The sequence below is a fragment of the Alosa sapidissima genome, chromosome 9 (genome assembly GCF_018492685.1).
Source record: "Alosa sapidissima isolate fAloSap1 chromosome 9, fAloSap1.pri, whole genome shotgun sequence".
NCBI classification, from domain to species: Eukaryota; Metazoa; Chordata; class Actinopteri; order Clupeiformes; family Clupeidae; genus Alosa; species Alosa sapidissima.
The window spans coordinates 10900482-10972570 of NC_055965.1; the positions used below are offsets into that span (position 1 = coordinate 10900482).

General features: G+C 40.9%; 2 protein-coding genes across 6 annotated transcripts in view; both read left to right on the plus strand.

The window, feature by feature from the left end:
• Positions 1 to 17455: 17455 nt before the first annotated feature.
• Positions 17456 to 50554, plus strand: LOC121719149 (B-cell receptor CD22-like). Its single transcript, XM_042104571.1, has 10 exons — positions 17456 to 17661; positions 21788 to 22126; positions 22220 to 22474; positions 47101 to 47367; positions 47480 to 47746; positions 48144 to 48398; positions 48995 to 49091; positions 49179 to 49236; positions 49337 to 49665; positions 49969 to 50554. Exons 2-10 carry the CDS (start codon positions 21943 to 21945, stop codon positions 50018 to 50020), a joined length of 1764 nt encoding a protein of 587 aa, XP_041960505.1. The 5' UTR covers positions 17456 to 17661; positions 21788 to 21942; the 3' UTR covers positions 50021 to 50554.
• An 18178-nt stretch (positions 50555 to 68732) lies between these two features.
• Positions 68733 to 72089, plus strand: part of LOC121719139 (sialoadhesin-like) — an 8400-nt gene continuing 5043 nt past the window's right edge. For 3 of the 5 annotated variants that reach the window (XR_006034189.1, XM_042104552.1, XM_042104555.1), the window contains exons 1-7: positions 68737 to 68821; positions 69114 to 69182; positions 69462 to 69821; positions 69904 to 70131; positions 70410 to 70754; positions 70865 to 71095; positions 71488 to 71829. Coding sequence is in view for 4 of the 5 variants with exons in the window: in XM_042104552.1 (XP_041960486.1) it covers positions 69125 to 69182; positions 69462 to 69821; positions 69904 to 70131; positions 70410 to 70754; positions 70865 to 71095; positions 71488 to 71829 (1564 nt within the window). In the remaining variant the exon portion in view is untranslated. Of the gene's footprint in view, positions 68822 to 69101; positions 69183 to 69461; positions 69822 to 69903; positions 70132 to 70409; positions 70755 to 70864; positions 71096 to 71487; positions 71830 to 72089 lie in introns of all 5 variants that reach the window. The other 2 variants (XM_042104554.1, XM_042104556.1) reach the window with 2 other exon arrangements.

Here is a 72089-nt window from a genome sequence, read left to right on the forward strand (position 1 = left end):
CTAAATGTGTATAGCTTACTGAATAACTTCCTAATGCTATTCGAAGCATCAGTTTATTGCACATACTTTTATTTTGAGTGGTCACTACATACCCGTGTTTGATGGCGTGATAAGTGACGTCGCTCAGTCTGCAACTTTGTCTAACATTGGCTATGTGGCATTAGCCTATCGCTCGTTTCAATTTGGGACCTTGCAGCCGGAATTGACGTTTGTTTAGTCAAAGTCTCAAGTCCAAAGTAGCCTGGGCTTATCGAAGCGTCAGTCCATTTTTCTATTTTTTCCTTAATCTCATACTCTTTCTTCTTCCAATTATTTTCTGCACTTTTTTGATTTCTAAAAAAAAAAAATTCCTAAAATCTTTATTTCTTACTTTTCAATAACATTTATTGGAAATTTCCTTTCAGGTCGACCAATCCATACAGCTTCTGTTTTAGCATCATTTAATTTAGCTCCTGATACACCTTCATACTTTTTAAAATGTTTGTTTATTATGTCCATTTCATTTTGAGATGTAACTAGGACAGTCAGATCATCAGCATATGCCAATATCTTAATTTTGTTTTGCGGATTTAAATTCACCCCATTTAACCGGGTATCCTGCTTAATGTTTGTTATTAGAGGGCTGATTGCAATTATATACAAAGCTGCACTAAGTGGGCATCCTTGTTTCACTCCTCTATTAACTAGAAAGGGGTCTGTTAATTCATCGTTTATTTTTTTATTTTGGCTTGTACTACTGATGTATGGTTAAGAAGTTTAATGAGACTAATAAAACTCTCAGGAAGACCAAACCACTCTAACACTTTCCACACGTATTCTCTTGATATAAAGTCAAATGCCTTTTGTTGGTCTAAACGCACAATATAAAAACCTATGATTGATCTCCCATTGTAAAGTTCTCTCAGGGTGCTTAGATTATCCCATATATTACGGCTCTTAATTGCACAGGTTTGTTCTTTTTCAATTTCTTGTAATAAGGGTTCAAGCCTTTTCATTAATATTTTCACAAAAATCTTGTAGTCAACATTCATAATTGTTAAATGCCTATAATTGTTAATATCCGACTTGTCCCCTTTCTTATACAGGAGGGACATAGTGCCATGGTAGAAAGATTGGTGAAAATGTCCTGATTCGATACCTTCGTTGAAGACTTTCCTGAGGATTTCTGCCAGTGTGGAAATAGACATTTGGTAAAATTCTACCGGAAACCCATCAGGTCCAGGAGTCTTACCTTTATTCAGGCAGTTGATTGCATTTTCTACCTCGCCAGAAGATATCGGATTTGCAAGTTGCTCCTGCAGATGGTTTTTCATGATGGTTCTACTTCCTAAAAAGTTATTAATTTCATCTCTGTTGATGGTAATTGAGCTGTACATGTTTTCTAGCTGGGCCTTTGTTTTAGATTTGATTTCTTCAATTAGATGGACATAACCATTTGCAGTTTTGATTTTTTCAATCCAGGTTTCCTCTTTTCTCTTTTTAAAACTATCCAATAAAGAATGAATGTTTGGTGTAGATTCATAGACGTGACCACTGTAAAGTTTTAAGTTCGTTTTTGATTCTTCATTGAATACATCCAATTTCTCCCTTGGTTGTTCCAGTTCATGTTCATTGTCCTTGGCTAGTTTTAGTTCAATATATTTTCTTGTTAGGCCTCAATATTGACTTTCTTTTTCTTGGTTTAAAGCTTTACACTTGGAACGAAAAAAAATTCGTAGACGAGTTTTGACTGATTCCCAAAAACTACATTCTGATTTCCAGAGAGGACGTAAGTTTTCCAGGTTTTGAAATTCCTTCTGAAGAGCATCGATAACTGAATATTTCTTTAAGTATCGAGTATTCAACCTCCATAATCTCTGAGAGTTCCGTTTCTCAATTTCACATTGGGTGATTACAGCTAAATGATCCGAATCTACGATATATTTTGTCTTATAAGATTTAATAAAAACTTGGCTTGACACATAGATTCTGTCGATCCGAGTTTTAGTATTCGAATCTATTCTTGTGTAACCTACCCGAGTAGGATAAAGTAGTCTGAAACAGTCTCTCAGGTTCAGGCTTTTACATATATCTCGGAGGATTTTCCCTTTTGTTAACTTAAAAGGTTTGTTAGCTATTCTGTCCTTTTCTTCAGTCACTGCTTTAAAGTCACACACACGGAAACATTATAGCCCACCATACAAAGTGTTTGCAGTTTTCTAAAGATCGAAAAAATGTTATGCCTATCAGGTGGAGTGTATATATTAATCACTCATTTTTTTTTACCTTTGAAAAACAAATCGACTAAGAAGTCTCCCTGGAATTATTTGTCTCACTTTTAAAATAGCAATATTCTTTGATTTTAAAAGAATTCCTACACCGTCCGCTTTGTTGTCGCCATAGGAAATGATGCAATGTCCATGTGACCATTGTGTTTGCATATCTCGAATGTCTTTGTCATTAGTTATTCTTAATTCTTGTAAACACGAAATGTCAATGTTTTGTTGCTTGAGTAATTGCATCTTCTTTTTCATGTTTTCTACCGATTTAACTCCACGTACATTGTAGGATAATAAAAACATTGAAGAAAAAAAAGCAATAAAGTTTAAGTTAGACTTTTTTTTTACTTTGTGGTGGTGTGAGGGATAATTGTATCTTCTTTGCTTTATCGGAGGTCCTTGAGTCATTTGGTGGGCTTATTTGTAAAGGAGGGAACTCTGTATCATAAACTTGTTCTTGTGGTCTTTTTGTAGGTGCGCTCTCTTCTTTCTCCTGTCCCTGTTGAACTACGTTCACCTGATTGTCCTTCGCCAAAGAAGTCTCCAGGTCAATAAGATCACTACTCTCCGATTTTTCCTCAGGTTCATCCTCCTCAGATTCCTCTGTAGATTCACCTTCACTCTCGGATTCATTGGATTCCTCCTCGACATTATCAGCCCCAAAACCCGACTCACTAGCACTTTCAAAGTTTTCTTCCTGTAACGCTTGTTCTCCCTGGTTCTCATTAGTTTCGTTTTCTGGTTGATTTTCATTAGGCCCATCTGTCTCAGTTGTTTGTGGTGGACTAGGCGCCGGGTTTGGTTGTGGTGGACAAGGCGCCGGGTTTGGCTTAGGCTTTTTGATACGATTAATGATTTAGGGCACTTGAAGTATGTGTGGTTTTTCTCGCCGCACAAAGTGCAAGTGCTTTCACGGACGCAACTGGTAGCTTTATGCCCGCACTGACCGCATCTCCAGCATTTAACTGTTGGACATTCCTTATACTTATGTTCAGTGGAGTTACAGGTGAAACACCTTTCGACTTCACCATTATAAAAGCTCCGCGGCCCCAGCTGTGGCGCAACTGGCTGGGGCACCTGCACCGTACGCCGGCGACCCGGGTTCGATTCCCGCCCCGTGGTCCTTTCCGGATCCCACCCCAACTCTCTCTCCCACTCGCTTCCTGTCACTCTCTACTATCCTGTCACATTAAAGGCATAAAAAAAAAATAAAAAAAAGATCCGCCCATAGTGTGGACCTAAGACGATCGATGTAGGTAGCTCGGATTGCACTCCGAATTGCGTCTTTTTTAGTTGTACTTTGTACCTTCGTACTCCATACCAGATTCCATATTTATCAACAGGTTTTTCGAATAAAGTAACCGAAGAACAGTATCGATGTAAGAAAACTTCTGCATCAGCGTTGAAGATTCTCCCAGTCCAGAATTTTCCTGATTTTTTAAACTAGTTAGGTCTAAACACGGACTAACCCGCCGGTTTTACCTCTGCCGCTCATGTTTGTAGTAAGTGTTTAGAGTTTGTCTGAATACCCCTTCTTAGGCGCAGGCTTAGCTGGATCAGTCATGATGATTTCTTGATTGTGTCAAACCGAAAGTGTTTATCTAGGAGCAGTTACTTCGTATTTATACAAAGTTCTATGTAAATAGAGGACTGCGTCACCTCACACACCCACTACCTAAATGCCCTGTAATTTCCCTCCGAAACCAAATTCCCAGACACGGTTGGTCATTTTGTATTTAAGGGGGCAGTCTTTGAGAAAAGGTTAGTAGCCTACCACCGACAGATCATCAGTTTGCACCACCTTCTTTCTTTTGTTTCCTTTCCTGCACTTTTCTCCTGAAGGGAGGGAATCCTTGGAAACTACGGTGCTAGTCCCATAGGTGACAGCAATGCAACTCTTTGGATGCCGGCTGTCATAAAACCCCAAAGAGGAAGAAGAAGAACCCCATGCATTTCTATGGAGGATTTTTTGAGTGCTGTGAAAGTCTCTGACACAGCACTCAAAAAATCCTCCATAGAAATGCATGGGGTTAGTTTGTAACTTTGTCTACACATATCCCACCCCTTCCTCGGCAAAACGTCGAAGTGTGTTGTGAAGACATTGTGCCAATCATGTGTTGTGAACTCGCCGCTGGAGCAAGGTTGGTGTCGTGAAGCCTTGCGCACACGCATTTCTGCCAAATAGGATGCCCGATGAGTGCCCAAAAAGCGTTGCAATATGGCCGCCGAGTGGAGGAACTTGCCTAACTCGGCTGCCATATACTTACAACCGGACCCGCGTCACACAGAGCAGGTTGTTTGCGCCATGCCCCTTTTGAGGGGAAAACATTCCCTCAGAACAAGCCAGAGTGAACCGGTAGACATGTACCAACCACACAGCTAAGAACCCCTCCCTGAGTTTCTTTTGCCTACCATGTCCTCAAAAAAATCCTGACAGAAGAAAATTATGGCTACAAGCCATAAGAAGAGAAGACCGTATGACACTTCTGGTCACTGAGTGGGGTTGTTGCACCACTTCATACTCGGGAGACTGAAGGGACATGTTTTTATATTAATTGAATTAAGCTTTTGTAGGTATCTTTCACGGTCAACGACCGGCAAAGTGGTTATGTATTGAGTGGTCATATTGATTTGTGGTATTTTTTGTTATTATTTACTCCTGCGATTTCTGTACGAATTACGTTTATTGACCCTAATTTGCGTTGGAGTTAATGAGAGGGGTTGTTTGTTTTCCCCCCGAAAGGGGCGGGAACGTTTGTCACGAGTCAAGTTCCCGGATGTGCCGGTCTAACGTATAGAGCATCACAGTCCCGCCCACAGCCGAAATGCGGTTAGGTGCCGGAAGTAAGATTCCCATTCATTTGTCCCATTGACGTTTTGGAAAAATCCGTATCTAAAGAGTTTTACAGCATGTCTTAGGCTAACCAGCTACGGCATAACTCATAAGCGTACAACATATCATTTCGAGTGAAAAAACGAAGAGAAAATCCAAAAAAAAAAGTCAAAGGTACAAGACTGTGTACATATTTTATTTATAACGTTAGCAACATGGTGCAGTGCTTCGTACCTGACTGTCATCGCTGCTCAGTCGGGCTGATGCATGGACTGGTGCATGGTCTGCTCTTGGACCACCATATTCAGTTTATTAACTTGCCGTGAATTATTACACAAAATGTTCATTAACTCGTTGAGTGCCAAAAACGTAATATTACGTTTTTCCTTCCCATGCGTTGAGTGCCCAAAACGTAAAATTATGTTTTTAGCTTTTTTTTTTAATTACGAAACTAGACACTCTAACACACCTTATATGTGATTTTGGGAACTCTGTGATGAATGGAAATTAAATATATGACGATCGTGAAACTCATGAAAACGCACAATCTGGACATTTTATCTGGACATTTTATCATAACTCGGTTGCCGCTTTGGGTCGAATCAGTGACGCATGCACGTCAGGTCAAAACCAGGCCATTTTCGTGGGTCTATCACTAGGTGGCAGTCTCGCCAGGTCTCGCTGATCACTTCCCGGAAAGTTTACACAAGTAAGTAACAGGCAACACTTCATATTTCATGAAAGACGTTATATCTCCATTTCTAGAAAAAAACAGCGATTTTGATGAAAACTAGCCACTGTTTAGCTTGGGATGTCTCAGGAACAGAGGCGTGTAGAAATACACGGTTTACACCCACCGAGAGTTTGAAGTCTCACCTTTTAATCGAGCTATTGTATGTGTTCATAGCTATAACACAGAATATGCTGTGGCTGTACAAAAATCATCAACAATGGTCTAGATGGCACTCTAGGACAAAGCTCCCGAAAACAGCTTGGCATTCAATGAGTTAAATGCACGAAGAAGTATTCCCTAGTTAACGATTGATATGAATCATACAGTATGAAGGCTACAGTAGCCTAGCTAATGTTAACTAGCAGCATTAACATTACCAAACTCCCTGCGAAACTCACCACAACTTTGTAGGTCTTGTCCCTCATGCTGGCCCTTACAAAACCCACAAGCTGACTCTCAGACACGCAACAGTCAATAATGTGACCCGATTTAAAGTGGCTTTCACCCCTTTGGACACTCACTAAAACATAATATATTTCATACCTGTGTTGCAGCATGTAGTTAGCTGCAATGTAATGACATGCAATGTCGGAAATGCTAAAGGTTAGCCTGTCGGCTACCTGAAAAGTTTGAGTGTTTAAACTAACATTTACATGGTCTATTTCAGTAGCGTGTGGTGACCATACATTTTGGTAGGGCAGAAAGCCTTGTCTGACTTTTTTTTAATAGCCTATCATTTTGGGCTACATTAAAATTACATATTTTACAGGACTTTGCTGTATGCTTAAATCATGTCACAGTCAGAATTGTAGATCAGTAACCCATCAGTTAAGTTTGCACCGTTCTCATCACATTAAACCAGCGGAGCATATGGGTAAACAAAACTATTTTTTGTGTTCTGTCTGGCCTGCTAACTTTCTAATATTTTTAAGTAGTTGAAGTAGTTTTATAACTGCAACTCATGACAGTTGGGTGTTATGGATAATTGTCTGACCACTCGCTGTAGAACTAGGCTATATTATAGGATATATAGCTCATTCTGAATGCAGCAGCCTATGCCATACCTTTGAACACCGTTGCCTTCTCGTTTTTGCGCTGTCAGAAGATGCTATTAAATCCACTACAAGTTAGCTACTAAACCAAGGAAGACACCAGGGTTAGCTAACGTATCTTCTAATTTCAACCTCTCAAATTGTTTTTTTTTTTTTTTACAGAAACTCAACACGGTTAACAGGTGCAACACTAGCTACTCGCCATTTCTACATCTTGAAATGAAACGATAGGCCTAACTGCGGAATAATTTGAGCAGTTCTAGAATATGACCATGGGGCAGACTACTTTACGACCATACAGGAGTCTTTTAACGCGGATAGAATACATACAGTCGGCAACTAGTCATAATCGTGGTTACCGTGGCTGAAAAGCCCCCGAGGGGGAAAACATTCGGTTTGATTGCATGTAATCTAATGGAGGTGCACTGGCTTGAGTACAGAAAGCACCTATAAAAATATTAAATCTTTTAGCAAACATCACTAAACGGCACAAACACGTTTCAACTGAGAGTTATCTGTGTGTCATGGAGGTTAAGGGTAACATTAAGTTCCCTCATTTTGCTAATTCCAGTTAAACGGCCAGAACTGTCTCGAGTGTACTCATTGTAGAACTGCTTTCAATGGCCGGACTGTGTAGCTCAGTTTAGCAAGCTAACCCTTTTGCCTTAACATCACATACTCGTAAATTGCATCTGAATTTATTCTCACATGAATGCACATTCCCTACAATGGCTGTGGGAATAGTTTTAACAAGTAATGTGTACCAGTTGGTTATGTTACACTGACGATATAAAGTTAGCCAGTTAGCAACCTAATGATGCTACCATTGAATATAGCTTCCAGAGAAATTTGTCGTCAACATTGGGCAATCGAGGGTGAATTAAGTTGTTAGCATACACTGGGCAGTTAAGTAAACACAATTCCTTCAAATTATTGTGTTCAGAAACAAGCAGAACTCCACCTGAATGTAAAACGAGGAATGTATAAAGTCTAACTGTTAGCGAGTTCGCCCATTGACTTCCATTGTGTGAGGTTAGCATGCTTTCCCCCTCGTGGGGGGCGGTAACCTTTCCGAACGTCTTAACCGACTGTATGTATTGCAATCCTTATTGAAGCCGCCAGGGTTATGCGATAAATATTTGAGGAATGCGATCGTCTAGGTGCCCTGTCCCAACATTGCATGACACATTAAACAACGAGAATCGCCACCATCATCCAAAAGTTGATGTCATTATAGATAAAAAAAATAGTTGGAAAGCCTACAGAAACTATAGATAATTAATGTGACAATCACATTATTAAAAGTAGACTTGGAGCAATTATTTACTGAGGAACTATTTTTTGTGGAGGATGCTTCAGGTAGTTCGCTGCCCCACCTGCCAATATGGACCGCACACTCCTGGTCTATTTGATAGTGTATTGGCCCTGACTAAGTTTGTGTGATGTATAAACCACAATCCTTGTTGATACAAGTACCAATATTCGTCAAGAAAGTTTTTAATCACATTAAGATTTTCGCCATAGGCAGTAAAAGACTCCGCCATCTTTGTCAATACTTTTCGCTGAGAAAGTTTCAAATTATGACCATAACGGCCTTTCCACCAATCAGAGGCATCACTGTGGGATTGTGGGATTGTTCAGGATTGTGGGTAATGAAGTACTTATCCAAGACATCACGAATAAAAGACATTTATCTCAAAACAAGGTTAGTGCCCCATGAACTTTTGGCGTCTATATGAGCATATACAATCGCTTATTACAGCCGTATCTGGTTTTAAGTCTACCATGTGCAGTTACGTTTTTATGGCTTATACCCCAATTGTCAATGGAGAAATTGTATTTAATTTTTACTTCCGGCATCGGCTGTGGGCGGGACTGTGATGCTCTATTGCAACGCTTTTGGGCACTCATCGGGCGCTGCAATATGGCCGCCGAGTGGAGGGAAGCAAAGTCCTTTTAGGCAAGTCTCTCCACTCGGCGGCCATATTGCAACACTTTTTATGGTGCATAAAATTGATTTAGAATGTTGGGGGGAGGTGGGGAGGGGGGTAGGTGTGCCGTGGAAGGCACACTGTTCCATAAGCTGTCACATGACAAAATGAGTAAGACATGTTTGCCTTAGTATGTATATATTTTTTTACTTATTCTAAAATGTGTATATTTTCTACATTCATTTATTCTGTCACTTTACTCCCTTGCTTTACAACTTGCAAATTCAAAATGACAATAAATGCTGTATGATACTATTCATATTTTGTATTTGATACCTGTCATCATTATTCCTTTTGACTTGGATTATATACGTGTTTGTTTTTATGAAATTATCTTCCTGTATATTGTCATTAGTGATGTTCCTACTGAGGGATTGCACAGGATCAGTGAGAGCTAAGCCTAACACAGTGCAGACGAGACATGCAGAGCCTGAGTCAGTTCATGTGACCTACATAGCTAAGCTCCAGATCCACACCTGTATGGTCACTCATACAAGGTCTATAAACTGGCAGACTGGCTCCGCGTCTCATGTCTGACTGTCTGAATGTGATGTGAAATGTGAGCGTGAATGTCTTTGTGTCCTTACATCATCATCTTCTATCTACTCAATTCTGTGTCAAGGTTGCACATGTACAATCTTCACTGTTGGAAGTTAAAGGAAACTTTTCCCAGGTACGTCTGACACAACCAGTTCGTTTTAAATAGTCTGTTGGCTTTTAATATATTTGATTCATTATTTGCCATTATAGCATTTTCTTTGTCTTTTACTGTTTAGTGTATATTACGCAAAGGTAGAGTACAGGGGCGTTGTGCAAACCATATTTTTGGGTAGGCACTGGGCTGAACTGTATTTATTTATTTATTTTTTTTAAAAACCTTTTCAGATCAAAACCACACCCCGAACATAAATAATATAGGCTTATAAGATTTTTACAATTTTTTCATGGGCGCAACACATACTCAGCTGCTCATCCCGCAAGTGCATGTTCTTTACAAATGGCGCACCGTTTGAAAGGGAACTAAACAGGCTTTCCAACGGTATAAGATTTATTGCCTAAAAGCATTGTTACCACAGAGGAATAATCTACCACACACATTTCCTTACTTTTTGTGCTAAGTTTAGAAAACACCATGCAGCCACCACACAACCGACATGCAACAGACACGCAACGTTCATGCCACACCAGCCCTTAGGGCTACTGAAGACCCTACCACACCACAGTCAGATTCCCATTGTTATTCCTGACAAAGCCTATGATCTGAAAGCACACAATTGTGATTAGGCAACCCTGGACTAATTTAAGGTAACAAACTAATTAATGTTTGTCAAATATGTATCCATAATCTCGATTTAGGGAGTCAATCTCTCCATCAAACCAATTCACCCTTGTAAGGTGTTCGGGTCTGTGGGACCCATTTTCAATGTTTGCTAAAAGATAAATATGCTATTTATTATTTCTTCTAGCTCAGACTCATTAGCCTTGGCTCGTTTTCTGTGAAGAACACAAAAAATAACTTATTTTCAATGAGTGCACATGGTACAACCCCCTACACATAACTATTACATAGGAGGTCTTTGGGTCTACTGTAATATTTGAGTGTAATAATTGTAGGTGCTATGCACCTTAACTGTGTCCTCCTCCTAACTGGGCCTGCTGTGTGTGTGTGTGTGTGTGTCTGTGTCTAGGAGGTGTTCAGATCTACTGTAATAATTGAGTGTAATAACAACAACAACAACAACACATTACATTTATATAGCGCTTTTCTCGATACTCAAAGCGCATCACATGGATGGACCTCACTAGTAACCACCACCAATGTGTAGCACCCACCTGGGTGATGCACGGCAGCCATTATGCGCCAGAACGCTCACCACACACCAGCTTGAGGTGGAGAGTGAGGGAGTGAATGAGTCAATTACAGTGGAGGATGATTAGGGGGCCAGATTGAATGAGCCAGGTTGGGAATTTAGCCAGGACACCGGGGAACCCCCTACTGTAGGTGCTATGCACCTTAACTGTGTTCTCCTCCTAACTGGGCCTGCTGTGTGTGTGTGTGTGTGTGTGTGTGTGTGTGTGTGTGTTTGTGTCTGTGTGAGTGTGTCTGTGTGTCTGTGCACCTGTATGTGTGCGTGTCTGAGTATAGGCAATGTTGTCTGCTATTCCCACACATTGTTACAAAATTGATACATTTCAAGCACTTTCACCTGTTCTGATCTAAGAAATAAGCACCAATAATGATAGAAAATTGTGTTTCTATTTTTGTACCTTTTTTTAATGGAATTTCCTAATTTTTTCACAAAAATAAATTACATAAATAAATAAATCACATAAATAATTTATATTTCATTGGTAATTGAGCTTAAGTAAACATACGATACAATATGATGTGTTTTTATTCATATCTTGCAATCATACTTGTATAAATATTATATGTAATCAGGATATGAACTAGGAAAAGGCCCCAAAAAAGCTGCAAGGAGCTGCTTGTCAGCGGGGAAACCTGAGACAGAAGAATAATACACAGTGTAGACGGGAAACATTACAAAAACATAAACAAAAAATACAGTACACAAACCCCAGGTATCGCCATAGTATCCAAAAGGAATTGTGTTTTAGTGTTTCGTTTTTTCCCCTTAATCAGGAGTTTATTTCTGGTGTTGTGTCTATGCAGGGGACTGCAGATAGTAACAAGTACACACAGACAAGCATTGGATTGGTTTATAACCTGATAAACAGTACATACGTTTATGAAAATATTCAGGTCGGCAAGCTTTAATACACCTGAGCTCTCAAAGAGAGGACCAGTATGGTCTCTGAAATGTGACCAGAAGATGGTGCGAATGACTTTCTTATGAAGTGATTGTAATTTATAGAGATAACTTGGAAAGGTGTTATATTACACCATTACATTAATACACAGGATTAGATGTTAAAATCCCTTGTGCCAAAATCCAAGGTAAAAACACATTCAAGCCCCTGCTCAAGTTTAACTTTAAAAAAGCACACTACCCACAAATCCGCCAACAAATGGTCACAAACACAATACAAATGGCCCATCCAACAGCAGTATATAGTATGCGGCATGTCATTGGGGTTATCAAGTGGGCACCCTCATTCACCGATGTTTCGTTAAGTTAAGTCACGACACCTCATGAAGGCTTAACAGTGAAACCAGCGTCCTGGAGACACTCCCCTCCATGCTGCCACCATATTACCACATTGAAATATTCAATACCCAAAATACTCTTAACCAGCCCAGGCATGGTCAAGGTTGGCTAGGTTGGTCCGTCCCGTTGATGTGGACTGAACCATAGACATAAAAACCTTGGCCAACCAACCATCAACCTAGGCACAGCCCATCACAAACAAAAGAAGTTACACAAAACAAATTAGCCTGTTAGCTTACGCCCCATGCTGCCACCATATTACCACAACAAACATCCAAATACCCTTAACCAACCTAGGCATGGTCTAAGTTGGCTAGGTGGGTCCGTCCCGTTGATGCGGACTGAACCATAAACCATAAAAAACCTTAGCCAAGTACCATCAACCTAGGCACAGTCCATCACAAACACAAAACAAATGAGCCAGTTAGCTTACCTTAGCTTGCGCCCCAGGAAGGGTAACTTCTCCTTACCCACAACCATTCACTTGCCCATTCTGCTGCCAAATACATGTTACTAACCACCTGCCTTAGACTTCAACCACAAATGCCCAATTCAGACAGCAAGCCAATAGCAGATCTGGCCACAAACCCACGTGCACCAATTTCAATAGGCCTTAATTGTGCACTCCAACCTCGCTTGGCTGCCTCCTCTGCTATTTCAGTGTATTTAGCTCTCTTCAGCTCCTTGGCCACTTTCACTCTGTCTTCCCAAGGAACAGTGAGTTCAATGAAGTAAACTATCTTCTCTGAATCCGACCATAGAATTACGTCGGGTCGTAGTTTAGTACTCACTATATGTGGAGGTACCGCCATCTGCTGGCCAAGATCAACCTTCATTTCCCAGCCCGCCCCACACCAAATGATATTACAGTAAAGTAAATGCGGTTCGAAGAAAGATCTGTACAGGGTGAGTAGTGCTGAGAAGGTAATCTCTTAACTTAAAAAATAGACCGAAGTACATAGATCATTTCTTGGTGAGTTGCTCAATATGATATTTAAAGTTTAAGTATTCATCAATGTAAACCCCCTGGAATTTTGTGGGTTTTTTTTTTTAGTTTTGATTTTTACAAATTTTTACATATATTTATTTAAAAGCCTAATAATGTGGTGGGTCCACCAGACCCGGGAACATTGGCTGTGTGACAAAAATATGAACACCTAAGGGATAAGGGGGCAAGAGCACTCTTAGGGGGTAAGGGGGATATATGAACACCTTACAAGGTTTAAGGGGGCAAGAGCACTCTGTTGTTACCTGCCCACTTCTCTTCATCGTGCTGTCTGCCTGCTTAGCTAAAGTCACCGTCTCGCTAAATCTCGCCTATTGAACAGAGACCAGCTGAGCCAACAGCAGTTCAGAACCAGCAGCAGCTCTCAAACAGCTGATTGCAGCTAGGGAGACCCGAGAGAGAAATGAGTGGATGACACGTTAACTGATAGCCTAAGCTAATAACAATGTGTTGGAAATAAACAATACATTCCTTATTGCCTGTAGTACAGCCCCTCTGTATCTACTGAGTTGGATAACCTGCGTGACCACCCAGATAGTGCTGCAGTATGCTGATCTTCATTAACATCATAGTGTTGTTATTGCTGTTTTAGTGGTATAGAGTGATGATTTTTAAAGTCATGTTCTCCTGTTCCATGTGCATCCTGTTCCATACCACATCTATCAGCAATTGATAAAGTAATGTGATATCAGCAGCATTGTCTCCACTGATCCACAGTATATTGTCTTCACCATGATCATTATTTTGATGATGTGCATAATTTACAGGTTGATGCAGACATGTACGTCTGTGGACCCCTTTTCGTTGCATTCCTTCTGTCTGCACCAGGTCTGGCAATCTATCTGTATTCTAGATTCTCTATATTCTATTATATACTGATGTCATAGATAAAAGCATGGGCTTCATGCAAAATTTGAGCCCCCACCATCGACTTTAAGGTAGAGCTGCGTTGTAGGCGCTAGGGTTAGTGTTAGAGTTAGGGTAACGGTTAGGGTTAGGCAAGACAGCGCTGCCTTGAAGTCGCCGGTAGCAGCATTGCCTTGAAGTCCACAGTGGGGGCCTAAACCAGCTCCACTCATATTTCTGTCTGTGGAATATGTGACTTGGCTCAGACCCATGTTCATATGCTGATTGTTGTTCACACCAATTGGGTTTCTATGTTACAGCAATTTTAAAACTGTCCAGCCAAGCACCTATACTGCCCTGCTAGGCAGCCAATCCAGCATGAGTTTATTTAAGCAATAAGCCTCTACAAGCTAGGCTCCAGTGATTTTAGGACAGCATTGATAGGTGCCTAAACCTAAAGTGCCTAATCACAGGAAACTACAGATTCTAGTCTTTTTTTACAATTGATTGCATGACAACAAGCAAAAGTGTACATGCGCAAGTCTCTAAGCCACTGCAAAGCAACATAAAACATGCAATTTCAGAAATTCTGCAACGGTCATGGGGAAACAGCATAGGTAAGGGCTAATGTCCACTGATCATTGTCAGAGAATAAATCCCGACAGGGAAACTGGTGCAGCAGACAGAGAGACTAATGCTGTTTCTAAAACATAGATACAGCTTCTTAGCCTGGGTGCCAGCCGACCTTAGTCCCGTCCAGTTTCTGTGTGTCCGGGTGTAAATAGCATGGCTGGCTACCTACACCCAGGTACATGTCTCTTCTATGCTATGCTATGCTATGCTATGCTATGCTATGCTATGCTATGCTATGCTATGTACTGTACATCCAGATGTAAAAAGCCACCTAGACTATTCCCTCCATGTACAAATAGCATTGATTAAGAATTAATGTAGGAACAATGTTTCACATATGAGGAACAAAGCATTTAGTAATAGTTTACACATGCTTAATAGTGTGCAGTTATTATAAAGTGTTGCCACATTGAATGCTATTAACACCTGGGTGCAAATAGCATTTGCTTTAACATCCTCTTTGCAAATCCATATTATGCTGTGCTGTGTGTTCTACACATAGTTTCACCATGAACACCATGTATGAAGTGATTTCAAAATGTTTCAATTCTTTGATCCCTTGTTTTGATTCTTCTTATCAGTAGTTTTGGGAGTAGTGAAAATTAATCAAAAATAAAATGTGAATTTACAAACGTTCATGTATTTTGTTTAGGTGTTTCAGGAAATAAGTATGGTGTGGAATACAGCTTAACAGAGATCTGTGCACCATCTGGTTCTGCAGTGGATATTCCCTGCACATACACCTATCCAACAAAGGACAGAGTTATGAAAGCATTCTGGTTTACGAAATGGGAGAAAGACAAGGAACCTGAAGACTTGTTTCAGAGTGAAGACTATCGAGATCGAGCTGAATATCGGGGGAGTAAAGAGCATGACTGTACTCTCAGGATAAAAAATCTGAGAGACACAGACCATGGGCTGAAATATAGATTTAGGTTCATAACAGATGATCCGGATGGAAAATATGCTGGCAATGAAGTGACTCTTTATGTGACAGGTAATTATCTAATGTTAATAACTGTAATCATATTAATCTGATTATAATTTAATATAATGCATATGCAATGTCATGGTTAAACTCCATTATTAACTCATTTGACCTCTCATGACTTTCACCATGGGAAATTGATTTTTTACCAGGATAAGAAGGTGACACTGGTTTATGTTATCCTTGACTACCTTATTACAAGATTCAATAATCTGTTTGATACCGTATTTTCCAGACTATAAATCGCTCCATAGTATAAGTCGCATCAGTCAAAAAATGTGTCATGAAGAGGAAAACACATATAAATTACACTGGACTATAAGTCACATTTATTTAGAAATGTATTTCACAAAATCCAATCCATGTGGAGGCACAATCCAGCAGCAGAGCAAATGCTCAGGAGGCTACCTCTCAGAGCGAGAGAAAAAAAAAGTGTGTTTTAATAGAACGTGCAAACTTCCGATGATGCTATACTACAGAAGCTACCTTATTTTAGAGACTGTTCACCTGCCTTTCTTAACCAGTATGGACATTTAATCTGGAAAGGCGAGTTATTCAACTACACAATAGCACACAACAGGCTGAATAGGTGTCCGGTATGTTAATGTAACACATTAAAGGGATATTCCACCATTTGGGGAAAACGCTCATTTTCCACCTCCCCTCGAGTTAAACAATTGATTTTTACCTTTCTCCAATTCATCCAGCTGTTCTGTGAGTTTGGCGATACCACTTTTAGCTCCAGCCTAGCATAGATCATTGAATCGGATTGAAGTGGATTAGCATCTCGCCTGCTAGTGTAACGGAGGCGAACTGAGCTAGCTTAAGACCGCTTCTAACCGCTGAGTTGGATCGGGAGTGAGGTTTAGGGGGGGTGAGTGTAATGGATGCCAGCTAGCTTAGCTGTGTGTGTGGAACGTTGGTAAACTTCACTCCCTGACGCCTTAAGAGTGCTGCTGGCATGCGAGTTAGTAGCCTGGGCTTTTAGCTCAACTGTCAGCACGCTCTCCTCACGATCCGAGGTGCTGCTGTTCGCTGGTTTGAGTCCGGGCGTGTGCAGGGCTGAATCGCACAGGTTCAACACAATGCAGCTTACACTAGCATCATGCTTAAAAGTGACTAAGATTTCCGGTAATAAGCGAGCGAGTCCACAAGCAAGTTCCCAATCTCATTCCACAAGACTTGCACCCTCTCGCGGCTGTAGACGATAATGTTTACTCCTTGGTTCATGTCAGTCAGTATGAATTAACAATTAAAAACATGTTACATAAGTATATATATTTTGATATATTAATCATGCCTGACTATAAGTAACATAAAAAAATTGTGACTTATAGCAAAGTCCTTTTAGGCAAGTCCCTCCACTCGGCGGCCATATTGCAACGCTTTTTGGGTACTCATCGGGCATCCTATTCGGCAGAAATGCGCGTGCGCAAGGCTTTACGACACCAACCTTGATCCAGCGGCGAGTTCACAACACATGATTGGCACGATGTCTGCACAAACACTATATAATTGGCTCAATTTATTCACATCACACCACATGATTGGCTCAATGTATTCACATGTCGACGTTTTGCCAAGGAAGGGGTGGGATATGTGTAGTAACAGCGTTACAAACTAACCCCATGCATTTCTATGGAGGATTTTTTGAGTGCTCTGTCTCATTAGAAAGTCTCTGCTTATAGTCCAGAAAATATGGTAGTACATCAGCTAATTAGTTGTCACTCTTAGATAACCTGCTCTCTGAAAACCTCTCCATAGGATATACCACAAGTCAGCTGACCTCTCTATAAATATCTAAAATAGCAACATTTATTCAACCATCCAAATAAGAACTAGATATGACATATTTAATAGTATATGCAGTGTTGATATATGTGCACTGGAAAACAGTAAGCTCTCTGATCCTCATAGGTCTACTAAATGTGAATAAAAACAGAGAGAATCGGAGAGTGACACTGACCTGCACCTCCACCTGCCCTCCGAACTCCAGACCCACCTACATCTGGTACAGGAACAGACAACCTGTTGGTGCCAAATACACGACCAGCGGCAACACTCTGGTGATTAACCCGGTCAGTAACGATGACAGTGGACATTACTCCTGTGCTCTCAGAGGACATGAAGATCATCCCTCTCCACCAGTGTGTGAGTGCAATTACACTGATTTAGATCCAGAGGACCACATGCTTGGAGTGTTTTTCATCTAGCTCCCATGCGGTAGATATTATTTATACCTAATTCAAAATGGTAACATTTACCATTGGTAACACCTGATGCATGAAATGGTGGTACTGTCAGCATTATACAATAGTTATCTTCATCACAGTGTTATTTTTCATTAGCAGTGGATGAAATGGTAATGTGAGGTTATTTGAATTTGTAAGGCCGATAGCTAATGTTTTACAGTGCATGGATTGATATATAAGCCTCTGTGATATGAAACACTGTTGTGTCATTGAAATGCAATGAATCTGAGTTTCAAAAGCTTTTGCCTGCATGTTATAATGATTTATTGTGTTCTGATGGTAATTTTGATACCACAGATGAATAGAGACCCAGTCAGACCAATAGTATGAAAAATCAGGAACAGAGTTTATTTCCAATGATGCGCATCAAGGGAGAGACAGCATGACTTCACCTAAAGATGCATCAGCTGCTCTAACTAGACAAGGAAATAGTTAGGGTTTACGTATTGGTCATCACAATACAAGGCGTTGGTCATCCCATCTCACGTGGACTACACTGATTAGTGGCAACCTGGCAATCCGGAGCAGATAGCTACTGATACAGCCATGCAGAACAGTGAAACACTGCAAAGTCATAATATTCCCACTTATCTCTAAATACAGTCACACACAGATATACACAGGGACAGTACAGATATCATACAGTCATTACATAGAATTATACTTGTAGTATCAAAGTGACCCATTAATGATAAATGCAGAACATTAAACCACAAATTGGAATATTGGACATAATGCAGAACATTAAACCACATATTGGAATATTGGACATAATGTTATTCCACTTTCTCTCAATTCTAACAAAAAGTATCAGAATACTAAATGGCAAGTAAGGCTATAAAGGACTTTAATTGCTAATATGAATCATTAGCCAAAGCTTTTTACATAGACAATAGCTAAACTTATCTTGTATGCAACACTACTGTTAATTAACTAAGTGTGCTAGTTCACTACTAAATGGTGTCACCCATGTTAAACTAATTCCATGTTTAAGTAATTCAACATAAAAACACACACACATGCCATGTCATATTACAGAAGAATAATCTGTTTTTTGCAAAACATTTGAGAAATATTACTGCACAAAACATCCTACTTCCAGCACACCCGGTTAACAAGAAGTAACAATAACATAGTTATCTTACAATATTAATATACAGAAACTCATATTTAGCATTTTAAATACTTAATTCCGTTACATATTCTGTTACTTCCCAACACTGTCCAGGTGTATCACATTGCTGGAGCGTGACATATACCCACCAGGAGATCTGTGCTGTGGAAGGTTCCTCTGTGGACATAACATGCTACTATTCTTACCCCAGTGGCTATGCTGTCACAACACCACTCTGGGTTTCCAGTTTGGGTTCTGATGAGAGGATGGATTTTAGTGTGAAAAATACATATGGCAACCATGTGGAATATCTTGGAAATAAAAATAATGACTGCAGCCTAAGGATAAAGGAACTTAGTTTGAATCACAAAGGAAAATATTACTTCAGATTTGAAACAAATGACACAACTGGGAGGTGGAACAGAAAAACTGATGTCTCTCTCAGTGTGGCAGGTAATTTAGTGTTTATATCTAGTATTTAGTGTCTATGTCTTAAATTTCCCCTTGGGGATCAATAAAGTATCTATCAATCTATCAATCTATCTATCTATCTATCTATCTATCTATCTAGTATATTTAAAACATGGATTTACAGAAACAATGCAACAAATGGTTTTACTGAAACATCCATTTCATTTTCTGATCCTCATAGGTCCACTAAAGGTGAATAAAAACAGAGAGAATCGGAGAGTGACACTGACCTGCACCTCCACCTGCCCTCCGAACTCCAGACCCACCTACATCTGGTACAGGAACAGACAACCTGTTGGTGCCAAATACACGACCAGCGGCAACACTCTGGTGATTAACCCAGTCAGTAAAGATGACAGTGGACATTACTCCTGTGCTCTAAGTGGACATGAGGACCATCCCTCTCCACCAGTGTGTGAGTGCAATTACACTGATTTAGATCCAGAGGATCACATGCTTGGAGTGTTTTTCATCTAGCTCCCATGTGGTAGATATTATTTATACCTAATTCAAAATGCTAATTCATTTATGTGGTGCAGTCCACCTTACTGTGATCACAGAATTCATAGTTTACCCACCTTATTTTACCACTACACCCCTGTTGATGGTAGTACCAAAGTCCTTTTAGGCAAGTCCTTCCACTCGGCGGTCATATTGCAACGCTTTTTTAGGCACTCATCAGGCATTCTATTCGGCAGAAAGGCATGTGCGCAAGGCTTCACGACTCAAATCTTGCTTCATCGGCGAGTTCACAACACATGATTGGCATGATGTCTTCACAACACACCATATGATTGGCTCAATGTATTCACATGTCAACGTTTTGCCGAGGAAGGGGTTGGAAATGTGTAGACAAACTAACCCCATACATTTCTATGGAGGATTTTTTGAGTGCTGTGTCTCCTCATTAGAAAGTCTCTGGTAGAATCTACTGTCTAGCCTGACGAGCCAGACCCACATTAAAATGTAGGGTCTGGGCACTCACCGTTCGCAGTGCTCAGTCCGAGGGGCGGGATAATCGGTTGTCTTTCAAATTCCCTCTGCACACAATAGGACAGCGCTATGAGTCTCATGCGTTTCCCACCAGCGGAGCTAGTTGGCTAGTTCAAACTTTTGCCAACTTAATAAAAGCTTAACTCTTCTCACACTGTTCGCCAACAGCAACATTATCTTATTTGTTTTCAAGTAGCAGGGAATTCAAGCCAAACCGTTGCAACTTTGCCATCAATCATTATGTTAAGCCCACCTAACGACTCTATACACAATTTGATTGGCCTGATAGAAGTTTAATTTTTCGAGCTCACAAGTAGGGTTGCAAAATTCCGGGAATTTTCAGTTGGAAACTTTCCATGGGAATTAACAGGAATATACGGAAATTAACGGGAATAAATGGGAATTAATGGGAATAAACTGGGAATTTTTAATATGGCAAGTTAGTCTATAACAGGAAACTTAAATGTAATGAACAAAACCCCATCTTGCAGCATAATATTAGTTAAAACAACCTGATTTAATGCAATTTCAGTCAATTCCCAGTGAAAATGTCATCTCATGTGGGAATAACTGGTGTGAAACTGGGGGAAGTTTGCAAACAGAGTTGCCCAGTCATGGGCTTGTCGTCACTTTTGTCCTCATTCAAATGGGTGTACGTCATTTTGCATAAACTGTAATGGGACGATTAATCTGTCTGATTAAGCTTGACAATTTATATATAATTTACATAATCTATAAGGTTGGGTTGGGGTGGTATGTTGTGTCATTATTTGTTTTACCATTTTCTGGGATTCTAACTGAACAAACTGATTGTCAGTCAATGTTCCAACCAATTGGATTTTGTTGTTGAGTGGCGTGGTGTATCTTGGGCAGTTCAGTGGTTTCAGTGTCGCTAGCTTAGCACGCTAGTAAACCATAGGCAGAGAATGGGATTCCCGCTAGCATGTTAGCTATCTTTGTATGCTAAGCTAAACGAAAATACGAACAAACAAATCATATTACTTATTACGAAACAAAATGTTAATGTCTGTATATGAAACAGTAGGAATTACAAAAAAACTCCCAGTTAATTCCCGTAAATTCCCATTAATTCCCATAATTTCCTTTAATTCCATGAAAGTTTCCAATTTGGAATATTTCCAAAATTCCCCAGCTTAACTTCCCATGGAAAGTTTCCGGTAAGTTTCCGGAAATTTACCGGAAATTTTCCGCCCCTTTGCAACCCTACTCGCAAGCCAACGGACAGTTGCTAGACTAGCCCTGGCAGCAAATGTAATTTGCTGCCGCTAGGGTGCGTCTAGATTTCTAGGCTACCTACTGTCAGCATTATGCAATAGTCATCTTCATCACAGTATTGTAGATGATGTGTCATTAAAAACTATGGTGGTTGTTCAGATAACTACAGATTGACAGATTTAAAAGTGTGTGTGTGTGTGTGTGTGTGCAGGTGTATTTTCTTGCAGTAGTGTGGCATATACCCACCAGGAGATCTGTGCTGTGGAAGGTTCCTCTGTGGACATAACATGCTACTATTCTTACCCCAGTGGCTATGCTGTCACAACACCACTCTGGGTTTCCAGTTTGGGTTCTGGAGAGGAGACGATGGATTTTAGTGTGGAAAATACATATGACAACCATATGGAATATATTGGAAATAAAAATAATGACTGTAGCCTAAGGATAAAGGAACTTAGTGTGAAGCATACAGGACAATATTACTTCAGATTTGAAACAAATAAGGATGACGAGGAGTTTTCTGGAAAACCTGTCTCTCTCTCTGTGACAGGTAATTTACCATATTCAGAACACATTTGTTTCTCTACAGTGTTGGCTTAATAACCATAGACATGATTCTGATTGCTCTGATTGTTTTTTGCAGGTTTGATGGTAAATATGGATCCTGATACAGTGAAAGAAGGGGAGAATGTCACACTGACCTGCATCACCACCTGCACTTTGAGTGACCCCCCCTCTTACCTCTGGTACAAGAACTCCCAACCTATTGCAGACAGCCAGACATTAATGGAATACCTGTACCTAAACCCAGTACGCATTGATGATTCAGGCAGTTACTCCTGTGCTGTGGGAGGACATGAGGACCATCCATCACCTGTACGGACTCTTAGTGTCAGGTGTAAGTGCACTACATTATATTGTTATATTCTATTAGGGGCTATTTTTGAATATGTTACAAGTGATTGTGACATTGGTAAAGAATATGCCCACGGCTGTAGTTCGGCCATAATACACAATATTGTTTAACTAGATGCAGAATAGTGTACATATAAAGTTTAAACTAATATAAGCGTGTTAAATAATTTCTGTAATATTATACTTATTTCATGCAGATGCACCAAGAAATGTCTCAGTATCACTGAGTTTTACTGGTTATATACTGGAAGGAAGCTCAGTGACTCTGACCTGCAGCAGTGATGCCAACCCACAAGCAACCTACACCTGGTTTAAGGTGAAAAGGGGTCAAACCTTTTCTATGGGATCAGGACAGCAGTTGAACATCAGTAATATCAGCTCGGAGTTTAGCGGGCAGTTCTACTGCAGAGCTGAGAACAATATTGGATACAGTGATTCTGAACCATTTCTGGTGGATGTTCATTGTGGGTATCATTTACTTTAACAATATAATTTTAGATATGAGTTACATACATTTGTAAGTGAAATTTGGTGAAATAACACTGACTATGTTTCCATGCACACCATATTCTGGTTTTATTCGGAATAATGACAGTATTCTGATTGCACATGAGTCATGTACTCTAGCTGCCTTATTCCAGCTGCCATAACCTGATTAAGTCTTTTAACTGGAATATTGTGGAATGTAAACACATTAGATGGAAAATGCCCCTCTCAAAATATTAAATTCTGTCTGTGCATGTTCATGCAAGGAATTTTTGTAGCTTGGTTTGATGCCCTGAAGCTTGGCAAACAGGGAAAAGTGTAGTAAAAAGTTTACACTTCTAGAGTGAAGATGAGGTCAATTCATGTATTAAAACCTGAAAGGTTTTAGAAATGTCAAGATGGAATTTATCCATTGGTGAAAGCATCATATTCTGAATATTTACATTACCAGAATATGGTCCTTAATCGGAATATGATGGGCATGGAAACGTAGTCATTGACTTTATTTTCAACTCTCCAATTAGACGGCCCAAAGAACACATCTGCATCAATCACTCCTTCTGGCGACATAGTGGAGGGTGATTCAGTGACTTTGACCTGCAGCAGTAATGCCAACCCACCAGTGCACAACTACACGTGGTACAAGATCAACAGAGTTAACACTTCATTAGGATCAGAGCAGAATCTCAGTTTTACTAACATCAGCTCTGGGGACATGGGGCAATACTATTGTGAAGTGGCAAACACAGTTGCATCCAGTTACTCTGCAGTGCTACATATGAATGTTTACTGTGAGTACTGCTGAATTACTTGTCCTTACATTGAATATATTCACACCAAAATACATTTTAAACGAAACATGTGTCAGCACAATTTGTCACCCTGTATGTTTTTTGTTGTTCTTAACTAGATTCCCCCAGGAACACAGAAGTGATCATTAGTTCCTCTGGAGAGGGAAGTTTAGTGACTCTCACCTGCAACACTGACTCCAATCCCCCAGTGCACACATACTCCTGGTACAGGAAGAATAGTAGTGGTCCTGTTCTTACGGCCACAGGGAATAGCATCAGCTTTACTGGTGTCTCGGATGGTGACATTTACTATTGTGTAGCACACAATGAATATGGCTCTCATAACTCCTCTGAAATTGAAGTGACTTCCGCAGGTAATATTTTCACATTGTTGTAATACTACATTTACCATTTCTACAACATCTAGGTCATGTTTTTTTCTTAATATGTTTTTAGTAACGGCTATTTCTTTGTCATTTGGACTGTTTTTAATCTCATTGTAACTTCTGAAAGAAATGCACAGAAATATACAGTATGTGTTTATCTGCATGTATGCATGTGTGTGTGTGTGTGTGTGTGTGTGTGTGCAGACTAATGGACTGATGTTTCTTGCTTTGCAGCCCTAAATCAGCAGACAGGTATGCCAACAGGGCTGTTTGCTGCTTTAGGGATCATACCAGCTGTAGCTATAATAGTGGTCCTTGTGTTTGTGTGCAGGTAGGTGTCTACGTGTTGGATTTGTTGTTTTAAATATACTCAATTTGTGAATTGAATTGAATTGTAAATTTAAATGAGTGTATTTTTTGTTTTTCTAAAGAAGAGGGAAAGGTATATCCACCACTGAGAACACAAGTACAATGGTAGATGATAAACAGGTGTGTATGTTGGTTAATGTCACTCCACCAGCGTATGCTGTTATGCATTCATACTGTAGTCCACTGATAACATTACATCAGTTTTTACTGCTGTGTCTGTAAACCCCTAGCCGGAAGACCCCAGTCCTGTGTATGAACAAGTTTCTGCAGTGCTGTTGACATCTGACCAAGAAGACAGAGTGGACTCACAAGGAGATCAAGAGGTCTCAGGAGGAGACAGAGTGGACTCACAAGGAGATCAAGAGGTCTCAGGAGGAGATCAAGTCGTCTCAGGAGGAGCTCCAGTGGTCTCAGGAGGAGATCAAGATGTCTCAGGAGGAGTCCAGTACGCCAATATCCAGTTCAAGGCCAAAAACAAGGACACGGCTCAAGCTGTGCAATCTCAATAGAAGGAGGAAGAGGAAGAGGATGTTGCGTACGCCTCGGTGAAGTTCCGTTCTCCCCCCGTGATGTCATCCAGTGAGTAAATGAACATGGAGGCTAATGTTTAGTTTTTCAGTTTAGACTTAGATCATCCAATTCTAATCTTTTAATTGTACCCAAAGTGCTCCACAAGCAAAGTGGAGAAGCTGCTTTTATCCATTATGCTCCAAAACTATGGAAAAGTGAAAGTGATTGATAGTGACCGACTGACTATTATTGTGTTACATGCTCTAAATGTAAAGCACTTTGAGCTGCATTCTGTGTATGAAAGGTTCTATACAAATAAAGCGTATTATTATTATTATTATTATTACTTAGTAAGCCACTAAGCTACTTTCTTTATGCCACAACCCTCATCATTGTTGAAGGACTCATAATTTGCCAGTGAAAAAGCAAAGCTAAAGATACTGTTAGCCAGCTAGATAACTGATGAAAATTATCTATCATAAAACATATGATTTCAGAGATGAGGATGATACTGCAATCTACAGCAATGTCAACAAACCCAGAAGCTGAACACAAAGGACTAAAGTGTGTCTGACCCCAACAGGCTTGTAGCATCCTAAGATTTCAAGATAAATAACATTTTCTTGCTGTATCCAAAATCCCCTTTTGCATTATTATTATTATGACCGCCGCGCAGCGAAGCGGTCATATAGGTTTAGTCAGATTATTATTATTTTTTTTTTTTTTCGCATGGCCAAATTTCCGTCAATGATTCCCGGGACACTGAAAGACCGGGGTACACAAAACTTGGTGGGCATGTAACCCCACATGGATAGCATGGAACCATCGTTTTTCGGTTTGATCTGTAGCCCCCCCGCTGGACTGGACCTCCCGAAAGGAGGGTAGGGCAGACACAGTTTTCTGTGAATATCTCGAAAACCGTAGGGTTTAGGAGGCCCATTTTTTTTTTGTATGTTGATCTCAAGCGGGCATGTCAACCCATTCCATAACCACTCATTTCATGTATAGCGCCACCTAGTTAAACACAAAAAAGTAAAAATGAGGTGTTGTAATTGAAGGTATCTGTGACCTAACAGTCAAATCTGCACGAAATTGGAAGTGTAGGATCATTATGACACCCTCTGTATGCACGCCAAGTTTTGTGGAATTCCGTTCATGGGGGGCCACACAAATTAATTTATGTTACTATACACCAACTGGCCTGTAGGTGGCCGGAGACAGTTTTCTGTGAATATCTCGAGAACCGTAGGGCCTAGGAGGTCCACCTTTTTTATGTATGTTGGTCTTAAGGGGGCATGTCAACCCATCCTATTACCACTTATTTCATGTATAGCACCACCTAGTTAAAAATTAAAAAGCAAAAAATTAGGTGTTTTCATCACAATATCTCTGGCTGACAAGGTCAAAACTGCACGATATTAAAAGTGTAGGATCATTATGACACCCTCCGAATGCATGCCAAGTTTTGTGTACTTTCGTTCATGGGGGGCCTTACAATAAAATAATTTATGTGTACATTTAGTGACATACACCAACAAGGATTCCCAGGACACTGAAAGACCGGGGTACACAAAACTTGGTGGGCATGTACCCCCACATGGATAGCATGGAACCGTCATTTTTCGTTTTGATCTGTAGCCCCCCCGCTGGACTGGACCCCCCGAAAGGAGGGTAGGGCAGACACAGTTCTCTGTGAATATGTTGAGAACTGTAGGGCCTAGGATGACCATTTTTTTCTGTATGTTTGCCTCCAGGGGTCATGTTAACCCATTTCATGTGCACACATGTGCACAAACAGATGCAGGCACACACACAAGCATGCACACACACACACACACACACACACACATAACATAAACATAACACAAACAATCAAGAATTTCTCAGAATTATGAACAGGCAAGATGGAGGTGGGGTTGTATAAAATGAATTTTACATGTGAAATCTATGAACTAATCATGTTTTGGTACTTGTTGTCTAGCAGATACCAGTGAGAATTGAGTGTGGATAATGCAATTTAGTGAGACAGAATCATATAGGCCTTTCAGCGTGATTTCTTTTTGTGGAAAAAATGTGCTGGACTGAGCGGCGGTCATATTTTGTACCGCTCTGCGGTACATCTAATTATTATTATTATTATTATTATTATTATTATTATTATTATTATTATTATTTACCCGTATGAAGCCATTAGTCTTGAGTTTGAGGCTTAAGAACATGGTTTTCAACATTTTAATTTCATTCATTTTACCTTGTGCCTGAGTTGTATTTTACAAACGTCCTGTGCTTCATGTTGGATATATATTGTTCAACTGTCATACACAAAATACATTAATTCCTGATGAATACGAAGTCAGTATTACATAAGTTGCTATTTCATGGAGATGACTTGAAGTGATACAAACAAAACAATGCAACGTTTTTGTAGATTCACTTATATTTTGTATGATGATGACATGTTGCTTGTGTGTGTGTGTGTGTGTGTGTGTGTATGTTTGTGTGTGTGTGTGTGTGTGTGTGTGTGTGTGTGTGTGTTTTGTTTTTGTTTTTTTTTTCCATTATTGTGTGTATTGTGTCCCGCAAATTAATATGGCATTATACAGGTGTAGAAGAGATTTACTAAAATGTACACAATAAACACAATATTTACATATATTATCTGATTGTTGTTTGTATATTTATTTGCCCACAAAATGTATTTGCAATACATGCATAAAATATATATTTTGCAACTTATCCTTGAAAGAGGTTATTTGCTGCCTACCCCTAAAAAAAGTCTCTGGACTTTCTTCCAAAAAGGCCCACTACCACTCGCGCACACACACATAAATAAAAAAGCAGTAGTAGATTTCACTTAGCAGCTTACACAAGACCATATTAATTTGTATGATCTCTGAACAACTTGGTGGAAAACCATCTCACCGGGTTATGTCTAAGCAGTATGCTGATGCTCATTAGCATCAATCTATCACGACGGTCTTCCATGTTTGCCATTGATTTTTGTGGTAACCATTTACATTCAAAACTGTAAGCATAAAAAAAACTACATTCTTACAACTGAACCGTACACTGTTTCATAGCACAACCTGTCAAATGTTACATTGCACAGTGTAATAAACCCAGGGTCGGACTGGGAACAAAATTCGGCCCTGGCAATTTTCTCCTGGACCGGCCCACCACTGGACCGATATGGCCAGCTCTGCGTCAGACTTCATATTCTTCGTTTGACGAAGACGTCACCATCTCAGGAAGCTCCTCCGATGTCCACTTAATTTGTTTCTTGTTTTAATTTTGGAAATTTGCCTGCCTCTTGAAGGCGTTCATGACTACAACTGACAGCTGTTGACAGTTGGCCTTTGGTAATTTGGCAACCCAAATAGGAGGACGTGCTAGCCCATTATTAATACGCTATTCTAGAATTAATCGTTCAAAACATAAACGAAAATTCCAAGAGATTCCGCCCCGTAACTGATTTTTTTTCATGGGTTTTACGGGGTTTCACGGGTTAGAGTAATGTTGTCAAATAAGCCATAACTTCAATTCATAGTGTTTCCTCACTCTCTGACAACATATGGTGATAATTTTTGGAATGGTTACAGTTTATTTTCCATTATTTCCTACATACTGGACCTTTAAACCAAAGATCCTTGATTACTAACTCCGCTTTAACCCTCTCTGGTTAAACTGCCCTGCTCACTGTGGTTAGAGCTGTGAGCCATGTTCTCTTCACCATGAGCTAAAATAGAGGAAATGCACTGACAGCACCAGCTCAGCTCCAATTAATAAGTACACCATGTCCTCACAGGCTTTACAACAAAACATTTAGACATAAAGGACACAAACACATTTAGACATTAAGGGCACAAATAACTAATTTGGGAAACATTATCTGTAAAAAAATTTAAAACTGTATCTGTAAAAAAAAAACAACAACTATATATTTAGCGTGAGTGTCAACCCTCAACATTTGCATTTGTGGAGTTTTGGGAAAAGGAAGAACATTTGATGCAGTATAGCCAAAACTGCTAATTAGTGCAAAATTGCTGCTGTTCCACTAGCACTCAGCAATGCTAAACACATTTGATAGTGTCGTATGAAATGATAGAGACATTGATGAGGATCACGATAGGGAAACCTCAAAAGCTAGGGTTTCAGTAAAAAAGGAAATAGATGTGATGATGACTATTGCATTTTTATTTGTATGTAAACTTTCGCAATAGACAACTTCATATTGGGCCACCGTCCAAGTAGTGGGCTGGTGGTTGACTAAGGACGACCTGTGAGAAGGCTTGATGAGAGGGGAGGAGTGCTTGAGCAAAAGAGTCTTGAGTTCCTCAGTCAGCAGCATCTCTAGCTCCTCCTACCACACAGCTTTAGCTGGGCGACTCTCATGAGTGTCATTTGGGGGTGAAACAGTGCAGTGAATTACATAAGTTTGTTCCTCAGTGTGTATGATGTGCTGATGTTCTATGTGATTTATTCTGCAAAATTTGGTATAATGAATAATAAATACAGTAAGTGACAGTGAATTGGACATTTACAGTAAGTTCACTGACTTGCAATGAGAAAGAGTGCAGTATTGCCAAGTCAACAGTTGAGATGATAATTCAGTGGAATGGAATGTTCTCTGTTCTTGGAAATAAAGACTGTTGTGTTCTAAGAAAGACTAATTGCTCTGGGTTGCTGATGTGACTTTTTTTCTGGCACTGCTCTCTCTAACTGAAAACACGGTCCCAGCATAGCACTTCAAGACCCCGGCCAGAGACTTGCTAAACACTCTTTCCACTCACCTCTTGTTAAGGCAAATGTGTACATTAAACTCATGAAATGGGGAAACACACACACACACACAGCACAGGCTCTGTCTCCAACAAATAAGAAGAGAAGAGTCTCAAGCACAGGTCCCTATTTACAAGTACTGTGTATGAAAATGTGTAAAGGCAATTTCATCCAATAGCATCCAAATCCTGATTATTATTACTCAACTTTGACCTGAAGAAAGTGACAATATGAATAATACATCTGCAAGAGGGCAGAGAAAAACATAATCACCGCATGTCGGCATGGGCGGATTATGAACTTTTGGGGCCCTGGGCCCAGATGTATTATGGGCCCCCCACTAATTGTCGTATATGTGGGAGGGGGGGTTTGGGGGTCCTCCCCCAGAATTTTTTTTATTTGTTTGATGTGATTTCCTGTATTCTGGTGCATTTTGGGGATTGCCAATACTAAATTCAATCAGATTCATAGCCTACATCCTGATTTGTTGATATTGAGGCAATGATTCCATGCAAAGGCTTGGGCTTCAGGGCCCCCTGACCCCTTGGGCCCCTGGGCCTGGGCCCGGTAGGCCCGTGCAGTAATCCATTCCTGCATGTCGGTACAAAACTGTTATTTCACCACACAAGCTGAAAGGCCTGTGAGAAGAGCGTTACAGTAATCAAAGCGAGCGATAACCAATGTCAGTACCAAGAGCTGGGTGGCGTGTCGGGTTTGGTACCACCTGATTTATATTGAATAGTGCGAAGCGGTATGACCGGGCGACAGAGGCAACATGGTCAGAGAGTGTTAGCTGGTTGTCACTCATGACTCTCTTTTTTGTGATCTTGGTAGGAGCAAGAGATTATGATGCTGTGATGTATGGTTTGTTTGGCTGGGAGGTCCAGCAGTAAGATCATAGAGAGGTGTTTCAGAACTCATTTGAAATACAAAATGAATGCTGTCACATTATCAGCAACGTTGAACACATTTGATGGTGGAGTACAAAATTACACAATTGTCTGCTGAGCATAATCTTTTTGACAGTTTCTGGCCCTGTTGTTGGAGGTCACCGAATAGTGTCGTTAGGAAAATAAATAAAATAAAACAGTATGAATCCAGCGTACAGGCAGTCATTTACCTCTGTCTCCCAAGGTCGAGGTTTCTGAGGTTCCTGTATAGTCCAAGCACTGGATTTTGTACCGTTTCGTCACAATTATTGAGATGAACACACATAGCAGTGTCTCATAAGTGTAACCTGCGTTGTGTTGAACCTGCACGATTCAGCCCTGCACACCCCCAGACTCGAACCCGCGAACAGCAGCACCTCGGATCGGGAGGCGAGTGCGCTAACAATTGAGCCAATAGCCCAGGCTACTGCCTCGCATGCCAGCAGCACTCTTGAGGCGTCGGGGAGTGAGGTTTACCAACGTTCCACAAGCACAGCTAAGCTAGCTGGCATCCGTTACATAAGCATCCTGCTCATGTTGCACAGCACTTGTAATGGCAGTTTGGGTCTGTTACTGTAATAGGCACAAACACAGTCTACACTCTGCACCCATAGTGTAGCTTTGTAGCTGCCTGGCTGCGCTAACCACTTTCAGGATAATTCAAGTTAGCACCAACCCCAACCCCCCCATTTCCCTCCCTACGACAGTAGTCTATGACCTCGATTAACAAGGCTCTATGATGTAATCGGCCGGAGTTCCCCTTTAACACTACCCAACTCCTGTGGCTATGTGGCTGTGCCCGTGTGTGTGTACAACACTTATTTTTAGCTGAGTCATCCACAACCATCAACGTCCTCATATCTAACAGAAACTCAGTGTTACGGCCTGGCTCAAAGGCCATAACCAGAACAAAGGAGGAAAAGGGTCAACTTTTAGTTACTTTATTTTACAAAACTTAATCAAAAACAAACGAAGATGTCCGTGTCAGTATATATGAAGAAGTCAGTGTGTGGGCGAAGTGCATGAGTGTGATATGGACTGAGAAGTGAAATGCGTGGATGCAAAAACAAACAAAGGAAAAGCTAGGCCGTCAAACAGAGCCCACGAAGGCCCAAAAAACAGCAGCCCCACAGCTCCTTTTCCATGCAGGGGAACACCCGTGCCCTTTATGCACAGGCCAGTTAGCACCGACAGGTGCGCTGGCCACGCCCACGCCACCAATACCTGTAATGACATGAGACAACCAGCAGCAAGCAGACGGACCGAGCAGGGACGTCACACTCAGACATAGAACAAAATATACATTTTCAGTCTCCAGAATAGGGTCAATCTTGAACTAGGAATAAACAATGTTTTACTATTAGCAACTTCCAACACATTTGATAGTGGTGTATGAAATGACAACTTTATGACAAGACATGACAGTTGCAAACATCCAGGTGAACATTCAGGGGCAATATCTAAAATAAAGGAAAGAGACATGATGACGAGAGCATTTCATCTGTACAGTATGTAACAGGTGTAACATTGTTAACATGCGACAGGTGTCTTGTTCACCTCCAGGCTCATATGAATGGTTCTAGAACATGTTAGTGATCATGTGCTCATTAGACATTGGCCTGGTGGTGTGAGGAAGGGAGGATTGAGAAATGTGAGAAAGTTTGTTAAAAGAGGGGAAGTCATGCTGGAGCAAAACTGTCACATTCGGAGTGTATTTTCATAGTTGAAGGCCACAGAGTGACCAGTGAGAAAGGGAAGTGCTTGAACATAACCAAAGTCCTTTTAGGCAAGTCCCTCCACTCGGCGGCCATTTGACAACGCTTTTTGGGCACTCGTGGGGCATCCATTTCGGCAGAAATGAGCGTGTGCAAGGCTTCAAGACACCAATCTTGCTCCAGCTGCGAGATCACAACACATGATTGGCACGATGTCTTCACAACACACCATATGATTGGCTCAATGTATTCACATCACACCACATGATTGGCTCAATGTATTCACATGTTGACGTTTTGCCGAGGTAGGGGTGGGATATGTGTAGACAACGGCCATATTGGCGTGACAAACTAACCCCATGCATTTCTATGGAGTATTTTTTGAGTGCTGTGTCTCCACATTAGAAAGTCTCTGACATAACTCAACAGCAGCATAACTAGCTCCTCCTCCCACCCCAGATTTATCTGGGCAATTATCATGCTGACTGTCATTTGGGGTGAAACAGCAGTGATCTGCAGACGTTTTGTTCCTCTAAATGTAAGTACAGAATATTCTAATGTCCTACGCTTCCTGTTCTGCAAAAGATTGCTGTTTAGTCTGATTTAGTTATTAAATGACTAATAGGTTGGAAATATTTACAATTAATATGTGCCATTGAATTGAACCATTACATGATGTATGTTCTATGACTTTGAGCTGTGAAAAGTTGAAGCCTGCTGTTATATTAGAGAAAGAGAACTATATTGGCAACACTGTTGGATTTGTTTCCTTATTTCTGGTAATACTCATTAGCAGAAACAGATATTGGGATTAGACATAGTCATCAAATAAGATGTGATGTGGAAAGGAACCATTTCAGTATGCTAAGTCAAGAACTTGCAATTCCTTTGAGGTGTGACGACGAGTCTCCCTCTTTTCTTGCAGGAGACCGCTTTATCGCTAACTCCTGATAAGTGTTTGTGCTCTCTACTGTAATGTAATGGAGACTAACATTAAGCTGCCAGCAGCAAAGTCTTACTGTTGTTATTGTTGTTTTAGTCTGAGTATTGATAAGGAGTAAAGATTTTTTAATTCATGTTCTCCTGTTCCATGCCACATCTACCAGCAAAGGAGAAACTAATGTGATATCCAATATCACACTATAGTCAGATGACTTAATTCATATGCTCATGTTCCATATCTACCAGCAAGTGATAAACTAATGTGATATCCACAGCATATTGTCTCCACTGATCCACAGTATATTGTCTCCACCATGATCATTATTTTGATGATGTGCATAATTTACAGGTCGATGCAGACATGTACGTCTGTGGACCCCTTTTCGTTGCATTCCTTCTATCTGCACCAGGTCTGGCAATCTATCTGTATTCTTTATACTGATGTCATAGATACAAACATGAGCTTCATGCAAAATCTCTTTTCAATATATGATCTTTTGAGCCCCCGATAGTCAACTTCAAGGTAGAGCTGCATGGAAGGCGCTATAGGGTTAGAGTTAGTGTTAGAGTTAGTGTTAGGGTTAGAGTTAGTGTTAGGGTTATATGGTTAGGGTAAGCATACAAAAATCACAGGAACCTACAGACTCTAGTGTTAAAGGAACACGCCACCCAATGTCAGTAGTAATATATGCTCTTACCTTAACTTTCACGAGTTGAGTCATACCTCTCCCGTGTCGGTACAACGCTCTGGTGCGCGGTGCGAATGTGTTAGCAAGTTGCTATGCTAGCGGGCTCAGACGTAGCCAGACGTAGAAGTAATCAAAAACATCCACGTTTTCCCGACTTAGATACAGTTACACGAGTAGTTGATTAAAATGTCTACGGTCAATACATACAGCTGGTGATTTTCCAAGCGAATAAACAGGAGAACTACAATGTGTGGCGCAATAGCACTTGGGAGTACTTCGACCTAGCGTAGTAATATTAATTAACACATAATTGTAGATCCTATCCACCACAGAGTTTAGAATCCATGCTTGATCGGCCTCCCCCTCCCCTCTGAGCGAGAGAGAGGCACACACACACTAGAGATGCGCTGATGGGCTATTATTTCAACCATAACTGCATAGCAAAACTTATCATCCATCCGCACCAAAGTTTTTTGACCAATTTTCAAAACCGCACCCGCCCACCATCCGCTGGTTGTTTTAATGTATATGGGTGATGCAGCGCTGCTGACGTGAGGCTAGAAAGCTCTTGCCTCTTCTAGAAAGACTGATCCAATGCAGCAAATAGGCTATATTAAAAGGCTAAAGTCCTACATTGGCTATGTTGTAGTCTATCCCCAGAATATCAGCAGCAAACTCAGTCTCTGTCTCGCAAAACAGTCTCCAAATAAAACACACATCGGCATGTTGCCTATTCTGCCAGCTTGTGCAAATATATCGTCCAAAATACTTGATTGCATTGCATTCTCCACATTTTTAGCTAAATTTTCATGTACCACATCAGCATTTTTGTTCAGTGAATCTTTTAAGTCGGGAAAACGTGGATGTTTTTGATTACTTCTACATCTGGCTACGTCTGAGCCCGCTTGCATAGCAACATGCTAACACATTCGCGCCGCGCACCAGAGCGTTTGAGTGCACGTACAGACACGGGAGAGGTATGACTCAACTCGTGAAAGTTAAGGTAAGAACATATATTACTACTGACATTGGGTGGTGTGTTCCTTTAAGGGTTGTTTTAGGACATGTTTGAGTAACAGTTGCTAGATATACATGACAAGAAATGTTATGATTTATTATAATAATTGTTCTAGCTAGATATTTATTTTATCAGCATTGCCAAGAAACGTTGAGGCGCAGCAACTTAATTTGTATCAATTCATTGTCAGAGGTGGAAAAAGTACGAAAATATTGTACTCAAGTAAAAGTATCAATACCTTGATGAAATATTACTCAAGTACAAGTTAAAATGCCGATCTGAAAATTTACTTAAGTAAAAGTAAAAAGTAGTTCATTTAAAATGTACTTTAAGTAAAAGTTACTTAGTTACTTTTTTTTTGGGGGGGGGGGGGGGGGGGTGGGGTACCAGAACAACCAGTTTTACCAGAGACTTTCTAATGAGAAGATACAGCACTCAAAAAATCCTCCATAGTAATGCATGGGGTTAGTCAGTTGTCTACAAATATCACAACCCTTCCGCGGCAAAACGTTGACATGTGAATACATTGAGCCAATCATGTGGTGTGTTGTAAAATACATTGAGCCAATCATGTGGTGTGCTGTGAAGACATCGTGCCAATCATCTGTTGTGATCTAGCTGCTGGAGCAAGATTGGTGTCGTGAAGCCTTACGCACACACATTTCTGCCGAAATAGATGCACGATAAGTGCCCAAAAAGTGTTGCAATATGGCCGCCGAGTGGAGGTACTTGCCTGAAAAGGACTTTGGTCCTAGCTCGAGTTGCTGCAGCCAGCAGCTAAGGCAGCCATGTTCATGCTCCCACTGTGTAGCGCTGTAGCTGCAGCAACTCGAGCTAGGTAAAACCTAGCTCATACCGACAGTACTCGGTGACGTTGAGAAATGGAGATCTATGTGAAAAATCACCGGAGTTCTCCTTTAAAGGAACCATATGTAAGATTGTGGCCAAGACCGGTACTGCAATCACTTTCAAATTACTGTAGAGCGGTGTATCCCCTCCCCCTTCCCCCTGACTCGAGGTTGCCAACTCGGATGCCGAAACACTACTGACTTTGTGATTAGTAGTTAGGTGGAGGGTGGCGCATCAGGCCAAAACATGACATAACATGACAAAAGCACAGCCAGCCAGAAGCAGATGGGCTCCCCCTATTAAGTCAGGTTCTGCTCAAGGTTTCTTCCTGGAATATGGGAGTTTTTCCTTGCCACAGTTGCCATATGGCGTGCTTGTGGGGGGTAAGAGGGTTAAGGCTGCCAGTCTTATGACGTCATTTTCTATATTTTTGATATGTTGCTGAGTAGATCATAAACAGCAAAGAAAAGTGATTGATAATGACTGACTGACTATCATTGTGTTAAATGCCTCAAATGTAAAGCACTTTAAGCTGCATTCTGTGTATGAAAGGTGCTATACAAATAAAGCTTATTATTATTATTAAAACACAACATCAACATCAGTTGAGGGCTGCAACTTTTTAAATGACAACATCCTGGCCGGACTACTGTTGTCAGTAATAGTATTTGAAATTAACATGATTTCTTAATGTCTAGTGACATATCAGGGCTATTTTATGATTAATTGAAATACATTTCTTACATACGGTTCCTTTAAGTTTGAGCAGTAGTTGATTTTCAAAGTTAGTTGCACTCATCCTTGCGTCGCTTTGCAGTGAACAGTAATCCAGCACAACTGAAAAGCCCCTCACAGGCAGCTGAGGCAGGCAGGCCAATGTTGAGGTGCAGAGAGTTTTTTTTTTTTTTTTTATATTTGGAAACGAGCAGAAGGTTCAGCAGATTAAAGGGCGTCGAACTGGGGGGGAGAGTGGGAAGTATAGGGCCCCAATGGAGGAGAGGGTCCTTGAAAAGTGGAATACGGGGGTACAACATTTTCACCAGACATTAGTAATAACTCAGGTAATCCACACATAAAAAATCCAAACAACTCCATAAGTAGAGTCATGTAATGAAGTGGAATAACACAGGGAAAAAGTATTGAACAAGCTAAGAAAAAGCAATAAGGCAAGGAAAGGGAAGGGACGAGCTGGAATCTATAGTTAGAATAGTTATCCTTTCTATCTGTGCAAATTAATATAAGCTTGGTTAGTATATTCATGGGCTATAAAAAGATTTTTCATTACCAAGGTGTCACACAAACATTTCATGATGGATAAAAGCAAAAAGCTCTCCCAAGACCTTTGCAACCTTATTGTTGCAAAACATATCAATGAAACTGGTTACAGATGCATTTCAAAACTTCAGAATCTTCAGTAAGCAGCATGGGAGCCATTATCTGCAAGTGGAAGAAACATCACTGCCATGCAGGATCACCTCGCAATATTTCTGACCAGGGAGTCAGAAGGATAGTCAATTCCAAGAGCCAAGGACCACTCGGAGAAAGCTCCAGAAAGACTTGAAGGCAGCCAATTCAATTAAATTCTATTAAACAATTCTGGAAGTAACTAAAGATCAGGATTCCACAAAGTATTTTCCACAAAGTATTGAAGAAATTTCAGTAGACAATACACATAACTCTTATGTTTGGATTTTTTATATGTGTGTTAATATAATGTGTGGTGAAAATTTCGAATAGACTCACTGGACGTTTAAGCTAATTACTGAAAATATATATAGGCTATATGTCCACCATATATTTATTTTACCTGAATATTTTAACTTCCAAATTGAAATGTCAAAATGAATGTCAGACGAAATTTAAAGTTTGACTGACTGGATTTTGTATACAAAACATAGTGAAAACTGTCTAAGGTCACTCTCACTCTCCCTTGTTAAAGAGCTAAATGGTTTAGTCTGCCTGCACGATTCATAAGGTAGTCTATCTTTTGTTTATTTAGTTGAGCATCGCTAGTAGTGGACCGCTAATTGTTGTGATGCTGGTGCAATGTTTTCTCCAAGAAAGCCAAGTCAGGTTACTAAAAAGAGAGACATCAAAATGAGGGGAAACAACTGCTAATAAACTTCTTTCCAAAGAAAGGTGAGCACAAACGTCAAAATACGAAATCCCATGGTGTTTGCTTGAATATCTCCGCTATCATTAGTGCTAAAACGAACTGAGACAACCCATTGAAATAGCGGAAAATACACTTTCATAGGTTAGGCTACACATGTAATCTGATGCATCTCGTGATCCAGCTCCATCTCCATCACTTTCAGAAAGACTGCATGGCGCCAGCTTGATTCATGTCCTGTTGTAGGCTACATGCTGATCATTATCACTATAGTGGTTTAGGGCGATTTCTTTTCTCTCCCTTTCTGTTTTCGTTAGTCTTAACTTTTTTTTTTTTTTTACTCAAGTAACGGATGGGATTTTTTATGTAGCGAAGTACAATACTTCACTCAAAATGTAATCAAGTAAAAATTTAAATACCGATTTTATAAACTACTTAAAAAATACAAAATACACAGAAAAACTACTCAATACAGTAACGTGAGTAAATGTATCTTGTTACTTTCCACCTCTGTTCATTGTAGTGCAGTGACATAGAATGACATGTGGTCAGTGTGAAGGGTTGTGCTGGGTTTTACAATAACGTCATTGAATGCAATTCATTCAGCCAATCATAATCAAGCATGTAAGGTTTGGGGACTCACCATTCGCAGTGCTCAGTCCGAGGGGCGGGATAATCGGATGTCTTTCAAATTCCCTCTGCACGCAATAGGATAGCGCTACAACTCATGAGTCCCATGCGTTTTCCCACCAGCAGAGCTAGTTGGCTAGTTCAAACTTTTGCTAACTTAAAAAAAGCTTAACTCGTGTTATGCTGTTCACCAACAGCAACATCCATCTTCTTTGTTTTCTAGTAGCAGGGAATTCACGCCAAACCGTTGCAACTCTGCCATCAATCATTATGTTAAGCCCACCTACCAACTCTATACACAATGTGATTAGCCTTATCGAAGTTTAATTTTTCCAGCTCGCAAGCCAACGGAGAGTTACTAGACTACCCTGGCAGCAAATTACTTTGCTGCTGTTAGAATGCGCCTAGATGTCTAGGCTACTGATTAATGATATTCTATAATGTTTCCAGTTTAACATCCTAGAGTGTCTATTTGCACCCAGCTACTATTAATAGCACTTGCCACACAGAGAGTCCATCTGCACTCATTATAATAATACAAAATGACAACAATCACAACTCTCCCAACCACTGCAAATCAACATAAAACATGCAATTTCAGAAATTCTGCAATGGTCATAGGGAAACCGCATAGGTAAGGGCTAATGTCCACTGATCATTATCAGAGAATAAATCCCAACAGGGCAAACTGTTGCAGCAGACAGATAGACTAATGCTGTTTCTAAAACATAGATACAGTGTGTCCAGGTGTAAATAGCATTGCTGGCTACAGACACCCATACATGTCTCTTCTATGCTATGCTATGTTATGCTATGCTATGTACACCCAGATATAAATAGCCATGTAGGCTATTCCCTCCAGGTACAAATACCATTTATTGCTATTAACACCTGGGTGCAAATAGCATTTGCTTTAACACCCTCTTTGCAAATCCATATTATGCTGTACTGTTCTACACATAGTTTCACCATGAACACCATGTATAAAGTGATTTCAAAATGTTTCAATTATTTGATCCTTGTTTTGATTCTTCTTATCAGTAGTTTTGGAAGTAGTGAAAATTAATCAAAAATAAAATTAGAATTTACAAACGTTCATGTATTTTGTTTAGGTGTTTTAGGAAATACGTATGGTGTGGAATACAGCTTAACAGAGATCTGTGCACCAGCTGGGTCTGCAGTGGATATTCCCTGCACATACACCTATCCAACAAAGGACAGAGTTAAGAAAGCATTCTGGTTTACGAAATGGGAGGAAGGCAAGGATCCTGAAGACTTGTTTCAGAGTGAAGACTATCGAGATCGAGCTGAATATCGGGGGAATAAAGAGCATGATTGTACTCTCAGGATTAAAAATCTGAGAGACACAGACCATGGGCTGAAATATAGATTTAGGTTTATAACAGATGATCCGGTTGGAAAATATGCTGGCAAAGAGGTGACTCTTTATATGACAGGTAATTATTTAAATCCAACAGTCAGCATATTGATCTGATTATACATTGAATGTCATGGTATGCAATGTCATGGTTAAATTCCATTATAAACACTCATTTGACCACTTATGACGGTTCACCAAGGGATATTGATTTTTTACCAGGATAAGAAGGTGACACTTGTTTATGTTATCCTTGACTACCTTACATTTTTTTTGGGCCGATAGAATAGGCTATATATATAATTTAATCATTTTGGCCAACAATCGGCCCAAAGGAAGGACAATCAGCGGCCCATTGGTTACATTTACATATTGACACTCGACTGATCCAATAACAGCTCACGTCAGGCCCCACCCCTCCCATTTTGGCTCAGAGCCAGGATTCTGTGAGCACATCAAAAGTTAATCGAAGTTGCCTACACAAAATTGCGGCGGGTGCCGGTAGTGACAATTATGCAAAAGTAACACCAATGTAGAAACTTCAAAACTACAATATTGCAAGTAGGCTAGCATATGTCAGCAACATGTTGAAGTTCGTTGAGTTTGAACGAGGATGTAAGCAAGCATACCAGAGGGACAGTGAGCAGGTGGTGGAGAGTGTAGAGCCTAGTTGAGGCTACATGATAATAACTCAGTGGTGGAGCAGGTAGGCTATGTGTGATATGCCATGCTGACGATGATGATTATGATGACTTATTAATTGCGATAATGTAATGAAATGGTTATGATAACATAGTAAGGCCGTGCTGTCATTATAATAACAAATAGCGCAACTTAAATGTTCTAAATGAATGATTTGCAAACCCGGACAGCTAAAGAGTGTCAAATCGATGTTAATTGTTGGTCAGATTGATCAGTTTCCGTCAGACGCCCAAACTTGGAAAATTCAACATCGATGGCATGAGTGGTGGTTGGTCTCTCAAAGTAGAGCGTCGAAAGGGTTCTATCATGGTAAATGTAACAAGGTGATACATAGGAAGGGCCAAGGGGCCAATCACAGTAGCCGGACTACGCCACCCTAAAGCCTAATGCGTCAGGGAATCTTTAAGAGCTTGTACCACTTTCAGGTTCGTAACTACACGGTGGATACATGAATTCCAGAAAAACAATATTTATTAAGACAAAGGGTTGGGCAGTGGGGATCTGAGGGTGGCAACTATGGACGTCCACACAAATATTTTACATGCAAGCATAAAGAAAAGCTCACCTGTTACACAGCAAAGGCACACCGCAAAGCGATAAGCAATACACAAAACCACACCACACGTATGCTTAGAGTAGCCCCCCTCAGAGCCACCTCCCTACTAAATAAACATAAAAGTTACAAACAGAAGGACAAGACGGGCAGCACAGCACAACGCAACGCAACGCAACGCAACGCAGCGCAGCGCAGCGCAGCGCAGCAGCAGCAGCAGCAGCAGCAGCAGCAGCAGCAGCACGACCCATGTTCCCCATCAGCATGACCGTGCTGCCTGACGGTAGCAGACAGGGGCTACACCAGTGGAGTCTACATTGCTACTGGCTGCTGCCCCTCTTAAGTAGCACTCCACTGGTGCCAGATTGATTAAATGCCTATGCCCCGCCCCCTTCATTAGTACTTGCAGGTGCTATGGGGAAATAGCAGGCAGAGAAGGTCTACCTGCTACATAAAGATGGGCTAAAAGACTGTAGACTGACGGAAATGTAGGCTACAAAACGTCCAGCCATATTCATGCACAAGCCACCTAAGCTACAGTATATATAAACTATACGATAGGCTACTGGAAGACATTAAAGATAATTAGTTCATGTATCTATACTGTTTCAAAATGTACCAGCAATGTAGGTAGGTAGAAGGCTATAGCCTACAGGAATAAAATATTTCCAGCAACAGCCCTGTTTATTTTGTGTTGTTTCAGTTGTCCACAGTGATAACTGGTATAAATTACATTAATATATACGGCAATCTAGGTAATTATCTATTTTTATTCCACTGCTTGGTTGAATTTCCCATTGTCCTACGTAATTTAGAACGACCATTAACCGTATGTTATCTGCACACCTATGAAGTAGATCCATTTTTTTGGCCGTATCACACTTGTATATTAATTTGCCTAACTCGTTGTGAAGTTTAAATGAACTGTCACATTGCATCCGAGCTGTAAATGCAGATGTTCAGAACATTGCAACATTGTAGCATATGACGGAGGTGGCTTTTAGCTAGATGGATGTTTCAAAGCTAAAGTTCATCAGAATCTTGGGATACGCCCGCTTGACAACGATAGAGAGATAGAACTAACGACTGGCCTTTGGCTGTAGCAACCATCCATTTAGAACTAGTAACGGCAGTTTGTCCTGTGAGTTGAGTAATTAGTTGATATGTGTCGGAAGAAATTAGTTCTACAAACAAGACAGTTTTAGCGATTAAAACGTTTAAATTGTAATAGGAAATGAACCTCCGCTTCGCGTCGGGGCCGTTTTACAACCTCGCCCGTGCATTAACTTCTGTGAACAGACCACCATGTCATCCATTATCCCTTACACATATAGGCTTAAGTAATTGTTTGGTGCTGCTGTCAATTGAACATTGTATAGTTTAAATGTAGCCTATTGAATAATTTGAAATGATACTTTGAATTCAAGCAAAAACTCTTCTTTAAATATAGCTTCAAGCAGCAATGAGGGGGCCAAGCAGATAGGCCGGAGTAACCATGGCAACGAAATGCTGTTAGCTCAATGCTGCAATCAGACGTATGGCCATAAGCTGTCAAAGCAAGTTTCACGTCTAGCACGTCAAAAGTTACAAGGCAAAATGCATTTTTGCTAATTGCAGTGACCCTAGAGGTCAAAGGTCACAAAATTTATTTGGCATTCACCTGATGGAGTCATGAGTCCATGTACCAAGTTTGGTTTTGATACATGCAACGATTGCTGAGATATGAGCTCACTTCCTGTTTGGCGGCTTCGCCACAAATTTCGATTGGATGTGACGGGCGAACGCTTCTATCAATTGTTACAGAAATAAATGAAGTGACAAGGCATGTTCTGAAGATGGTCTGTGCCAATTTTGGTGAAGATCAGATGAAATTTGTGAACTGTGCGAAATTGTTGGTGTTTTTGATCAAATCAAATATGGCGGCCGAATAAATTATATTGATGTGACAAGTTGCCCTCAGTTGACCTAAGGACCTTTCACAGTATTACCAGACACCACTAGTACAATTTAATTCTAAGCACAGCAGCAGCTACAGGCCAAAAGGCATGTTTGTGAATTACAGCGCCCCCTAGAGGTCAAAGGTCACCAAATTCCTTGAGGGTCCTCCTGATGGGGTCATGAGTCAATGTACCAAGTTTGGTTTTGATACATGCAAGGGTTGCTGAGATATGAGCTCACTTCCTGTTTGGCGGCTTCGCCGCAAATTTTGATTGGCTTTTACGGGCGAACGGTAATACTTCCGTAGACAAAAAGTGACAACTTTTGTGAGGCTTGGTCTGAAGATGATCTGTGTCAAATTTGGTGGGAATCAGAGAAAGTATGTGACCCCTGATACATTTTAAGTGTTTTTGATGAAATCCAAAATGGCGGAAAATCCATCATGGCGGAAAATGACGTCACTCGGCTTGGTCCAAGGATTCCAACAATACCTGACTTTTGAAAATCGGCATGAACGCACGTCCAACTTTGGCCTGTTGGTGGCGCTAGAGGGTTCGAGTTGCCGACATGAAACTTGGTGACATGAATCATGGGACCGTCCCCAATCAGTGTGCCAAATTTCCCAACTTTTTACCATACGGTTCTATGGGCTGCCATAGACTCCCATTGCATATAATAATAATAATAATAGGAAAACGTAGAAACACAATGAGGTCCTCGCAGCTTCGCTGCTTGGCCCCCAATAATTGCTTGTATAGCCTACTTGAATATGGAGATCATGTGCTCTATGGCTATCTCTCATCGGTCAGTGTGATAGCCAATGAGGCCTACATCACTTTCAGTGCTCCATGACAGTTAAATATATGCATATTTAACTGTCATGGAGACATCCAGAAAATATATGCATATTTAAGGGAAATGCAAGGATTTTGTATTTAATTAGGTGTGCCCGACCGATTTGAGGGCTGCTTGGGCCAAATATTCCAGGGCCGATTTTCGTTGCATTACATCAGCTAATTAGTGGTCACTCTTAGATAACCTTCTCTCTGAAAACCTCTCCAGAGGGTATACCACAAGCAGTCAGTCTGCTGACCTCTCTCTAACTATTGAAAATATCAGCATTCATTTAACCATCCATATTAGAACTAAGATATGAGATATTTAGTAGTATATGGAGTGTATACAGTAAGCTCTCTGATTCTCATAGGTCCACTAAAGGTGGATAAATGGGAACTGAATCAGAGAGTGACACTGACCTGCACCTCCACCTGCCCTCCGAACTTCAGACCCACCTACATCTGGTACAGGAACAGACAACCTGTTGGTGCCAAATACACGACCAGCGGCAACACTCTGGTGATAAACGTGGTCAAAAAAAATGCTGACAGTGGACATTACTCCTGTGCTCTCAGAGGACATGAGGACCATCTCTCTCCACCAGTGTGTGAGTGCAATTACACTGATTTAGATTCAGATGACCAAAGTGCTTGGAATATTTTACACATCTTTCCCATGTGGCATAATTCATGTATTGTTCAAATCACTACATAGTTCAGATTGTGTGTAGATCAGTACATGGACAGATTTAAAAGTGTGTGTATGTGTGTGTGTGTGTGTGTGATGTGTGTGTCCAAGTGCAGTGATGGGGAGGTTACTTTTAAAATGTATTCTACTACAGATAGCAGAATACATTTTATTTTGTTACGTGTTCCAATAGATTACTCAAAGTGAATAATGCATTCTGGATACTTTGGATTACATCAATATATTTTTCATTAGCAGTGAATGAAACAATTATGTGAGGTTATGTGAAGTTGTAAGACCCATAGTTAATGTCAACAACCACCCACAACCTGCTTTACAGTGAGGAGGATGGATTGATAAATAAGCCTATGTGCTATGAAACACTGTTAATGTCACTGTGTCAAAGAACCTACGTAAGAGATGTGTTGTCTGCGTATAGGCTAAAAGACAACCAAATCCTAAACAAGGTAGGAAATAGATTAAGATTAATTTTAACAGCACAAGGGGAGTTATATGCCTTTTTACAGAACACTGTCAAGAAAAAAGAACCTTAAAACATGCTGGCTGGGTATAGGAGTTATTGGCCTATACAACAAAACTCATTTTACATTTAAAGGGGAACTTGGCAACTATTTCAACTTAATAAACCCGTTTAGAAATCATTTGGATGGTTAAATGACCTGTTCCGGTGAAAATGGTGACTTTCCCCGCTGCGCCTAGCGTCCCCAGGCGGAAAACCAACCTTGCAACATTGAGACTACCGTCCCGGAAAGAGAAGTGAGAAACAAGAAACTCGTTTTAAATCGTGTTTCTTACCTTGTAACATCCACATAGTTCTGCCAAACTTATGCTAACAGTTTGCTAGCTTGTAAACAAATCCATGTGCTTTATCATTACCTTTTCACACAGTTTGAAATAGCATAATGTGCAATTTCTCCAGCAGAGGGGGAAATCCTGCCAAGTTTCCCTTTAACATTCCCTGCAAGGTTTTTCACTTAGACTGTCAATATAAACAGAGAGAGAAAGAGAATGGAGCCACCTGAGAGATATAGGCCTATACATGAAATCCCTTGGCCTATACATGTTCTAACAATTTCAAATGCAATCCCTTAAATAGTGTGACTGTATTCTGAATGCCAATTCTAAGTATTTCAACATAATAAGTACACACGCATGCCATATTACAGAAGAATATTCTTTTTAAATATTTTTAATATTAAAAATATTACTGCAGAAAACATTCTACGCTCAGAATGCCCGGTAAACAGGAAATGACAATAACAGAGTTCTGTTACAATGTTTAAATAACGTTACTCATATTTAGTATTTTAAATATGTAATTTCTGTTACATATTCCGTTACTTCCCAACACTGTCCAGGTGTATCACATTGCTGGAGCGTGACATATACCCACCAGGAGATCTGTGCTGTGGAAGGTTCCTCTGTGGACATAACATGCTACTATTCTTACCCCAGTGGCTATGCTGTCACAACACCACTCTGGTTTTCCAATTTGGGTTCTGGTGAGAGGATGGATTTTAGTGTGAAAAATACATATGGCAACCATGTGGAATATCTTGGAAATAAAAATAATGACTGCAGCCTAAGGATAAAGGAACTTAGTTTGAATCACAAAGGAAAATATTACTTCAGATTTGAAACAAATGACACAACTGGGACCTGGAACGGAAAACCTGATGTCTCTCTCAGTGTGGCAGGTATTTTAGTGTTTATATCTATATTTAAAAATGTATTTACAGAAACAATGAAACAAATGTTTCTCTACAATGTTGGCTTAATAACCATAGACATGATTCTGACTGCTCTAAATGTTTTTTGAAGGTTTTCTGGTAAATATGGATCATGATAAAGTGAAAGAAGGGGAGAGTGTCACACTGACCTGCAGCACCGCCTGCACTTTGAGTGACCCCCCCTCTTACATCTGGTACAAGAACTCCCACCCTATTGCAGACAGTCAGACATCAATGGAATACCTGTACCTAACCCCAGTACGCATTGATGATTCAGGCAGTTACTCCTGTGCTGTGAGAGGACATGAGGACCATCCCTCACCTGTACGAACTCTCAGTGTCAGGTGTAAGTGAACCACATTCTTATATTTTATTAGGTGCTGTTTAAGCAATATGTTAAGTGTGATCTTGGCATTGGTAAAGGATATGCCCATGACTATGGTTTGGCCATAATATACAATATTGTTTTAGGTGCATAATTGTGTACATATGTTTAAATAAAATAAAAAAATAAGTCTGCTAAATAATTTTTAGAAATGTCTACTTATTTCATGCAGATGCTCCTAGAAATATGTCAGCATCACCAAGTTTCTCTGGTCATATACTGGAGGGAAGCTCAGTGACTCTGACCTGCAGCAGTGATGCCAACCCACCAGCAACCTACACCTGGTTTAAGGTGAAAAGGGGTCAAACCTTTCCTATGGGATCAGGACAGCAGTTGAACATCAGCAATATCAGCTCGGAGTTTAGCGGGCAGTTCTACTGCAGAGCTGAGAACAGTGCAGGAACCAATGATTCTGAACCATTTCTGGTGGATGTTCATTGTGGGTATTATTTACTTTGAAAATAAATATTTTTATAGTAGTTACCCAATATATTTTTGAGTAAGCTGATATAATAACATCAATCTTATTTCTAACTCTCCAATCCAACTAGACGGCCCAAAGAACACGTCTGCATCAATCACTCCTTCTGGTAACATAGTGGAGGGGGATTCAGTGACTCTGACCTGCAGCAGTGATGCCAACCCACCAGTGCACAACTACACCTGGTACAAGATCAACAGAGTTAACACTTCATTAGGATCAGAGCAGAATCTCAGCTTCACTAACATCAGCTCTGGGGACATGGGGCAGTACTATTGTGAAGTGGCAAACACAGTTGCATCCAGTTACTCTGCAGTGCTACATGTGAATGTTTACTGTGAGTAATGCTAAATTATTTATCCTTACATTGAATATATTCACACCAAAATACATTTGGTTACACTTTACTTGACAGTATTGACATAAGAGTGACATGACACTGTCATGAATGTGTCATAAAAAAGTCATAAACGTTTATGACATAACGCTTCTGTCATTAAGTGTCATTTGCTTTTTGTCATAACAAGTTAGGGTTAGGGCTAGGATTAGGATTAGGGTTAGAGATTAGGATTAGGATTAGGTTTCATGTGTCATGACAGTGTCACTTATTCATGACAGTGTCATGTCACTCTTATGTTGTAAAGTGAAGTAAAGTGTTACCATACAAAAATACATTTAAACATGTGTCCTAATCCACCAAAATGTGTCACCCTGTATGCTTTTTTCTTAACTAGATTCCCCCAGGAACACAGAAGTGATCATTAGTTCCTCTGGAGAGGGAAGTTTAGTGACTCTCACCTGCAACACTGACTCCAATCCCCCAGTGCACACATACTCCTGGTACAGGAAGAATAGTAGTGGCTCTGTTCTTACAGCCACAGGGAATAGCAGCAGCTTTACTGTTGTCTCAGATGGTGACATTTACTATTGTGTAGCACACAATGAATATGGCTCTCATAACTCCTTTGAAATTGAAGTGACTTCCGCAGGTAATATTTTCACATTGTTCCCTGCTGGCATTTCAACATTGATTCAACGGTTAATAACCGTTATAAACATTTTTAAAAAAACGTCAACATTTTACAATTAGCATTAAAACAGTGTTTCAACATTGACACAACAACTGACATTATTTCACCTATAATTCAACATTGATTTTCTTGACCTTTTTACAACCAACGTTGTTTCAATGTTTGTCTACATACCCTTTTACAACCATTTAGCATTAAACATTGTTTCAACATGGTTTCAACATTGACACAACAACTGACGTTATTTCCCCTATATTTCAACGTTGAAGGTCGGTCGTGTGCCGGCTGGGTTGTAATACTACATTTACCATTTCTACAACATCTAGGTCAAGTCAGGTCAAACTTTTTTAGTAGCTGCTATTTCTTAGTAATTTTAACATATACATATAGGTCTGTGTAAATTAATCTAGGTTGATTTGTTTTTATTCTCATTGTAATTTATGAAATGAAAGAAATCACTGAAATATACAGTATGTGCTTATTTGTATGTATGCATGTGTGTGTGTGTGTGTGTGTGTGTGTGGACTAATGGACCGATGTTTCTTGCTTTGCAGCCATAATTCATCAGACAGGTATGCCAGCAGGGCTGTTTGCTGCTTTGGGAATCATACCAGCTGTAGCTATAATAGTGGTCCTTGTGTTTGTGTGCAGGTGGGTGTCTACGTGTTGGATTTGTTGTTTTAAATATACCCAATTTGTGAACTAAACCCTTATTTGTGTGTTTTTGTTTTTCTACAGAAGAGGGAAACGTATATCCACCACCGAGAACAGAAGTACAATGGTGGACAATAGACAGGTGTGTATATTGGTTAATGTCACTCCACCAGCGTATGCATCCATACTGTAGTCCACTGATAACATTATCTGTCTTTATTGCTGTGTCTGTAAACCCCTAGCCGGAAGACCCCAGTCCTGTGTATGAACAAGTTTCTGCAGTGCTGTTGACATCTGACCAAGAAGACAGAGTGGACTCACAAGGAGATCAAGAGGTCTCAGGAGGAGACAGAGTGGTCTCAGGAGAAGATCAAGAGGTCTCAGGAGGAGACAGAGTGGACTCAGGAGGTGATGAAAATGACGTCCAGTATGCCAGTGTCCAGTTCAAGGTCAAAAATAAGGACGCGGCTCAAGACTCTCCAGCTGTGCAGCCTCAAGAGAAGAAGGAAGAGGAAGAGGATGTTACGTATGCCTTGGTGAAGTTCCGTTCTCCCTCCCGTGAAGTCATCCAGTGAGTAAATGAGCATGGAGGTTAATATTCCGTTTTTCATCATGACCTCACCAGGCTGTTCACTGTGTAGTTATGTGCTCCAGCCACTGCCTGGTGTTACCAAATGTGTGTCACCAAAATACAGCAGGTAGTTCGCTATAGCTTTCATTGGTGAATGATGGCTGTGCTGGTGTTGGTGATTTTAAGGCTAGCCTGCAAGCTACTTGTTCTCTTTATGTTACAACCGCCATTGTTGATGGACTCTAAGCTAAAGATACTGTTAGCCAGCTAGATAACTAATGAAAATAACAATTATGCTTTCAGAGACGAGGATGATACTGCAATCTACAGCAATGTCAACAAACCCAGAAGCTGAACACAAAAGACTAAAGCGTGCCTGACCCCAAAAGGCTTGTAGCATCCTAAGATTTCAAGAAAAATTAAATTTTCTTGCTGTATTGAAAATCTGTTTTTGCATTATTATTATTATTATTATTATTAGTAGTAGTAGTTGTAGTAGTAGTAGTAGTATTTAGCTGTATGAAACCATTAGTCTTGAGTTTGTGGTTTACACAGTTTTCAACATTTTAATTTAATTCATTTTACCTTGTGCCTGAGTTGTATTTTACAAACTTGCTATGCTTCTTGTTGGCTATATATTGTTCAACTGACATACACAAAATACATGTGGTATTATATTTTTATAATGATGACATGTCGCCTGTGTGTGTGTGTGTGTGTGTGTGTGTGTGTGTGTGTGTGTGTGTCTGTGTGGTGTGTGTGTGTGTGTGTGTGTTTTGTTTGTTTATGTCATTATTTTGGTGTCCGACAAATTAATATATTGCATCATGGTCATGTGTGTAGAAGAGTTTTACTAAAAAGTACACAATAAACACAATATTTATATATATATTGTTTGATTGTTGTTTGTCTATTTATTTGCCCACAAAACTTATTTGCAATAAATGTATAAAAATACATTTTGCAACTTATTCTTATCTTTGAACGAGGTTATTTGCTGCCAACCCCAGAGTTAGATAAGAGCAGGGACGGACTGAGACTAAAAAAAGGCCCTGAACTTTCTTCTAAAAAGGCCCACTACCATTCACACACACACACACACACACACACACATTAGGTGTCTATCATGATACACTCTCACAATATAAATGCCAGTAAAAGTATCATATTCAAAATAGTCAGTCAGATTTTACAAAAATTATCATTATTGATTAAGGCTGGCGCACAGTATCACCAAGATGTGTATGGACCCAGGGTTAGAGCTATTGCAAATATGCGGTAGTTGTGGTAGCAAACGTCTAGACAAGTAGACAATGCAACTCTTTCTGTAATGTTTCCTCATCTATATCTATGAGACATATGGGCATGGCAATGTTATGAAACATGCAACATGCCACAAAGAATGCTGCAACTTTCTGAGGACTGTACTGTAATGTGCCACCTGACTTTAATATCCAAACATCTGAAGTGCATTTTCAGCAACCCAAATGTTCTTTCAACGACGGCGCATGCATTTGCGTGTTTTTGATTGAACGACAATTCCCACACTGTTGTTGGCATGATATAACATGTAATCAGCCATGCCTTTAATGGGTAGCCATTGTCCACTAACAGCCACCCCTCCAGAGGAGGTTCCCATCTGGAAGACTGCAGGAATTACAGAATTGGCCAGTATGATGTATAAAGAGGATATTTCATAGGATAGTCAGGCGCTTGCACTTTACATGCTGCATCACAAATCACCTGTATGTTTATTGAGTGGGTTCCCTTGCGGTTGATGTAGATCAGAGCATTCTGTGATGGGGCACGTAGTTGCACATGAGTCTATCTAATCTATTGCACCCAGCACACCAGGGAAGCCACTCTTCGCCTAGAACTCCTGTCTAACACGCTCCTGTCTGTCAGGTGTCATGGGAAATTGAATGTATTCACTAGCATGTCGGACTAGACCTGATGTAACTGCATGTATAGCTGAATTTATGGCAGATTGTGATATGCCTCCAGTTAAGTTTAGGGGATGTTGGAATGATCCACTAGCATAGAACTGCAGCATAGCAACAAGGAGAGCATATAGGGACAGGGTGCATTGGATCCCACAGCAACAGTGATGGCATAGGGACAGGGTGCATTGGTTCCCACAGCAACAGGGATGGTGTAAAGGGTTGCCTTAGCACACAACACTCTGGTCTTACATACATGCACGTCACACGCACAACACAACACAAAGATTCACAAACAGTTAATTAAATTAATTTATTTTCTTAGTATTTACATTTTATAAAATGTTACAAAGTAATAGCAAAGTTGTTTAAAAAGAAACGAATTGTTTTAAAACATTTTACCTTTCATTAGTTAATTTTCTTTCTGTCATTGTGAATACAATAAACCGAGATGTATCCAGACCACTAGAGGGCGCTCCCAGAGTGATGGGATTACGACGTGGGTAATGGCGTGATTGTAGAATAAACAGTCGTGAGAAGCCATTGACACGCGTTTTGTTGTACACTTTTCAATCCCATCACAGGTTGGTAAAAATGCAAGTTTTATGTCAAATAACTTGTAGGTTAAGGTACAAAAGATGTGTTTAGGAGTTTGTTTAAGTATGTGTTAGAAAAGATATGATGTAATGCACTTTCACACGGAGTTTGTTATTAAAGCCTTTACAGTGTCAATGCTGGATACTAGAGAGATGATTAGCTCTATACACGAGTGCACATAGGCTACACAAAACGTGCGTGCATATCGTGACAAAATTGATGTAATTATGAGATGCATGTTCAGTTGTGTTTATAAAGTGGTGACTGAATTGTAAAATACCTGATAGTGTTAAGAGATAATGGTCATTAGAAAGTATTTGGTTAACGTGAATGGGTTTATGTTATGAGATGCATTTAAGAACATTCTCTTACAGTAGAACAGGTTAAATATGAGTTCATGAAAGCTTCTAAGCTTCATAGTTAATGCTATGTGGATACTTCTTTATAGTTTAATGCTATGTGGATACTTATTCATAGTTTAATGCTAGGTGAATACAAATCTAATGTAATTTCTTTATTTTTTTTACTAAATCTGAAATGCAGTTCAAGTGTACGTAAAAGTTAATGACCCATGGTGCTATGGTTAATGATTTCATGTAGCTGAATGAATACGTCTGGAACAATGTGTGCATTTGAAAATCCACATGTCTTTGTAGAATAAACAGTCGTGAGAAGCCATTGACACGCGTTTTGTTGTACACTTTTCAATCCCATCACAGATTGGGATAAATGCTACAGAGCCACGCTCGCACCCGGGCGTGGTGGTAACATTTTGGGGGCTCGTCCGGGATCGGCGCCACCTGGTGGACGACGCTGATCAACAAAGAACTACAGGATCGTGACTTCTAGATGCAACGAGTTGAGCTGTAATATCCAGGTTCCAGACATGACAGAGCTACAGCAGCTGCTCGTCGACATCAAACGGCTGCTGTACCGACTGGCTGGTGCTGCTAACGTCGAGGTGCTCACCCGGCTGGCTAAAGAATGCCATGGGCTAGCGACAGGTGACTTGCCAGGTGCTGACGCGTCAGAGGTGGAACTCCTTGAATTCATGATCGACTTTGTGGGAAGTGATGCATTGAAGGACATGGAGGACCAGGGACTGTCTCACTTGTTGTCTCTTCGCGACCTCATCAACGAACTGCAGAAACCTGCCACGCCTGTGACTCCTGTGAACACGAACATTGTCACTCCGGTAACCACTGCACCAGTGCTACAGTCAAGGACTCCTACACCAGCACCGACCGCTGTTGTAGCGGACCAGGTATCGGGTTATGTGAAGTTGTCAGATGTTGCCACATTTCTGCCTCGCAGAGAGTTTAAAATTCATGGCGGTCAGCTATCTGACTCCGATTCAGACCTAAGTTTTAACAACATCTGTAAGCAGATAGATGAGGGTATTGCCCAAAGGTTCACTGAATCAGAGGTTATTAGAGCTGTGTTAAAGATCATTAAGCCAGGCACATTCAAGAACATGCTGATCACTAAAGATACATTGAGTGTAGCTGAATTGAAGCGTTTTTTACGAACACACTTAAAAGACCAAAGCAGTGCAGAACTGTTTCAGGAACTGAGCAGTACTAGACAGTTAGATAAAGAGACTCCCCAGCAGTTTGTCTATAGGTTAATGGGGTTGAGGGAGAGAGTGCTGCTTGCTACTCAGCAAACTGAGTCAGAATTTCAGTATGACAGTAAGCTTGTGCAGGGAGTATTCATTCACTCTCTCTATCAGGGATTTAATGAGAAGTGCACATATATTCGTACTGATATTCGTACCATGCTCTCAAGACCACATGTTACAGATGACACTATCTTAGAGATGATTACAAAATCTGTTAATGCTGAAACTGAGAGACAGAAACGTTTAGGGGGTACAACTAAGTCCAAAGTTGCTAGTGTTAGTGCCACATCAGCAGATAACAATGATGGACAGAGCAACAAATTCCAAGCCGAGGTGAAAGCAAACCGTGATGCCATCCATGACCTTACCGCTCAGGTGTCCGCTTTAGCCAGAAATTTAGAACGAATGGTGACACCTAGGGAAACGGTAGTGCAAAACCAACAACCCGAAACCTCACCCAGTCCAAAACCAGTTGTCAAGCTTGAAGCTAAGGGGAAATGCAAGCTCTGTTTGTCTCAGGGAAATGACCGCTGCACCCATTGTTTTAAGTGTGGACAGTCAGGCCACCGTGCTGTGGGTTGTCTTTCTCAAAACACTTGGACGGGAAACGACGTGAGGTCACAGGGACAGGGACCACCAGTGGCCAATAAATACAGTGGGTCCCAGGTTACAATGAACTGTCTCCAGAGTGAAAATGTGGGAACACCTGTCCAGACAAGTGGTAAAAAGGGACGAGTAGCTGGTTTGATTGGTAGCAAGTGTTTGTTCAATTGTCATCTCAATGGTGTTCAAGCTCAGGTGTTGCTAGACAGTGGAGCACAGGTTAGTGTCGTGGGAAGGTCTTGGGTTCAACAGATGCTACCAAGTGTTAACGTTCAATCCATAGAGAGCCTATTGACTGATCGTGAGCTTCATGTTACAGCAGCTAATGGAACAGAGATACCTTTTGACGGATGGGTTGACATTCTATTGGAGATTCGGAGTGGTAATGGGGTTAAAGTAGCAATTAATGTGCCAATGCTTGTAAGCCAGAGTTATGTGGATCATCCCCTGCTCGGTTTTAATGTAATTGAGGAAATTATCAAAGAAAGTGCAGAGACAGCAAACAGTGTCAGTTTATGTGATCTCCTGTCTGAGGCAATGAATGTACAGAGGAAAACTGCTGAATGTCTAGTCTCGACTGTCAAACAAGTACAGACAGTGCCAAGCATCGGTGTCGTAAGACTAGGTAAGATCGGAGTGAAGATTAACCGTGGTCAGCTAAAAGATGTGCGGTGTCGCATGAGGTCATTGCCTGAGGGAGGAACTGTAATGTTTGAACCATGTCTTGAAAGTACGATGCCTGAAGGTTTAGAGTTGTTTCCTGCATTGTTGAATGTTCCTCACGGTGCCTCCAAGATTGTGCCAGTGCCAGTATACAATGTTACACAGCACGATATCTACTTACCTCAGCGAACAGTATTGGGCACACTTGAGTCAGTAGCACATAGCAGGCCAGTAGACACTGGGCCAATGTTCCAGCAACATGTTAAGCAAAAGCAAGAACACAGTCAGTACTCAGCCAATGTATGTGCTACCAATACAGAGAGTGTGTTGAAGAACAATACAAAGAAATGGCACCCACCCGTAGATGTAAGTCACCTGCCAAGGCCTCAACAAGATATAGTCAGGCGCATGCTCTTTGAGGAATCCGATGTCTTCACCGAAGAGGATGGTGACATTGGTTGCATTCCAAGCTTGAGATTGAAAATCAACTTGTCAGACAATCACCCGGTGCAGAGGAGCTACAATTCAATCCCCAAACCTTTGCTTCGAGAAGTGAAGGATTATGTGCAAAAGTTATTGGCTAGGGGTTGGATAAGAAAGTCTGTGTCTGCATACTCATCCCCAGTAGTGTGTGTCCGCAAGAAAGACAGTAGTCTACGCTTGTGTGTTGATTTTAGAGATCTGAATCGCAAGACCATACCTGACAGACATCCATTACCTCGAATACAGGACCTTTTAGACAGCTTAGGAGGCAACTCATGGTTCTCTATTTTAGACCAGGGGAGCGCATACCACCAGGGGTTTGTCAGTGAGGAGTCTAGGCACTTAACAGCATTTAGTACACCCTGGGGGTTGTATGAATGGGTCCGCATCCCATTTGGTTTAACAAACGCTCCAGCTGCTTTTCAAAGGTGCATGGAGGAGGTGTTAGAAGGCATTAGAGACGAAACCTGCGTGCCGTACTTAGACGATGTACTTTGCTACTCAAAGACTTTTGAAGAACATGTGAATGACTTGAGACAGGTGTTGAGTCGCATGAGGGAACATGGCATTAAGCTGCGTCCAAAGAAGTGTGAGATCGAAAAACAGGTCAGGTACATTGGACGTCTAGTGTCAGGAGAAGGAATTCAGATGGATCCCAAGGATGTGGAGGCTGTGAGGGCATTAAAAGAAAGAAAACCATGCACTGTCGGAGACGTGCGGAAACTTCTTGGCTTTTTGAGCTACTACAGGTCCTTCATTCAAGACTTTTCTCGACTTGCTAGACCTTTGTTTGAATTGCTCAGCTCAACTCAAACCAGTGTACAAGGCACACCACTACAGGCTAGAAGAGCTAATAGTCAGTCAAAACAAAAACAAAATGGTCAACTTCACTCCAGAACACCCATTACCTGGACTGCAGCGCATCAGGAAGTAGTTTCAAAGTTCATTGACCTGCTCACAAATCCACCTATTCTTGGTTTTCCCAACTTTGACTTACCATTTGTGTTACACACGGATGCGTCAAATGAAGGATTAGGAGCTGTGCTTTACCAGCGTCAGAACAATAAGCTGCGTGTTATTGGGTATGGGTCCCGCACATTAAGTCCAGCTGAACGAAATTACCATCTGCATTCTGGCAAACTGGAATTTTTGGCTCTTAAGTGGGCGATCTGTGACAAGTTTCGTGATTACCTTTACTACGCGCCAACATTCACAGTCTACACGGATAACAATCCGTTAACGTATGTCCTCAGTACTGCGCGACTGAATGCTGTGGGACACAGATGGGTTGGTGAATTAGCCGATTTTCATTTCGACCTCAAATACCGGCCGGGAAAGCTGAACACAGATGCAGATACCCTGTCTAGATATCCAGTGAAGTTGCAAGATCATCTAGATGAGCACACAGAGACAGTGTCCCCAGAGACTGTGTCAGCAGTTTGGCAGGGGAGCAAGGCTGTTATGAACAATGATGTGGCCTGGGTAGCGGCACTTCAGCTTAACAGTAAGGACCATGATGTAGATGTGTCAATAGAGAATGTTGCCACGATCACACCGCAAGATATTAAAGCAGCACAACAAGAAGACCCAGCAATTAAAGATGTGATACTGCGGAAACAGAGGGGATGGATTCCGAATGACAAGGACAAAGAACAAATGACACCAGAAGTAAGAAGGCTGTTATATGAGTGGAATAAATTGAGTGTGGAAGATGGGATACTTTACCGGACTAGTGGACAATACAAGCAGTTGGTTCTCCCTGGAAAGCTGAAGGCAGAGGTGCTAAAGAATCTGCATAATGAGATGGGACATGTAGGTGCAGATAAGGTCATCCATCTGGCACGTGAGCGATTCTACTGGCCCTTTATGCAGAGGGAAATAGAGGACTACGTGACCAAGAGGTGCACCTGCATACAGCAAAAGCATCCTGCTGCTCATCAGAAAGCTCCCATGGGCTCGATCACCTCCAGTGCTCCATTCGAGTTAGTCTGTGTAGATTATATGCACTTAGAGACAAGTAAGGGGGGTTATGAGTATATCCTTGTCCTCGTCGACCACTTCACACGCTTTGTCCAAGCATACCCAACGAAGAATAAATCTGGGAAAACAGCAGCAGAAAAGATCTTTCAAGATTTCATTCCTCGTTTTGGCTATCCGGAGAAGCTCCACCACGACCAAGGTCGTGAGTTTGAAAATAACCTTTTCCGAAGATTACAACAACTATCCGGAATTTCTCACTCACGAACCACCCCATATCACCCGCAGGGGAATCCGGTGGAAAGGGTGAATAGGACGCTTCTTCAGATGTTGCGAACTCTGCATGAAGAAAAAAAGAATGACTGGAAGGAACACCTGCCTCAAATCGTGCACGCCTACAACTGCACTAGGCATGAAGCCACTGGCTATTCCCCATTTTTTCTTCTTTATGGGAGAGCACCGAGACTGCCAATTGACTTGTTGTTCGGCCGCAAAGCTGATACAGAGGCATCTGACCGCAAGAGTTTTGCTGAAAAGTGGGCTACCCGAATGCGAGAAGCTTACCAAATCGCAGCTCAAAACAGTCAGAAGTCTTCAGCCAAGGGTAAGAAGCACTACGACAAGACATTGAGAGGCTCTACACTCCAAGCAGGCGACAGAGTTCTCGTAAGGAACCTCTCTGAAAGAGGAGGTCCAGGGAAACTACGCGCTTATTGGGAGAAGATGGTGCACCGTGTTGTGGAACGGATTGGAGATGGACCAGTTTATAAAGTGCAGCCAGAAACAGGAAGCAAGTCTCTCCGGGTACTGCATCGCAATCTCCTGTTACCAGTCAATGATCTGCCCCTTGAGAGTGAACTTTCTGAACAAAGATTGCCTGCAAAAGAAAGACACAAGAGACAGCCAGTTCGAGACACTGCAGAACCTGGGACAGACAGTTCAGATGAGGAAGATCTCACTTACGGTCCAGGCCCCTTGGATGAAGTGCCATATTACAGTCTCAGAAGAGGGCCATTCCACGGTGACAGATTGCCTCAAGCTCCAGTTGTTCGACCAGTGCTTCGCCCAACTGCCAGTGAGTTTTGTCCCACTACGACTTCCCAAGAACAGCCAACATCAGAGAGTGATGAACTTGACAGACCAGATCATGAAGTAGTGCCTGCTGTAAAGGACTTGGAGATAGATGAAGCGGAAAAAGCATCCAATAAAGGAAGACAAGAAGAGACTGATGGAGACGATGATGTAGATCAAAGAGAGAGAGTGAGAAGATCAAGTAGGGTCGTGCGACCAAAGGAAATGTTGACATACGACAACCTAGGCCAACCAGTATACAGACCATGTAGGGCTGAAGCCAATGCTCTTATGTCCGCTCCTGACTACCCTTTCCCTGTGGTACATGGTTGCACACCATACTATATCCCGCCAATGTATTGTGCTTATAGTGTACCGCCCCAGCATCCCGGTAATAACTACAGTTACTATAGTTATTGAGGGTAAGAGTAGGGAAGCATGTCGAATTTAGAAACCAGTAGACAAAAAGTAGCGGAATAGAGAGAAAACTGTCGGGAGACAGCTTTTAAGTGGGGGAGAGTGTAAAGGGTTGCCTTAGCACACAACACTCTGGTCTTACATACATGCACGTCACACGCACAACACAACACAAAGATTCACAAACAGTTAATTAAATTAATTTATTTTCTTAGTATTTACATTTTATAAAATGTTACAAAGTAATAGCAAAGTTGTTTAAAAAGAAACGAATTGTTTTAAAACATTTTACCTTTCATTAGTTAATTTTCTTTCTGTCATTGTGAATACAATAAACCGAAATGTATCCAGACCACTAGAGGGCGCTCCCAGAGTGATGGGATTACGACGTGGGTAATGGCGTGATTGTAGAATAAACAGTCGTGAGAAGCCATTGACACGCGTTTTGTTGTACACTTTTCAATCCCATCACAGGTTGGTAAAAATGCAAGTTTTATGTCAAATAACTTGTAGGTTAAGGTACAAAAGATGTGTTTAGGAGTTTGTTTAAGTATGTGTTAGAAAAGATATGATGTAATGCACTTTCACACGGAGTTTGTTATTAAAGCCTTTACAGTGTCAATGCTGGATACTAGAGAGATGATTAGCTCTATACACGAGTGCACATAGGCTACACAAAACGTGCGTGCATATCGTGACAAAATTGATGTAATTATGAGATGCATGTTCAGTTGTGTTTATAAAGTGGTGACTGAATTGTAAAATACCTGATAGTGTTAAGAGATAATGGTCATTAGAAAGTATTTGGTTAACGTGAATGGGTTTATGTTATGAGATGCATTTAAGAACATTCTCTTAGAACAGGTTAAATATGAGTTCATGAAAGCTTCTAAGCTTCATAGTTAATGCTATGTAGATACTTCTTTATAGTTTAATGCTATGTGGATACTTATTCATAGTTTAATGCTAGGTGAATACAAATCTAATGTAATTTCTTTATTTTTTTTACTAAATCTGAAATGCAGTTCAAGTGTACGTAAAAGTTAATGACCCATGGTGCTATGGTTAATGATTTCATGTAGCTGAATGAATACGTCTGGAACAATGTGTGCATTTGAAAATCCACATGTCTTTGTAGAATAAACAGTCGTGAGAAGCCATTGACACGCGTTTTGTTGTACACTTTTCAATCCCATCACAGATTGGGATAAATGCTACAGAGCCACGCTCGCACCCGGGCGTGGTGGTAACAATGGCATAGGGACAGGGTGAAATGCATTGGTTCCCACAGCAACAGGGATGGCATAGGGACAGGGTGAAATGCATTGGTTAAAAAATACAAAAAACGTGCACATCCAGATCCAAACTGGACCCAGGTGCTGGACCCAAAAATTTCAGTAATAAAAAATGATGTTAGTCCGCACACTGAAAACTCCTTATAAAAAAGATTTAATCACCACATGTGACGTTTCGGGCTGAATGCCCTTCTTCAGACATGAAGACAGCAAGAAGACAAGGCACATATATACACACACCAATCAACAAATCACCTGTTACAGGTTATTATCTTAAAGTGCAAAGCGTCCATTAAAGTGCAAAGTGTCCATTAAAGTGCAAGTGCAAACAAAGTTGTGGCGATCAAACCTGACCCCCTATGATAAAGTAATGTAATGAAAACATGGCAGCTACATACGGAAGATGGTCAGCGTCTATAAATAACAGCCCAGGTAGCGCTGTCTCCGCCTCTCTCGTTTCCCTCTACCGGTGTTTCGTCTGCTGTGTGTTTGGTTCGCTGGTGTTGCCCTGCGTAGGCTGAACGTGACGACAGGTAGAGTGTTTTGCCTTGTGAGAGCGGCCTGGTTGGTCCTTGTCTCGGACGCTCCGTGAGTATTGCCTAGCCTCAAAGAACTGTCTTTCCATTGTTCGGCAGGTTGATAACTCCACCGAGTAGTTCAGAGTTTTGTGTGTGTTTGGTCTAGTCCAAACCGAGCTCCGTGATCACTTTGCAATAACGAACTGTTTTATCATTGTTCAGCAAGCGATCACGGCAGCAAAGTTGTTGTTCCTGGCCTGTCGGCCTGTCTTGCCCCATTCGTTCCGTGATCTCCTTGCGCTGTAACTGTCTTATCATTGTTTGCAGGAGTCACGCAACGTGGGTAAGCTAGTTTTGTGCGAGTTGTTTGGTCCTTTGGTGTGCACTCCATTCGCTCCGTGATCTCCTTGCATTAGAACTGTTTTACCATTGTTTGCAGGAGACACGCGACAGTAGCGAGGTTGTAGCAGCTGGCCCACTTCTCTGTGTTGTCCTGTGCTCTTTAAAAGCGCTCTTGTTGTTTAGTCGTGAGCGGCGCGACTTTAAGTTGAATATAGATTACATAGGCTACTGGGGAGGGTTTCCTTAGGGGTTTTCCTGGGGATTATTATTTTGTCTTTTGGGGATATTTTTATTTCTACATTTTCCTTTCCTCCGGCGCCGGCCTGCCTTTATTGTAATCTAATCTAAACTGTAAACTGAAAGCAATCACGTTTGTGCTCTAGTTTTGGAGAGCTCTTCTTTTGTTAAGTGATTTTGCTATTTAATGTTATTTTGTTTATTGGTTTATCCACACTGGGAGCTTTGAAGCAGTCGGCTATGTTGTAGTAGCCAATTAGTTATAGCCTGTTTAACCTGTTTGAATTTATTGTGGCCTTAGGCCGAAGAGGTCTTTTTTGACCGAAGATACTTTTCGTTTTTGGACCTTTTTGCGTCTTGCCTTTTTGCATTTTTTGTCGAGGCTACCGCCTACCGCCTCCTAGTGGCCTGACCTAAAAATAGGCTGAATGGACTGCTGCTGCTGTTGTGATTTGTTTGCTTGTGTGGTGTTCATGTGTGTCCTGAACAATATATTCCACTTTTGAACACACCTGTTTGCATTTCTTGAAGTCTTTTAGTTAGAGTTAAAATCATTTAATGTTTGTGGTGCTTTATAAAGCCATTTAGTTATTATTTCTTAACTTTCGTTTATCTTCACTCTGTCTGAGTGGTGGTGGATAAATCCACCTGGCGCCCAACCGTTACGCTACCCCACTACCGCCACAAAGTCACATGACAATACTGTGTACTGTACATAGTGCCCCAGACAATCTTAAAGTGGTGATAAACTGCAGGCACAGTTAAGCAAAAAATCCACAGCTTATATCACAGTAACATGACCTAGTTTCAGAAGTCACAGTAACATGGCATCTTAACAGAGTAATGATAAAATACAAGTCCAGAAGAGCAAAAAACAAGCAAACAGGCCACAGCTTATACATCACAGTGATGTGACCTAACTTAGGAAATCACAGTAACATGGTCTAGCTTGAGAGAGCAATGATCTGATACAGTTAGACACAATCAATGACATACAAACAATAAAGTACAGAGAGCCTCTAATAAATATTAGGCCTGGTTGAGCCTACAAAAAAGGTTGCAGATCAAATTCCTCATTCATTCCTTTGGGGGCTAGAGTGTCAAGCGTATATCTCCAGAAGGCCTCCCTCTTTAGTAGTAACGTATTGATGTCACCCCCCCTAGTGGGTGATTTGACTACTTCGATCCCCCAGTAGCGAAGTGTGGACAGATTGTGGGAGTTGAGGCTGAAATGAACTGCTACAGGGCTTTTGGAGTCATGATTTCTTATGTTGGATCTATGTTCAGATATTCTGATTTTCAATGGCCGAGTGGTCTTGCCAATATAGGCAAGACCACACAGACATTTGAGCATGTAAATGACATTCCGTGTGGTGCAAGTGATGATGTCTTTGATAGCAAAAGACTTCCCTGTATGAGGATGGCTGAAACAGTTCATTTTGTGTGTGAAATTGCATTGTGTGCATCAGCCACATCTATAATTCCCGGGGGGCGCTGCTTGTAAGAAGTTGGTTGGAGTTACTGGTGGAAGATGGGCCCTCACCAGAGAATTACGCAAGTTGGGTGGTCTTTTGAAAACTACCCGCGGGGCAGAAGTGAAAACTTTTAATCCTGGATCAGATTCAATGATATGCCAGTACCTGTTGATGATGGATTGAATCTCTTTTTCAATGGGGGAATATTGCACAATACAATTTACTTGAGGTCTTGTTTTTTGTTCTCTACTACGTTGAAGACATTCTGCTTGAGAAACAGAATCAAAACGACTGCGTGCGTCTTTGATCCAGTCTAATTTGTATAGTCTCTGTGCAAACCGCTTCTCCAACTCCGCAGCTTGTGTCATATAGTCCTCATCAGTACTACAGATGCGGCGAATACGATTAAATTGAGAAATCGGAAGGGCCCTCTTAAGAGCAGTCGGGTGGAAAGACTGGCTGTGTAGAATAGAGTTTCTGTCTGTACTCTTCCTATACAAATTAGAGCCAAGTGTGGTCCCATCTCTGTATATTAAAATATCCAAGAAATTCATTTTTTGTGTGCTGTGTTCCATGGTAAATCGAAGTTGTTGGGTATTTGTGTTAATGAACTGATGAAATTGTCCTAGTTCAACTTCCGACCCTTTCCACACAAAGAATATGTCATCGATGTACCTCTTCCAATGTGAGATGTTATGCAAAAATGGATTACGTTGTTCGTTGAAGACTGTTTGGTGTTCAAAAAATCCACAGTAGAGGGAAGAGAAACTGGGGGCCATTTTGGCACCCATACTTGTGCCCGATACCTGGAGGTAATAATCAGAACCAAAGAGAAAAAAATTAGATGTCAACACAATCTCAAGCAGGTCCAATATGCATTTTGTGCTAGGGGTACAGTCTGTTCATTGATTGAGAAAGTGTTCTGATGCCTGTAGGCCCCCCTCAAACGGTACATTGGTATACAATGATTCTATGTCCATGGTAACCAACTGACATGGCTCATCTGTTAATTCTATTGTTTTTATCAATTTGAGAAATTCCATGGAGTCTTTCACATAGGAAGGTAAGTGCATTACTAATGGCTGAAGGAAGTGGTCCACAAAAGCTGATACATTTTCTGTCAAAGATCCGATCGCTGCGACAATGGGTCGACCAGGCAGTACATCTGTGAACTTCTTATGAATCTTTGGTAAAGTATACAGAACAGGTGTGACTGGGGAGTTGACAGTCATAAAGTCAAATTCAGATTTTGAAATTTCCCCTGACTCCAGGAAGCCCTCTAGTTTATTTCTTATCCGTTGTTTAAATTCCTGTGTGGGATTATGATTCAGCTGTCTGTAAAAGGTAGTATTGCTCAATTGTCTTTGGATTTCGCCATCATAAGCTGAGCGGTCCATTACAACTATAGCGCCCCCTTTGTCCGCGCTTTGAATCACTAGACTCTTATCTTTTTTAAGCGTATCAAGTTCTGTTCTTTGCTCTTTGGTTAGGTTATTAGCCACTTTATATTCGCGTTGTTATTAGCACTGAAAAATTCTTTAAGTCGAAGATTTCGAAAGAATTTATGTAAATCCACAATAGTGTCAAAGTCTCGACATTGTGTCGTAGGCACAAAAGAGAGGCCTTTGCTTAAAGCGCTCAGACAGACTTCGGACAGTGGTTTAGTGGAAAGATTAATCACATTGTGTACCTGGTCGGTGTCCGACGGGTCCAATATGGGTCTCTGGGAATGGGAGCTCTTCACTCGGCCATTGAAAATCAGAATATATGATCATAGATCCAACATAAGAAATCATGACTCCAAAAGCCCTGTAGCAGTTCATTTCACCCTCAACTCCCACAATCTGTCCACACTTCGCTACTGGGGGATCGAAGTAGTCAAATCACCCACTAGGGGGGGTGACATCAATACGTTACTACTAAAGAGGGAGGCCTTCTGGAGATATACGCTTGACACTCTAGCCCCCAAAGGAATGAATGAGGAATTTGATCTGCGACCTTTTTTGAAGGCTCAACCAGGCCTAATATTTATTAGAGGCTCTCTGTACTTTATTGTTTGTATGTCATTGATTGTGTCTAACTGTATCAGATCATTGCTCTCTCAAGCTAGACCATGTTACTGTGATTTCCTAAGCTAGGTCACATCACTGTGATGTATAAGCTGTGGCCTGTTTGCTTGTTTTTTGCTCTTCTGGACTTGTATTTTATCATTACTCTGTTAAGATGCCATGTTACTGTGACTTCTGAAACTAGGTCATGTTACTGTGATATAAGCTGTGGATTTTTTGCTTAACTGTGCCTGCAGTTTATCACCACTTTAAGATTGTCTGGGGCACTATGTACAGTACACAGTATTGTCATGTGACTTTGTTTGCACTTGCAGTTTAATGGACACTTTGCACTTTAATGGACGCTTTGCACTTTAAGATAATAACCTGTAACAGGTGATTTGTCAGGTGATTTGTTGATTGGTGTGTGTATATATGTGCCTTGTCTTCTTGCTGTCTTCATGTCTGAAGAAGGGCATTCAGCCCGAAACGTCACATGTGGTGATGAAATGCATTGGTTCCCAGCTCATCAGCCAGGAGATCTTCACTTAGGGACAGCTAAGTGGGACAGATAAGTGTTTCTCGGCCATTTGGCTGCGCAATCGAGCAAACACAGCAATATTTAACAGAAGAGTTCAATAGTGATGTTTTTATGAACTTACACTGTCTTGTCTGGTGTAGCCTAAAGTCAGTCCGTCAGTGTTGATTCCTGAATTTCTGTATTTCCTGGTTCTTGACAGACACCCCCGACATGGGCAGGTTGATTTTAAGACCTACGCGTCTTGCTTCTATTGGTGAAGTGCCTACTCAATTTGATCCGTCGTTACCAATTTGCAAATGATGGCGAATAACTCATTGTGAGATGTATTTCCTAATATCTTTATTATAATTATGTTTCCCATTGTAATTGTGTAATTTGTAATGTTTTGCATGGATGTGCGGTGCACTGGTGCGAGTTCCTGTGGATGAGAGAAGCAGGATATATGCTGTCGGGCACCCGCCCATATCACTGTTGATCATAATTAAAATAACATAAACAACTCAGCGCACATTTCTGAGGTATCTCTTGGTCAGTGGCGTAATGATTTTTAGAGGGTGTATGATAGTGATTTTTGGATCATGTGCCAGACTACACCTTTTGCAACACCCCTGGGTGCAAGGTTTAACAAAAGTGCAGCGCATGGCACCAAATCCGCCACTGACTGGATGTAAGATAAGAATACGTTTTGTGTTGCGCCACTTTGTGCCGGTGCACGATAGAGCCCTTGTGGTTTCTGACAGAAATTACGTTTTGTGCAACATGTTTGAGCACAACCACACAGTCTTTTTTGGTGACACTGAACAGACACTGCGACCTTTCCATTGTCCCTTGTGCCTGTGTGACACAGAGCTACTTGGCTGATAAAGTAGGCCTAGGCTATTTTGAGCCAGGCCGACGGCCGTTGGATGGACGGCCGTTCTGGCCTTTTCCAGAATGTCCAGATTAAAAGGATACATACCCTTCTTTTGTCACTGCCATAATGCCTAAAGTTACCCTTTGTCATGATGAATTGACATGAAATGGAAGTATCAGCTGCTTAGTAAATAGCTGGCTGCATCTAATATAAAAGGGGATGAACTCAAAAAAATGTTAAAGTGAAAGTCTTACTGTGAGACAGACTGCAACCAGAATTAACTCAAGTCACACTCTGACTCATATCAAGAGAGGAACAACCCAAGTTTCAGTGCAAATTCACATTTTCAGCTCAGTCTATTCAAGGGTTGATGAACCCATTGAGCATTACAGTAATAGCACACAAGTTTCCGAAGCACCAAAAACAGTTGATATTTCCAGGTCAGCAAGTATCTTATATGCATGTATGTGCAGTATGTAGACATGCATGTATTTATGTATGTGCAGTATGTAGAAATGTATGTATTTATGTATGTATGTATGTATGTGCAGTATGTAGACATGCATGTATTTATGTATGTGCAGTATGTAGAAATGTATGTATTTATGTATGTGTGCAGTATGTAGAAATGTACTGTATTTATGTATGTGCAGTATGTAGAAATGTATGTATTTATGTATGTGCAGTATGTAGAAATGTATGTATTTACGTATGTGTAGTATATATGTTTGATGTATGTACATACTGTATGTGTGCACACTTTCCTCATATCCATTGGTCTCTATGTATGTATGTATGTATGTATGTATGTATGTACTGAATGTGTGCAGGAAAACACCCTTTTTCCATTAGAAAAACAGCTACAGTAAAGTATGATCTGATGGCAGGGGTGCTGTTAAAAATGTTGGGTTTTATGAAAGAAAATAAATTTGGGCCCTCGTAAATGCTAGGGCGGTCTGGGGGCATGTCCCACTCAGCAGAAAAAAAAAGAAAAAGCACCCCTTAAATGATGATTAGCGTAACACCACACACGTTTCTAAAGTGCTAAGAAGTGCTCTGCATGTCTTCTTGCTAAGTAGCTGACATTTCTATTTCAGTAAGTGTCTGTGGGGTCTGCCCTGACACTCTCACTGCCCTGATACTCTCACTATGTGATTATGCCCTGCGCTTAGCAAGGCGTGTGTGAACAGCTTATAAGTGTACTTCATATGTACATTGTATGCATGCATGTACATATGTGCAGTATGTATGTATGCATGTATGTATGTATGTATGTATGTATGTTTGTATATGTATGTACAAAGTATATACTGTATGCTTAATTTATGTAGTGGGGTGAATAGTGCTAGACAGAGACAGAACAGACCCCTACTGAGACTGCAATGCAGGGAGGGCTCTGCCATTTACGCACACTGTATGTGTGCACACTGTTTCATGTGTCTTGGCCTCTATGTATGTATGTATGTACTGTATGTATGTATATTTTGTTGGTTGTCTAGTGGTTAGGATTCTAGGCTTCCAAACGGAACACCAGAACATTACGAGTTCAATCCCAGCGGCTACCACCATTGTGGCTTTGAGGTGCTTAACCCGGAGTTGCTCCTTGTCCCTGTAATTAGTTCACTGTAAGTTGCTCTAAATAAGTACATCATCTAAATCAGGGGTTCTCAATGTTTTTGGTTCCATGGACCCATTTTGGGGGAGAAAAGTTTCCGAGGACCCCCTCATAACCGTAACAATTAAGCATGCCATTTGTATTCTCTGCAGTTGTGGCCAGGTCCACTATCCCATGTTTTTTGGCAGATGTGCAACTTCGTCTTTTGTCAGTTTTGGTTTTTCTGTCACTTGACAACATGGACTGACTCAAACATTTCTACATATTCATCAGCTAGCTGGCTGATGCCAGCTAAGCCAAGCTAAGCAGTAGTAGGAATGGTTCTTCATGACCTAAGTGAAGTTAATTGTGGGTAAGAGCAAATAGACACAATTTGCTTGTTTTATGGGTGAAAAGGGGCATCATCTGTAGACATCATCTGTTTTAAAATGATAAAACTCAACTTTATAATTTCAAGTAAATTATTTTGCGGACCCCCTGGCTATGTGTTGCGGACCCCAAGTTCTCCCACTGATCTAAATAACAGTTAACGAAATGTAAATAAATAACAGTTAACGAAATGTAAATAATGTATATATGTATGTCACCCCTGAATGGCTGGCCTGCAGAACTGAGGAGGCTGTTGTATGTCTGGGCTCTGTGCACAATGTGTAAAGCCCCCACCCTCGTCGCGTTACGAGTCGATGGCAGCGCACCAGGCACAGCTGAGAAAAAGAGGAAACACTTTAGATTCGGCCCTTTTTAAACACCTCCCTTCGCTGGCCTCGACCACAACTTTAAATCTTCACACCCAACAGCATCAACCCCAGCCGTGCACGTGTGTTCCCTCTGGGAAAGCAGAAGTGGCTCCTCTAGTGCTGGTAAGTACACACTTCAACATACATGCATTTGGATAATAGTCAGCTTTTTTGGTGTGTTTTTTTTTGTGCTTTTTTGTTGTTGAGACACAATGAACTACTTTAACATCAGCTATCACATGACGTGACACATGATGGTAAAAGAGGGAAAGAAATAGTGATCTTAGTGTAGTTTTTATCTACACAGATCTACACTTTTTACTCTGAGTGTTCACACAGCTGTTTATTTCCATTCCCTTCTCTCATTGTCTTTCTCTATATTTGATTTTTTTTTCATATACAGTACATTTATTAGGTTCTATAATCATGCAGGGATCTGTCATCATGCACGTCGTCTACCTGGTATCCATGATATTCTTTTCAGGTATGAAAGCTGTCATCCTAATTATATGTAATGCATGACCTATCAGAAGTGCACTCCGTTGATTTAAAAATTTCCCTCGAGAAAAAAAATGAAATTGCTGTCCTCTTGCTTTGAATGATTGAGTGAAAAACATATCCAGTGAAGAGAAATTAATAGTTTGACCAGACCTAACTGTTGCATTAAACGCTACTACAAGCAACAATAGAAAGTTACATGTGTCATGAGTTTCCTTCCTTTGATGTTGTTTCTGATATTAAATATTTACTCTGATGACCCCAGGCGTTTGGAGTCAGGCCCTTTACAAGGTGACCTACCCCTCCAAGAGTGTCTGTGCTTTAAAGGACTCCTCAGTAGTCCTTCCCTGCTCTTACTACCCCGGACCTTACGGCATCCACACAGGCCACTGGTACAGAGAGAAGGTCCTTAATGGGGACCCAAAGGATCTGAGAGAAGAGCCAGAGAACAGAAACAGGGTGTGGATCCTTTATTCTGAGAATGTCTGTAATCTTTACATATATCCTCTGAAAGAGAGTGACTCCGGGGTTTACTACTATGGATTTAAAGCAAGGACATCATCATATAGCCAGATAACATCATGGATTCATGGCTCGCCTGGAATTAATGTCACTGTCTTGAAAGGTGAGAAAAAAACATCTTTTTGAATGAGACGGCATTTGTCCAAGGAATTAATTATTCACAGCTGTGCATGCTTTCCCCTCAGATGTTCAGCTGAAGGTGGATCCTACCTCAGTCACGCAAAGGTGGATTAAGTTAACCTGTGCCACCTCCTGTAGGCTGGACACTGCTATCTACCAATGGTACAGGAATGAAAAATATCTATATGCCACTCAGGAGACTTCCATAGACTCAACCAGTGGCTCTAAGAGTGAGGGTAGTTACCGGTGTGTGGTCCGAGCTGGTGGCTATAGCCTGACATCTTCTGATGTGTGTGAGTGTTGCTTTTTCTTGCTGTTTAGTCTTGAACATTTGTAATAGAGCAGTTTTGAAATATGTACAATAGCCTACATACCAAGGGGAAGATTTGTATGATAATACATTTTCATAACAGAATAAGGGATTTGTCTCAAGTCTCTTAGTACTGACATCTATAGTATCACAGATGTGAAAAAGCCATTCCGTCTTGCAAATATGATCAGTCTAAAGTACACTGTCTATGGTAGATTGAACCTTTGCATTAGTCTCTATATTTATCTGATGGTGCTTCAGGTGTTTCTGGTCCAGACTGCTGGGGTGTGACCTACCGCAGTGGGTCAGTCTGTGGCTTAAAGGGCTCATCAGTGGTCATGTCCTGCTCTTACAAATATCCTGGAGGGCATCAGTTCGAACGAGGACACTGGCACCGAAAAGTCAGTCGTTCGGGCGGAGAGCCAGGTGACCTGAGCCTGAATCCCCTCTTCAGAGATCGAGTCGAGATCAGTGCAGATCGAGGTAACTGCAGCCTGGCGATACAGGATCTGAAAGAGAGCGACTCAGGGGAGTACTTGTACACTTTTAGAACCGCCTCCTCAGAATGGATAGCAGCCAAAACTGGAGTCTGGTTATCAGTCACAGGTGATCATACATGTCTCACATAGAGCCGGAGTGTGTACAGGCTTGTTGTCATGAATTTGTGAGAAAAAAAACAAATATGTTATTCAATCTGTTTTCTTTTCTCGTTGTAGACCTGCAGTTGACGGTTAATCCAGATACAGTAAGAAGATATTGGATACAAGTGACGTGTAACACCTCATGCAGAGGGAGCTCTCAGCTTTATTACTACTGGTACAGAAATGGCCAACTTTTAGAGGATAACCATAGACAGGACATCTATCTTTCCCAAAATTCTAAACATTGGGAGGGACATTACTCTTGTTCAATACAAGGCTATGCAAATCATCGTTCCCCAGATGTGTGTAAGTTTAAAACAAACAAACAAACAAACAAATAAACAAATAAATAAATAAAAAATGAACACTACTGCACAAAACATAGGCCTATGCTTATTTCTTAGTTAAGATTAGGCATAGTAAAATGTGAAATGTTTTGTGTAGGCCTACATACAGAAACTGAAATACTTTATGTATGGATTTGCCTAATGTGTCAGAACAACTTATGAAGTGAATTGCAAGTTCATTAAACTTAGCAAAAAAAGTATATTTTACAAACAATGTGTTATAATGATTGTTATGAGTATTGTCATTAGTTCTATTATAAGAGTAGAGTCTGCACTCACATGAAGTGGAATTTAGATTTGGAATTTGAGATTTTTACTGTCCAAAGATTTTTCTGTAAATATCTCTTTCAGGCATCCTTGATCAGGCGTGCTGGGATGTCACTTATGCTTCTGAGGCCATCTGTGCCTTAAAGGGGTCCACAGTGGATATCACCTGCCATTACAAATACCCAGCTGGCCACATCCCTACGAGTCTATTTTGGTTTTATGATCAAGAGCCAAACTCTGAGCCTGCGGACCTGAGTCTGACCCACATGTATGAGCGCCGTGTGGGGTACTGGGGGAACAACAGCGTCCACATGCTGAGACTGGCCAATCTGACCGAGGCAGACGCTAGAGAATACTTCTTCAGATTTGTGACCGAAAAAGGAGAGAAGTTAAGTGGAAGACCTGGTGTCATGCTTTCAGTCACAAGTAATGTATAGCATATATCTCATAACATTTTTAAAATTAACCCTTTAACATTTTGTAAAATTAACTCTCTAAAAGCATATTGACATAGTATGACATTATTATTGACAGTGTTGACATTATAGTGTGTGGAATTAAAAGGCTTTGTTTGTCAAATAATCGGAATCTAATTAAGTGATCTAGATTTCAGCGACAGGAAACATCCAGTTTACAGCTTGTTCATTTCTAAAATGGTGACCCATGCCAGACTGGGTGACGGTGAG

Bases quoted from the DNA above. Each gene is read 5' to 3' on its own strand.
- LOC121719149 (XM_042104571.1), top strand. From the start codon at position 21,943: ATGGATTTTAGTGTGGAAAATACATATGACAACCATATGGAATATATT. The intron at 47,747-48,143 runs GTGAGTAATGCT...TTTCTTAACTAG, and splicing joins GCTACATGTGAATGTTTACT to ATTCCCCCAGGAACACAGAA. The intron at 49,666-49,968 runs GTGAGTAAATGA...TTATGCTTTCAG, and splicing joins CCCTCCCGTGAAGTCATCCA to AGACGAGGATGATACTGCAA.